General features: G+C 45.4%; 3 protein-coding genes and 3 pseudogenes across 4 annotated transcripts; 2 read left to right on the top strand and 4 right to left on the bottom strand.

Annotated features, from left to right (window-relative positions):
• Nucleotides 1-5475: 5475 nt before the first annotated feature.
• On the bottom strand, nucleotides 5476-24871 carry LOC133886471 (cysteine synthase-like; annotated as a pseudogene).
• Nucleotides 24872-24909: 38 nt separating this feature from the next.
• Nucleotides 24910-28874, bottom strand: LOC133887153 (G-type lectin S-receptor-like serine/threonine-protein kinase At1g11330). 2 transcript variants are annotated; one of them, XM_062327095.1, is made up of 7 exons: nucleotides 27946-28874; nucleotides 26715-26813; nucleotides 26421-26599; nucleotides 26026-26236; nucleotides 25700-25937; nucleotides 25453-25603; nucleotides 24910-25289 (listed from the first exon to the last, which is right to left on the bottom strand). In XM_062327095.1, exons 1-7 carry the CDS (start codon nucleotides 28817-28819, stop codon nucleotides 24987-24989), a joined length of 2055 nt encoding a protein of 684 aa, XP_062183079.1. In that variant the 5' UTR covers nucleotides 28820-28874; the 3' UTR covers nucleotides 24910-24986. The 2 variants fall into 2 exon arrangements, with proteins under 2 accessions (XP_062183079.1, XP_062183080.1); XM_062327096.1 differs by lacking the exon at nucleotides 27946-28874 and adding an exon at nucleotides 27804-27895.
• A 12281-nt stretch (nucleotides 28875-41155) lies between these two features.
• LOC133886473 (G-type lectin S-receptor-like serine/threonine-protein kinase RKS1) lies at nucleotides 41156-50872 on the top strand (annotated as a pseudogene).
• A 3165-nt stretch (nucleotides 50873-54037) lies between these two features.
• LOC133886129 (probable methyltransferase PMT2) lies at nucleotides 54038-56524 on the top strand (annotated as a pseudogene).
• A 588-nt stretch (nucleotides 56525-57112) lies between these two features.
• On the bottom strand, nucleotides 57113-58073 carry LOC133886927 (xylanase inhibitor protein 2-like). Its single transcript, XM_062326837.1, has one exon. The coding sequence runs from the start codon at nucleotides 58024-58026 to the stop codon at nucleotides 57157-57159; it is 870 nt and encodes a 289-aa protein (XP_062182821.1). The 5' UTR covers nucleotides 58027-58073; the 3' UTR covers nucleotides 57113-57156.
• A 10203-nt stretch (nucleotides 58074-68276) lies between these two features.
• Nucleotides 68277-69380, bottom strand: LOC133886933 (xylanase inhibitor protein 2-like). The gene has a single exon (XM_062326843.1). The coding sequence runs from the start codon at nucleotides 69315-69317 to the stop codon at nucleotides 68454-68456; it is 864 nt and encodes a 287-aa protein (XP_062182827.1). The 5' UTR covers nucleotides 69318-69380; the 3' UTR covers nucleotides 68277-68453.
• Nucleotides 69381-72089: the final 2709 nt, after the last annotated feature.

Raw genomic sequence — 72089 nt, forward strand, 5'->3', positions numbered from 1 at the left:
GTCCGATACCGGAGGGCTACACCGTGGTTGAAGTAGACGAGGCAGTTGACCAGTACCGTCATGTTGAGGTGGACTACCCCACACAGGAGGGGGCAAACACTATAGGAGAGAACGAGCACACATTCATCGCGTGGGAGAAGGCCTACATAGTGTTTCCACCAGGGACAGCTATCGAGAATCTCTACTCCCCACTACACCATGGGCCACCGTCACCTCAAAGATCTCCCTCTCCTTAGCCATCTCCCAAAAGAATTCCGTCGAAGATTAGTTCCCAACAATATATCCGTAAATTGACTAGGTACCTTCGAGTGTAGGGATTAATCAAGAGATGAGACAAATGATATATACAAGTTCGGGCCTCCGATTGGAGTAGTACCCTACATTCTGTGGGGGTGTTGCTGCCATATATTGATGATCTCGAGTACGAGTAATGTGGCTAAAACTATTACAAAGAATTAATCGGATCTAATCTATCCTAAGGCTAAAGTCGCCGAGTATCTCCTCTGCTAGGGTCTTGATGCTTCCCCGAGTTGACTCTGGCGAATCCTTTAACCCCGATGCTCAATCAAGTGAAGACTTTACTCGATGCGCCTCAGATCCAAGCTGCTCGAGTAAACAGCCCTAGCAGCTCTAGGCACCCCAGTCAGCAAGGCGCTGGTCTAGGAAGCCACGGAAGCAGATGTTCCCAAGTCGAGGAATCATAGATGGGAAGTTCTGGCAATCAGGGTCGAGCGCAATCCTGCGGACCAGGTTTTAACTGCCCTATCCATAGCACAGGAACCAGGAAGACCTGAGAAACTGCATCCCTCACGATCGGCATGATCTGTGGAGAGTGATAGACAACCGTCATGAGGAACACTGAGAGGACAATCCATGCTACAACGAGCGCAAATCTCCAGGACGGGACGATCGACATGACTCCCTTGTTCAGAGGAACAGACGTGATGGACCTCCTCCTCTGCCTCCTGAAGAGTTTGATGGGGGTTGCGAAGCCTTCGAACCTGAGCTCCGATCGATGCAGTGGCCCGAGAAGTTCAAAGCGGGTCCGATACAAAAATACAATGAAAAGCTCAATCCCAATGAGTGGTTGCGGATCTAAACCACCGTTATTCGAGTAGCGGGTGGTGACAACGAAGTGATGGCCAACTTCTTGTTGACTGCACTGGATGGACCAGCACAGTCCTGGTTGTTGAATCTGCTTCCCAACTATATCCGATCATGGGACAAGCTAAAGGCTCAGTTCATCGCCAACTTCTAGGGCACGTTCGAGCGCTCGAGAACGGAGAACTATCTTCATCAACTGAATCAAGACAAAGAAGAATCTCTTCAAGATTTCATCTGAAGGTTTAGCGACAGGCGTAATACAATCCCGGACATCTCCGATGAGTCAATCATCATCGCCTTTAAGCGAGGCATCAAGGACACAGATCTGGTTGGCAAATTAGCTACTCGAAAGATTCAAATGGTCAAAGAGCTATTCGAATTGGCTGACAAGTTTGCAAAGCGCGCTGAAGCTCAGGCACATGCCAAAAACCCTCAACCTAGCAAGGACAATCCCGAGTCCTCGAAGAATGGGGGGAAGAAGGGTAAACCGGGTGACAAGCGCAAAGGTCTGGACACGACTGTAGCTGCGGTCGAGAGGAGCAAGTTGCGCAACACTAGGGATAGAAAAGGTCTGAGCCAAAGTGGTGGAAGGTGGTGTCCCGTCCATCGGACCAACCAACATGACTTCAACGAATGCCACATCATTAAAAAGAAGGTCGATGATAAGCTCAAGGCTATTTTTTTGAGTATCACAACAAACAGACCAAGCCAGATGCTAAAGATGACAAAGCCGAGTTCCACAGGGCAAATCAGAGCTTGGCACAAATCTTCGGAGGATCCATCGTGTACGAGTCCAAAATATAGTACAAAGTGGTCGAGAGATAAGTAAACCTGGCTTTAATAGGGCCTACTCGATACCTCAGGTGGTCAGAGGTCCCAATCACCTTCAACCAAGGTGACCACCTATTTGCGGTCCGGCACCCTAGTCGATACCTAGTTGTGGTCTAGCCTACCATCCTCAACATCAAGACACATCGAACGTTGGTTGACGGAGGTAGTTCGCTTAATCCCATCTTTGCTAAAACGTTAGACAAGATTAGAATTTCAAGGTCGGAGTTCAAGTCAGGAGTTGAGCCTTTTCATGGTATAACCCCAAATTCATCCAATATCCCCCTTGGCCAGATCAAGTTGCAAGTTACATTCGGGGAGCCTGACAACTTTCGCACAGAAAAGTTGACCTTTGATGTCGTGGATTTTGAGACGGATTACAACGTGATTCTAGGCCGCCCAATGCTAGGCAAGTTCGTGGCTGTAGTGCACTATGCGTATCAGACGCTCAAGATCCCAGGTCCCAAAGGGGTAATAACTGTCAAAGGGGATCAGCATGCATCGGTAAAATGCGATAAGCAGAGTTTGGATATAGTCGAGCACTTCTGTCGGACGGTGACTACTTCTAAAGATACGGAGCCCAAGCACCAGAAACATCAAGCCGGCGTTGAGGTTAAGAACTCCAAGCTCGTAGGTCTTGCTGACACTCTCAAGTCCGACGAGGCTTCCAAGAAAGATTACCACGACGGCGCCAAGGACAAGAAGATAGATGGAGGTGTCAAGGCGATACCCCTCGGCCCATCTGAATCAGCCAAAATGATCAAGATAGGGGTTGACCTTAATCCCAATTAGGAATTCGAGCTCATCACTTTCCTCCAGGCGAACCAGGATGTGTTTGCATGGCAACCCTCTGACTTGCCCAGGGTCCCTAGGGAGGTGATTGAGCGTCGACTAGCTGTGAAACCCGACGCCAAGCCCATGGCACAGAAACAGTGAAGGTTTGCAGAGGATAGGAAGCAAGCTATCTAAGAGGAGGTCGACAAACTCCTAAAGGCAGGCTTCATTAGAGAGGTTCATAAAGAAACCCAATGGCAGGTGGAGAATGCGTGTCAACTTCACCGATCGCAATGAAGCCTGCCCCAAGGATCCTTTTCCTCTTCCTCGCATTGACCAAATCATTGACTCTATGATGGGTTGTGCCTTGCTGTGCTTTCTAGATGCCTACTCGGGGTATTACCAAATTAGCATGGGGGTAGAGGATGAGGAGAAAACTTCTTTTGTTACCCCCTTTCGGTGTATTTTGCTATGTAAAGATGCCTTTCGGTTTAAAGAATGCTAGCGCTCCTTACCAGCGGGGTATTCAAAATTGCTTACAGCCCCATATCGGGCGCAATGTTGAAGCCTATGTCGACGGTATTGTAGTCAAGTCTAGAACCGAAAATGTATTGATTAACAACCTCAAGGAGGCAATTGACAGCCTCTTGAAGTATTGTATGATGCTTAATCCTAAGAAGTGCTCATTCGGTGTTCCGTCTGGTAAGCTTCTAGGTTTCCTTGTATCAAGTCGAGGCATTGAGGCCAATCTGCGTAAAATCGAGGCTCTCGACCAAATGCGGTCACCTCAAACACTAAAGAAAGTTCAAAAATTAACAGGATGCATAGCAGCCCTTAGTCAATTCATTTCAATGATGGGCAAGTGAGGGATGTCTTTCTTCAAGCTACTGAAGAAACACGATTGGTTCGAGTGGACAGAAGAAGCGGAGATCGCATTTTAGGATTTAAAAAGGTATTTATCGTCTCCGTTAATTCTAACACCGCCTAGTAAAAAAAGAGGAGCTATTTTTGTACATTGCAGCAACCCCACAAGTTGTAAGCACAGTCCTGGTGGTTGAGCGGGAATACCCCGAGAAAAAAGCCAAGGTCCAGAAACCTGTTTACTACGTGAGCAAAGTCCTACACAATGCTAAGCTACGGTACCCGTAAGTGCAGAAGCTATTGTATGCAGCCTTGATGTCTTCCTGGAAGCTACGACACTATTTCTAGGTGCACAAAGTCACTGTAGTGACAACGTACCAGCTGAAGGATGTCATACGCAACAGGGAGGCTACTGGATGAATTGCACAATGGGTGGTTGAGCTCCATGTGTTCGACGTACACTATGCACCGTGAACATGCGTTAAGTCGGGAGTACTAGCAGAATTCATCGTCAAATGGACACGCATTGAAGAAACAAAACCAAGTGCAGTCAAGGACCACTGGATGCTCTTCTTCGATGGGTCGCTTATGCTTCAGGGCTCGGGGCTGGCATTGTACTCAAATCTCCAACGGGCAACGAACTCAGGTACATTGTTCAATTAAACTTTAAAGCTTCAAACAATGTTGCAAAATATGAAGGACTGGTAAACGGGCTCCGTATAGCTTCATCACTTGGAATCAGGAGACTTCGTATGAAAAGGGACTCACAGCTAGTCGTAAACCAAGTGCAAAAGGAGTACCAATACTCGGATAACAACATGGCGGCTTATCTGAACGAGATGCGAAAGCTTGAGGAAGGGCTAGAGGTAACGCACATCAGAAGGAGTGATAACTCTGGTGCGGATGAACTTGCTAGACTCGCTTCTTCTTGAGCACAGTTGCCCGTGGGAGTCTTCGTTGAGAAACTCCTAAAACCATCTATCTCGATAGTTCGGCGAACGGATGCTACCCAACTCGACCAGCACTCTAGTCAGGGCAGCGATGCAGAGTTTGCAGACACGGTAGCTGCGCTAGTCGAATGTGAGCCGACTTGGATGACTCCGTACCAAGCCTATCTCGAATATCGAGACATCCCTGATGATGATGCATCTACAAAGAAAATTGCTTATAAGTCCAAGTTGTACGCTTTGGTAGATGGCAAGCTCTACCGAAAGGGGAGTAACAGAATATTGATGAAGCGCATCACTCAAGAAGAGGGCAATAAGATGTCGTTCGATATCCACAGAGGCATGTGTGGTAATCATGCATCTTACCGCACCTTGGTCGGAAAAGTTTTCCGCCAAGAATTTTATTGGCCGACTGCCCTCCAAGATGCTTCCGAGCTAGTCAAAAAGTATGAGAGCTGCCAATTTTTTGAAAAGCAAACCACTCGACCAACCCAAGCTCTGCAAACAATTCCTATTTCTTGGTCTTTCTCCGTCTGGCGCTTGGATATCCTGGGACCGTTCCCAAGAGCACAAGGTGGTTATAAGTTCCTATCCGTGGCTATCAACATGTTCACTAAGTGGATCAAGGCCGAATCCGTGGGGAAGATAACCACAGAAGCGGCTAAGAAGTTCATGAGGATCATAATTATTCGGTTTAGAATTTCACATCGAATAATTATGGATAATGGTAGCCAGTTCAAAAGCGGAGCATTTATTGCGTTCTGTGAAGATTTTGGCATTAAAACTTGTTTCACTTCAGTATCTCACCCTCAGAGTAACGGTTAGGTGGAACACGCAAATGGCATAGTCTTGCAGGGTATTAAGACTCGGGTCTTTGATAGGTTGAAAGCCTACTTGAAACGTTGGGCGAAAGAACTTCCCTTGGTGCTATGGGCCATTCGTACCTCAACCAACAGGGCCACTAGTGAAACACCTTTCTTCTTAGTCTATGGAGCTGAAGCAATGCTTCCGATTGAGTTGAAATATGGATCGCCTCAAGTGGAAAATTACTCAGAAGAAGGGCAAGAGCCATTACAAGTGGACGATATCAATTTCCTCGAGGAGCATCGTGATCAAGCATCTATTCGAGTGGCTAAGTATCAACAAGCATTGTGTAGATATCACAGTCAGAAAATCCGACATAGAAAACTCGCTGCTGGGGACCTTGTTTTTTTAGATACAAATAACATGCCTGGGGTACATAAAGGAGATAAATATCAAGACATGCTGTGAAATAGTCTTATCCCCTGTTTGGAACGTCGGTATTTTTCCCAATTCTTGGTGCATTTAAACTATTTCCTAGATAATTCTTGTGAAATTCTTGAGTTCCAAACATGTCCATAAATATCATGAAAGTAGTAGTGCTTTTGCTCACTGTCATGGTCAGCACAATATTCAAGTCTCTGAAAAACAATAGAAATGTAAAAAATACACTAATCGATTTCTTTTTGTGAGATCATGGGATGAAAAATTGGTTTAAATGATGAAATTGGCAGAGCAAAGTGATTTAGCATAATGATATTAGGATAATATTCATGAGTTGCTAAGATGCTGCTTAGATATACTTATACATTGGAGTTAACATAGAGATGATGCAATATACTCATGTGAGAAACCTTTAACACTCCATAGTCGAGCTCTCAGATCTCCTCTATGAATCCGTAGTAGGTCTCCTTATTGCCATCAAAGTCGTAGTTATATATATGGACACCGCTATTTTGGTTGGCGCTCTTATTATCCTGAGCTCTTGTATAAAATGTATAGCCATTTATGCCGTATCCTTGGAATGTGAGGATTGTAGTTGACGGTCCGTGAGCCAACACATTCAATTGAGCATACTCTATCTACTTATGCATCACCTGTCTATGTAACCAGGCGCCAAAATGAACCCGGTGCTCTCGTGCGATCCAAACATCGAACTTCCCTGGGTTTCTGGTGTGTACCATGGTCTAGTATTCTTCGACATACGGGTCCACTACAACTGATTGTTGCAGAACTGTGAAATGTGCTTGTGTGAATGAAACGGGGTCGTCAGTGCGGAATGAGTTTGCACCTATTGTCCCTTCCCTTGTAGCCTCCCCTGATGGCGAGATACAGGCACACCAATCGATTTGAGATTCATGTAGTCGACGCAGAAATCAATGACCTCCTCGGTTCTCCATCCCTCGGCCATGTAACCTTCTGGCCGATTTTGGTTATGAACATATTTCTTCAGAGCTCCCATAAACCTCTCGAAAGGGTACATCTAATGCAGAAACACGGGGCCAAGAATCCGTATCTCTTTCACAATGTGAACAATAAGATGCACCATGATATCAAAAAATGATGGAGGGAACAACACCTCAAGCTGGGATAGAGTCTCGATCACATCTTCCTGCAGCTTATCTAGTTTGGTTGGATCGATGGCCTTCTGTGATATCGTGTTAAAGAATGAACACAGCTTTATGATTGGGTTTCGGACCTTCAGCGGCAGAATACCTCTAATTGCAATTGGAAGCATCTGTGTCATCATCACATGACAATCATGAGACTTCATGCTAGTTAATTTCAAGTCTTTCATGTTTACTAGTTTCTTTATGTTGGCGGATTAACCGGATGGAACTTTGATTCCATACAAGCTCAGATTGCAATTTTCTCCGCCTTGCTCAGATTGTAGCTCGCGGGGCCAAGATATTTGTTGCCTTCTTCCATCTCTTCGGGATGTAGATCATGTCTGAGTTTCAAACATTTCAGGTCCTTCCGTGCTTGGAGTGTACCCTTTGTTTTGCCAGGTATGTCTAGTAACGTACCAATCAAGCTATCAAACACGTTCTTCTCAATGTGCTTGACATCGATTGCATGTTGAACCACCAAATCTAGCCAATATGCTAAGACATAAAAGAAAGATTTCTTTTTGAACATAGGACCTCTAAGATTAGATTTCGGAACCGATGTACTCCCACATCCCTTTCCAAGGATAACCGTAAGTTCCTTTCCATCTCATATACCTGTCTCCTAGTGCGATGCTTAGGAGGTTATCGAGTCTCAACTTTCCCATCAAAAGCTCTCCTGTTGCTGCGGTATGGGTGATCTAGGCGAAGAAATTTACGATGACCTAGGTACACCATTTTTCGGCTGTTCTTTAGCCACAAGCTCTCTATTTGATCCTAGCAATGCACGCATGCACAATACCCTTTGACAGTCTGGCCCGATAGGTTGCCAAGGGCTAGCCAATCTTGGATTGTTACGAACAACATTGCACGTATGGTGAAGTTCTCTCGTTTGTATGCATCCCATACCTGCACACCATCGTTCCATAGTATTACAAGATCTTCCATTAATGGTTTCAGGTAGACAACGATATTGTTATCAAGTTGCCTCAGCCCTGGTATCAGCACCGGCATCATAATTTACTTCCGCTTCATACAAAACCAAGGAGGAAGGTTGTAGATACATAGAGTCACAGGCCAAGTGCTATGACTACTACTCATGTTGCCAAATGGATTCATCCCATCCGCACTCAACCCAAATCTTATATTCCTCACATCTTCTACAAAGGGCTTCTTGTATTTCCTATCGATGTTTCTCCACTGTGTAGAATCAGCGGGGTGTCTCAGCATTCCATCATCCTTGTGCTCATTGGCGTGCCATCGCATCAGTTCGGCATGCCTTTTGTTCGCAAATAAATGCTCCAAACGGGGGACTATAGGAAAATACCAAATCACCTTCACGGGACGCATTTTCTTCTTTCCTTCACCATCGATATCATCACCGTCACGCTTGTACCGTGCTGCACCACAGATGAGACACGCTTGTAAGTCTGCATGCTCTCCGCGATTCAACATGCAATCGTTTGGACATGCATGTATTTTCTGTACTTTCAACCCCAATGGGCACACAACCTGCTTAGCCTGGTACGTATTTTCTGGCTACCTATTTTTCTTTGGAAGTAATTTCTTCCAGAGCAATAACAACTCTGTGAAGCTTGTATCAGACCACCCGTTGAATGCCTTCAATTGGAGTAGTGAAAGCACGGTATGCAACTTTGTGTGCTCCTTCTCGTAGCCCGGGAACAACTGTGTATTAAAGTCCTCTACCATATGCTGGAACTTTTGAAACTCTCTTTCATTGGTGAAGTTCCCCTCCCCATCGCGCAACATCTGCTCTAGATCATCGACGTCGGTATCGGCCAACATCTCCTCTAGATCATCATCGACCAACGTATCTCCGGCAGGCGGCATGCTGATGTATTCGTCGACCGGCATATCGGTGCACATGTCTTAGTCTTCTCTTCCAATGTATTGCTCTTCATTTATGATCTCAGCTCACCGTGCTCGGTCCAACGGGTATAGCCAGGCATAAAGCCCCTTGGCATCAAGTGGGAATGTATCTGCTGGGAGGTGGAGAACTGCTTCTTGTTCTCGCAATCGATGCATGGACAAAACATGTATTGAGACTATGTATTTGACTTGTGCGTGGCGGCTATTACCAGGAAACTCTCCATGTTGTTCTTGTACTCTGCGCTCACACGGCTCACATCGTACATCCATCTTCTGTCAATCTACAATTGTATGATTACTGTAAATCCAAATTCAAAATATCTACAAGATTTTGCGATCAATAACAAATAAATTACCTCGCCATCTCCTACCGGCAATTGGCCCGGGTTGGAGGAGCCGCCTTTTGTATGCTTTCGCGTCCGCTGCCAATGAGTATTTGTTGGTGCCATCCCTAAAAATTTTCTTTATTATTCAACCCCTTAAAAATGAAAAATAAATACGCTCATACCTAAAGTTTCTATATTGGATGTTGCTAATTAAATAAAATATAAAAAATACAACTAGATCTTGCTACATACCTAAATATCATGGCTAATTTTTCTAATTCATTAAAAATCAAAAATAAATATGCTCATACCTAAAGTTTCTATATTGTAGACTTCTAAATTTATTCCTATGGTTCATTAAGATCAACTTTGAAGATTTGCCTAGGTCTCTATAGGGATAAGATCAACTTTGGTTTTTCAAGTAATATTTTCAATTAAAATGATAAATATAGGATTAACCTTGGGGATTTCAACTTACTTGAGCTCAAGAGGGATAGGCTCCCGCTAGAAGCTTGCTTGCTAGTAGGGAAAAATTCAGACTTCACTTGCCCTAAAAAATGAAGAAAAGGCAAATGAGCAAATGGAGAGGAAAGAAGGGATTTTGTTTGGATAGCTAGAGAGAGCTCATCTAGACCTCCTTCTTGACCAAAATTGAGCTTGAGTGGTGGGGGAATCAATGCAGAAGAAGGGGTGAAGTGGTTGTTACCATAGGAGATTTTGTGAAGGGAGAGAGTTCTGAAATGGCTCTGTTAGCTCGAGGTAGAAGAAGGTGGGGGAAGAGGTGGACATCACTGCCGGCTCATATAATCCGCCTGCAGTGATGTAGATATATCACTACCGGTCACTAGATTAACCCGGCAATGATGAGGGTGTTGGGTATCACTGCCGGCTCAATCCATCAGCCGGCAGTGATGACCCTTATCACTGCCGGTTCATAAGTCACGATGGCCGATTCTTCCCACACGACTTATGAACCGGTAGTAATGCCCCATCACTGTCGGTCCATGAGGAACCTGCAGTGATAGGCTGACATATAAGCCCAGTTCTGTAGTAGTGAAATGCCATTCTACAATTACAAAACATTGCTTTGTTGTAACGTCCTAGGTATCCACATACCTGGATGTCACCATCTAACACCTAAATCCTACCACATATGGAACTTTTTGAAAATTCAGCAAAGTTGCCCTTGTAACTGTCGCTTTCCTAGACAACAAAATCACACAGTTCCATAGGCATAAAATATATAAACAACAATAAACATCATAGCCCAAGCCTAGGACCTGATACAACTCATAGACCCTATACATCGATCAACTCAATCCCAAGTGATTAAACTGGCCAAACTAGCAACCACTGTTCTAATGCATTATGGACAAAACTAAGTATTGATACAAGTGTGCTGAAACATGATGCTATTCCCTTTTATGCATGTCACGATCACTGGGTACCCTAAAACCAAATAAAACATAAGAGTGAGTACAAACACTCAGCAAGTACAATATGGATCCTAAAAGAACATACACATCACCGAAGTCATTGAAGAATGAGAAATAGCAAAGTTTTCATTTTTCTTGAAAACAACAATGAAACAATAGTTTCTGTCTGAAACGGACAAACCTGAATTTCTTAGAAACCATCAATGAAACGGTAGTTTCCATCTGAAACGGACATACATGAATAGATACTTAGTATTTATCGGTAAAGCCAAGTAAATGGGATCAGCACTTACTCATAGGAACCTAAACATAAGAACCAAATTTGTACAACCGGTATCACCAGGACATGAATGATATCTAAAGGAACAACTTAAAACCTGAAATTGGAATCTTGACATGAATACAATCATGAATTTGAATCACTTGAACACAAGGAAATACAAATATTGAACCAACACAATTGGCAAGGATAAATAAAAAAAATCCAATGAGCAAATCATGCAATCACACTAAAAGAATTAATCAGACATCCCTGGATTGGAACACTCCATGGAACGTGAACGATTTGAAAGGGTCATCACAAAGACAAGAATCAGGAACATGAATAATATCATCTTGAATAACATGAATTATGAAATCATAGGAACACATGAATAATGAAGGAATCGATACCAGAACAAATAGGAAGCTCAACCATGCAGAACATATCAATAGATTCGTCATGCACTTACCTTAATCGTGACGAGAATAATGCTTCACACCGTTGGCACCAAGACTCGCTAGAGATCACTATGAAAACCTCATCGATAACTAAAATGTCCAGGGCTTCAGGTAGATATACTGGCCCTATTCCCCAGATTTTATATTTGCCTGGTTCGCCACCTTAAATGACAGAACTCCCAGCATGCTCAATACAGATAATCTTGACATCTGGGTTTTGAATCTTCATATACTTTCTAACACCAGATACCCTACCTCCTGAACCTGAAACAACCACAAATATGTTCACCTTACCAACAATGTCCTTCCAAATCTCAGGTCCAGTCCATCCACTACTACAGAACTGGTCTTATATGCCAGCCCATCACTGCCGGTTCCTAATGGGCCAGCAGTGATGGAGCATCACTACCGGTTCATAAGCTGCACTGGAAGAATCAGCCATCGTGGCTTATGAACCGGCAGTGATAAGGGTCATCACTGCTAGTCGATGGATTGAGCCAGCAGTGATGCCCTGCTCCCTCATCACTGCCGGCTTAATCCACCGACCGGCAGTGATAGCATAACATCACTGTCGACTGGTTAAATGAGCCGGCAGTGATGTCCCAGCTATATAAAAGTCTCCCTCTCCTTCCGCAAGCTCAAGCACAACAGAGAGGAGCTCTGTTCTTGCTCGGTGGCAGCCATTTTTGCTCACCAGGATCTTGGTGGCTTCAAAATTTTGAGGAATCCTCATGCCCTAGGTGTTCCAAGGTGTGTAACTTCATATCCAATCTATTTCTATTTGAATTTTATTTGCTAATTGCTCTAGATTTTGAAATGATGGAGATGAACCTATGGCCATGATATTTTGAGACAATGTAGATGCAGTTATACCTCATTTATGGTATGGAAGCTTCAATTATGGTGGAAAGTGTCTTTATTATTGATTTACATTAGCTATATGTATGAGCATATTTATTATTGGTTTTAATGAATTAGAAAATTTAGCCATGATATTAAGGTATATAGCAAACTCCAATTATATTTTTTACATTTTAATTATAGCAAGCTCCAATATAGAAACTTTAGGTATCAGCATATTTATGGTTGATTTTTAGTGAATTAGAAAAATTAGCCATGATATTTAGGTATGTCGAAAGCTCCAATTATATTTTTTCTATTTTAATTAATTAGCATGTTCCCAATATGGAAACTTTAGTTATGAGCGTATTTATTTTGAATTTTAATGAATTAGAAAATTTTGCCATGATATTTAGGTATGTAGCAAGATACAATTATATTTATGTATGAGCACATTTATTTTTCATGTTTCCTTAATGAGTCATAGATAAGGTGTTGAATAACAAAGAAAATTTCTAGGAATGGCACCAACAAATACTCATCAGAAATGGACGCGAAAGCATGCAAAAGGCGGCTCCTCCAACCCGGGCCAATTACCGGTAGGAGATGACGAGGTAATGTATTTGTTGGTGATCGCAAAATATTCTAGATGTTATGAATTTGGATTTACAATAAGGATATAATTGTAGATGGATAGAAGATGGATGTACGATGCGAGCCGTGTGAGCACAGAGTACAAGAAAGGCATGGATTGTTTCCAGGTACAAGCCACAACGCACAAGTCAAATACACAGTCTAAATACATGTGTTCTCCATGCGTCGATTGCGAGAACAAGAAGCAGTTCTCCACTACCCAGCAGATACATTCCCACTTGATGCCAAGGGGCTTTATGCCTGACTATACCCATTGGACCGAGCACGGTGAAGCTGAGATCATATAGGAAGGGCAATACATTGAAAGAGAAGACGAAGACATGTGCACCGATATGCCGGTCGATGAATACATCGATATGCAGCCTGCTGGAGAAATGTTGGCCGATGATGATCTTGAGGAGATGTTGGCCGACGCCGATGTCGATGATCTGGAGCAGATGTTGTGTGATTGGGAGGGGAACTTCACCAATGAAAGAGAGTTTCAAAAGTTCCAGCGTATGTTAGAGAACTTTAAAACACCGTTGTTCTCGGGCTATGAAAAAGAGTACACAAAGTTGCGTACCGTGCTTTCAATGCTGCAATTGAAGGCAAGCAACGGGTGGTCTGATACAAGCTTCATAGAGTTGTTACTGTTCTTAAAGAAATTGCTTCCAAAGAGAAATGTGCTACCAGAAAACACGTACGAGGCCAAGCAGGTCGTGTGCCCATTGGGGTTGGAAGTACGGAAAATACATGCATGTCCAAATGATTGCATGTTGTATCGCGGAGAGCATGCAGACATGCAAGCATGTCTTGTTTGTGGTGCAGCACGCTACAAGCGTGATGGTGATGATATCAATGGTGAAGGAAAGAAGAAAGCGTCCCGTGAAGGTGATGTGGTATTTTCCTATAGTCCCCCGTTTGGAGCATTTATTCGTGAACAAAAGGCATGCCGAACTGATGCGATGGCACGCTGATGAGCACAAGGATGATGGAATGCTGAGACACATTGTTGATTCTACGCAGTTGAGAAACATCGATAGGAAATACAAGAAGCCCTTTGCAGAAGATGTGAGGAATATAAGATTTGGGTTGAGTACGGATGGGATGAATCCATTCGACAACATGAGCAGTAGTCATAACACTTGGCGTGTGACTCTATGTATCTACAACCTTCCTACTTGGTTGTGTATGAATTAGAAGTACATTATGATGCCGGTGCTGATACCAGGGCCGAGGTAACCTGGCAACGATATCGATGTCTATCTGAAACCATTAATGGAAGATCTTGTAATACTGTGGAACGATGGTGTGCAGGTATGGGATACGTACAAACGAGAGAACTTCAACCTACGTGCAATGCTGTTCGTAACAATCCAAGATTGACCAGCCCTTGGCAACCTATCGGGCCAGACTGTCAAAGGCTACTGTGCATGCGTGCATTGCTTAGATGAAATAGAGAGCTTGTGGCTAAAGAATAGCCAAAAAATAGTGTACCTAGGTCATCGTAAATTTCTTCACAAGGATCACCCATACCGTAGAAAAAGGAGAGATTTTGATGGGAATGTTGCGACTCGATCACCTCCTAAGCATCACACTAGGAGACAGGTGTATGAGATGGTAAAGGAACTTAGGGTTATCCTTGGAAAGGGACGCGAGAGTACACCGGTTCCGAAATCTAATCTTAGAGGTCCTATGTTCAAAAAGAAATCTTTCTTTTATGTCTTAGCATATTGGCCGGATTTGGTGGTTCGACACGCAATCGATGTCAAGCACATTGAGAAGAACGTGTGTGATAGCTTGATTGGTACGTTACTAGACATACCTGGCAAAACAAAGGATACACTCCAAGCACTGAAGGACCTGAAATGTTTGAAACTCAGACATGATCTACATCCCGAAGAGATGAAAGAAGGCAACAAATATCTTGGCCCCGCGAGCTACAATCTGAGCAAGGTGGAGAAAATTGCAATCTGAGCTTGTATGGAATCAAAGTTCCATCCGATTAATCCGCCAACATAAAGAGACTAGTAAACATGAAAGACTTGAAATTAACTAGCATGAAGTCTCATGATTGTCATGTGATGATGATATAGATGCTTCCAATTGCAATTAGAGGTATTCTATCGCCGAAGGTCCGAAACCCAATCAAAAAACTGTGTTTATTCTTCAACGCGATATCACAGAAGGCCATCGATCTGACCAAGCTAGATAAGCTGCAGGTAGGCATGGTTGAGACTCTATTCCAGCTTGAGGCATTATTCCCTCCATCGTTTTTTGATATCATGGTGCATCTCATTGTTCACATTATGAAAGAAATATAGATTCTTGGCTCCGTGTTTCTGCATCAAATGTACCCTTTCGAGAGTTTCATGGGAGTTCTTAAGAAATATGTTCGTAACCAAAATCGGCCGAAAGGCTGCATGGTCGAGGGCTGGGGAACCGAGGAGGTCATTGATTTCTGCGTTGACTGATTGGTGTGCATGTATCTCACCATGAGGGGAGGCTACAGGGGAAAGGAACGATAGGTGCAAACGCATTCTGCACTAATGACCCCATTTCATTCACGCAAGCACATTTTGCAGTTCTGCAATAATCATCTGTATGTCGAAGAACACCAGAAGATCCTACGCACCAGAAACCCAGGGGAGTCCGATGTTTGGATTGCGTGAGAGGACATAGATCATTTTGCCGCTTGGTTACGCAAACAGGTGATGGATAAGTAGATAGAGTGTGCTCAGTTGAATGTGTTGGCTCACGGACCGTCTACTACAATCCTCACATTCCAAGAATATGACATGAATGACTATACATTTTATACGAGAGCTCAAGATAATAAGAGCTCCAACCAAAATAGCAGCGTCTGTATAGATGCCTACGACTATAATGAAAATAGGGAGACCTATTACGGATTCATAGAGAAGATCTAGGAGCTCGACTATGGAGTGCTCAAGGTTCCTCTTTTCCGATGCCAATGAGTCAGACTCCCAGGGGTGTGAAGATCGACAAGTACGGTATGACTACACTGGACCAAAAACTCATTGGATATTGAGAAGAATCATTTGTACTTGCGAATGATGTTATGCAGATATTCTATGTTAAGGACCCAGACTCGGGTAACAAGGAGGAGCGTCACGTGGTTCTTCAAGGAAAAAGAAGGATTGTCGGAGTGGAGAATGTTGTTGACGAGGAAGACTACAATCAATTCGACGCGCCACCTCCTTTCGGAGAGGACGTCAACCTAGGTCCCATGGAAGACACCGACGAACCTCCCTATATACATCATGATCATAATGAAAGGCGAATCGTTAAGACAAAGTAGCTAAATTGTATTAATTACTATATATGAATTTGTTTTAGATGCAATTATGCCTCACTTTTGTTATGGAAGCTTTAATTTGTAGTGTATGGTGGAAGATATATTTATTATTGACCATATTGATTTTTTATTTTAGGTATATACAAAAATTAATTTTGGTATATAGCAACTTCAAATTTAAATAAATATGTATTAGGTCTGCTAGGTCAACTTAATGTTAATAAATATAGATAGTACAAACTCAATCAAAATCACTTGAGTAGCGCAGCAGTTTGTTTGATCTACTTGGTATAGGACGTTGGTTCGAGTCTCTGCTAGCCTGCGCGAAGTTGAAACAATTTTTTTGCACCCCGTGGCACCAGCAGTGAAAGGGGTTTCACTGTCGGTGAACATATTGGTCTGGCAGTGAAACTACTTTCACTGCTGGTGGACTTATTGGGCCGACAGTGAAAGTAGGTTCACTGCTGGTAGTCTTATTGAGCTGGCAGTGACGCTCCAAGTATATTTTTTAATTAATTAGCAAGCCCAATATAGAAACATAGGTATGAACATATTTATTTTAATTTTTAATTGAATTAGAAAATTTAACCAGGAAATTTAGGTATATACAAAACGTAATTTTGCTATATAGCAAGTTCAAATTTAAATAAATATGTGTTACGTTTTTAGGTCAACATAATGTTAATACCTATACATAGTACAAACTCTATCGAAATCATCTAAGTAGCGCAGCGATTTGTTCAGTCTTACTTGGTGTAGGACTTGGGTTCGAGTCTCTGCGCATGTGCACAAAGCTAAAACAAATTTTTTGCACCCCACGGTACCAGCAGTGAAAGGGGTTTCACTGCCGGTGGACATATTGGGCCGGCAGTGAGACTACATTCATTGCCGATGCACTTATTGAACTGGTAGTGAAAGTAGTTTCAATGTCGATTGTCCTAGTGAGCTGGCAGTGAAGGTACCATTTCACTGCCGGTGGTTATATTGAGTCGGCAATGGAAGTCCTCCCCTATAAAATAACTCGACGCATTGCACCCTTCGACACTTAGAAATTTTTTCCCCTTCCCTGTGCCGTCCGCCGAAACGCCTCCCAACGCCGAGGAGCCCACGGCGCCGGAGGTCCACGAGCCCGTGCCCGTTGTTCGTGTCCTCCTCGACGCCGTCGTCCTCCTCCCCGCAACAGTCGCCGTCCTCCTTCCCGGCACCCCGCCGCCCAGACCTTGCCGTCTTGAAGGTAATGATTAGAGGAATATTGGATTAGAGGAATGTTGGATTGCAGGTTGGATTAGAGAAATGTTGGATTAGAGGATTGTTATGGTAACTAGTCGATCATGAGGACCAAATTAGCTTGGAATGTTGGATTACAGGAGGAGAGGAGAGGGGGTTCCAGTGGTGATTGTTGGGGTAATTGAATCATCTTTCTTATTTTCAAGTTTGTTGATGTGCTATGAAATGATATGTTGTTGATGTTTGGATATTGCCAGCTGGACAAAGAGATTAGTTTATTTAGTTGTAAAGGGAGTTCATGTGTTCAATAGAATCAATCATATGGCAATGTAAATCGATATTGTTAACTGAGAACATTGGGCCATGTTTAAGGGCGATTATGATCCTACTGTTAGATGGCAATGAATTGATATTGTTAGATGAGCAAATGATGAAAGGAGATAATTATCTCCATAATCTGATGCAAATGCTGCTAGGATTCCAAGATTTTACATAAATATTGAGTTGTTATACACCGTTTTCAGGTAAATGCTCTCTACGGAGAAGCAAATATTTCTTTTGAAATACAATAAAACAGTGGCAATGATGATATGGCTCGAGGTCGTATTTCTTTATTACTTCTAGGACTTTAGTACTGATTTCGTGGGTTCGGAGAGGAAGCATTCTTCTCAAGTCAGCATTTATGTGCCAATCATACTAGTTCAGAGAGCAGCTTCTCTCAAGACGAGCTGGACGCCCTATCTGAGGTTGACCTAAACAGTTTTCTTTTAGACTAAGTCAATGCTAGTTCTGGTTGTAATCATCATTATTTTGCTATATTAGATAATGCTGACTTGTAAGATCAATGTGTCAATTGTCAGTACCCTTATGCCTATTTTGATACGTTAGATGTGACTTTTTTTTGTTAAATGTGGTTCTAACATACTCAATTACAATATTGTATGTGTATGCATTCTATCTATCGACTCCTTCATGGTTATCTCACTCTTTCGACAGCCTCTCTCCCTCCCTCGTCGTCTTTATCTCTACCTCTCGACTTTCTCAACTCTCTATATATATACTACTGAACTGCTCGTCGTCATCGTACGCAAAACTTCCAGGAAGGAATGGCACCACCAACCACCGATCTGGCCAGGTGCCAGATGGAGATGTAGTGCCGCCATCAAACATTGAAGAAGGTAGCCCGAGCCACTACCTCAACCTGGAACAAATATACGCCTGTAGAGTCGATGAGGTAATTCATAATTAGATGAATGCATCTCTTCTACATATTATCGTATAGATTCCCAATAGTTTTTTCGCATATGCGCAGATGCTTAATGCTCCGGAGGGTCACGACAATAAGCAATCCCAGGCGCGGCATCGTGTCCAAGGTCCCTCAAAAATGCCTACCAGACGATTTGTGATCATGGAGGTCTCTCCAGCAGGGGAGCCAACTGCACCTGAGAGAGTTCTGGAGCCATACAAGTCAGCCTGTGGGATTGCTGTTAAGGATCACGTGCCCATCAGCTACCGATTGTGGACTGGCGAACGAGGTGATCTGCACGTGGTTCCAGATTCGATCAAGAATGAAATCTTGTGGCCCAAGATTTTAGAGAAGTTTGACTTCCCTGAAGGGACATATATGGAAGTAGTTAATCGTAAGATGATAATGATCATGAGCCTTTCATTTAAGAACTGGAAGGGCACACTGAACAGAACATATGTGTAGAAAGGTACAACACCAGATTTCCACAAGTGGCAGTAACTGGAAAATCATTGGTAAGCCTTTGCAAAGTACAAGTCATCGGAAGAAGCACAAAGGTTGAGTGAGGTGAACAAAGCGAACTCAAAAAAGAACCTCTACCGCCACAAAGTCGGCAGTCGTGGGTACGTGAGGAAAGAAAGGCAGTGGCAATAACAGCTAGATCAACTATAAGAGAGATGTGTCACGTCAGAGACGGAGGGCTGGAGCGATCGATCAACGCGCTTCTTTCTTGGGAGGGGTGCTTCTTACTCATCTGATGGAAGCTTATGCTTTACGACCTTTAAAGATCAGGAAGTGGCACAAACGCTTGCAAGAAAAGCTTGCGGAAGCCCACAAGCAGTCTGCACAAGGCTCTTTCAAGCCAAACAGGGATAGGGATGAGCTCACTTTGGCCCTGGAAAACAAGGAGCACGGTGGTCGCACATGAAGCGTTGGGGTGATGGGCTGGAAATATGGATTCCCAAGCGAAGTCGATAGTTACAAGAGCCGAAAGAGATCCCAAGTAGAGCGAGATGCAGAACGAGAGGCAGAACAAGTTAGGATGATGGAAATGCTTGAACAAGCGCTAAAAAAGGAGAGAGAACATAGAGAAGAAAAAATAGCATAAGCAGTAGCATAAGCCCTCATGCGTGAACGAGGCACCATTGTAAGCAAACAGGAACGACCGGCAACGTCTCCTAAGTTTGCACGCTCCAGCCCCGGTGGTCGTCAGAGTAGCTGTGCGTCCACGGGAGTTTCGGGAACAGACCCCATCACTTATTTCGTGGATCTCATTACAGCACGGACACCGTGTGAACTACACATTGGTGCTAGAACATTACCATCAAGGTGGCTTCCAGCGTGGCTTATCCCCGCGGCTCCCATGAACATTTGCACGGACGTCCGATACTGGAGGGCTACGCCCCGATCGAAGTAGATGAGACAGTTGACTAGTACCACCATGTTGAGGTGGACTACCCCACAGAGGAGGAGGCGAACACTATAGGAGAGAACGAGCACACATTCATCGCGTGGGAGAAGGTTTACATAGTGTTTCCACCAGGGACAGCTCCCGATACTCTCCACTACACCCCAAGCCGCCGTCACCACAAAGATCTCCCTCTCCTCAGCCATCTCCCAAAAGAAGTCCACCTCCTCAGCCATCGCCTCAAAGAAGTCCATCACTCAAGAAGCCAGCACCATCAAGAAGACAGCCATCAGCTCGGAAAACAAGATCAGGTTCTACAACATCTAAGCAGACGACATCATCTAAGATGACATCTAAGAAGTTGGCGGAACCCAAGGATGTCTATTCACTCACTGCTGAGGAAACAAAAAAGGTTGTGGACGCCAGTGTCACGTACCATTTCCATCCTCCACCACCTCCACCGAAGCCTGTTGTGCCTGAAGATGCCTTGAATTTTTTTTATGAAAATGGCCAAAGCTAAACAGACGGGGTAGGCTTCAAGTAAGCCGCTAACTGACTATAAACGCATCAGCAAGATCCAGGCCAAGAGCAAACCAGGCCCAATCATTAAGGATGCTTCAAGCATTGCGTACTTCCTGGCTTCTTCTAGATTAACAACAGAAGAGCACAACTTACTGTGGGAGTGGATATATCAAAGTCGGATGTTATATGGCCGTTTGAGTTAGGCAAACTTTTGGTCAAACTAGATATAGAAAGAAACCTTACAACTCAAATACGTCGATTACATCAATGGTATTTGGAGCAGTCCAGGCAGGGTTTTCAGGCATTCACCGTGAGATACAAAGATGAATATTTCCTCAACAGGGACCACTTCTTCTGGTTGGAATTCTTGCACTTATATGAACTATACAAGGAAGATGCCCTCGATGTGGCTATAGTCAGAGCGTGGACTCTATAAGTGACTTATGCATATAATTCACGTTATATGATCTTACACCTTGAAATTGCATAGCTAACTTCTCTATTTTGTAGAATGAAGATCCAAGTATACGAACAAGACTTAGATAAGAAAGTAGGATTCATCTATCCTGGCCTTGTGAACCAGAAACTTGTAACGAAGAATCCAGACTTCACCGAGGCCTACTTATTGAAGTGTCTACTTCACCACCAATACAAGAAATTCATACTCTTACCCTGCAGCTATGAGTACGTGTTTGCGCACAAGGGCGTCCTTATTTTATGGGCAACTCGATTCTAGTACTAATTGGCTATGGTGACATATTCTGCGGTTTTCATTGGGTCATCTTTGTCATCCACCCAGACTTGAGCAAGATTGTTGTGTTGGACTCACAAAAGAGAGATCGGACGACTTACCAATACCTCATCGACATGCTAAACAGGTTAACTCAATCATTTAATCTTCTCGACGATTGCATCTATGTGTAATTGGTATTCATATTCACGTACAGGGCGTACACAAGATACTGCAAGAAGAATGTTATCCACTTTCCATTCAGGAAGGAGTACGCTGTAAAAGCTGACTTTTCGATATACAATAAATATTCATATCTTGCATTTCCTACTGAATAAAAAGGGTCAATTCATTCCACTGACGAATCCTTTCCTCTTGAAGTGTATGAGGCAGCCACCCGGCAACAATCTCTGCCCTTTTTATGTTCTTACTTTCATGCACGCATTTAGCCCTGACGGAGACGCTGTTAGGTTCAATGACCTTGAGGTATGAAATAACATATCGATGCCTTCTTTTCAATTTCTACACATGTTCAAGGACTAATTCTTTTGATTCTTCAAACGCAGCGCTCCAAACTATGCACAAGTATGTTACAACCTGCTGAAATACATGCCCTTCAAGAACAGATGGCCGAGTTCTTATTGGAACATGTTATCAACCCAAACAACGAGTTTAATGAACCGATCATGCCGTCCATGCGTGCAATACCTTCAGATGACACTTTACCTTCTAGTAGAGAGTATGCGACAAGGAGGAAGGCTACTAAGGGGCTTGACAACGTATTCTATTTTCGCAATTGACACAATATTAATGAATGACATTACCTGTTCTACAATACGCTACCGGTGTGTCAATGACATGTGGGACCAGGTCCCACTTGTCATCCTCACAATGGATGGCATATCGTAGAACCAGCACTTATTCAGTTGTAAATCGTAGATTTTTCCATTTATTAATGAATGATATGAATTACTATGTATGATGCGAAGTTAGTATCATCGGACGACTCTTGGACACAATGGCCTTCCAATGATGATGCGAAGGAGGAGCAAGAAACAGCATCTCGTAAACGTAACCAAGAGGAGGAGGATGAGAGGCTAGCCTGTGAGCTGTGAACTGCGGAGGAGCAAGAAGCAGTATCCCGTAAACGCGCCCAGGAGGAGAAGGACGAGAGGGTGGCCTGTCAGTGTGCTACGGAGGAGGCCGAAGGCTCAAAACCTAGAGGCGTTTAGGCGTTAGAATTTAATGTCTTTGACACGCCGGCGAGCCTGGAGCATAGGCGACACTGAGGTCGATCAGGCGTTGCCGGGTCCTCCTCTCCACCACCATCGGCCCCCCGGCGTCCCTGGACGTACTCACGCTATCAATCATCAGTGCGGGGACGCGGTCCTCATCACGGGAGAGGTAGAGGAATACTGCACCGGCTCAACTCAACCGATTTTTCAGGGGTTGACTTGTAATATTTGTGTGTTTGTCGATGACTGACTTGTAATATGTGTTCATTAATATGTCTTAATGAAGGTATTTTTATTATTGATTTACAATAAATATATGTATCATTGTATGCATATATTGAGAAAGAGACAGAGAGGTTGAGGAGAGAGAAGGAGTACAGAGAGGACAGAGAGGAGGACCACAGAGGTGGGAGAGGGAAAACATTGCTGACTGAAACCTTCAGCCGACAGTTATTCCAGCACATCACTGTCGATCGAAGGATACAGCTGGCAGTGATGCCAGCAAATCACTGCCGGCCGAAGGATTCAGTCGGTAGTGATAACCCCCTTCACTACTGGTCCACCAAGCCGGTAGTGATAGTCCTCGACTATCACTACCTGTTGCCCACTTTCGACTCCAAAACTGACAGTGAAGGGGGTTTTAGAGCTGGCAGTGAAAGGATTTTCTGTAGTAGTGATCTAATATGCACTTCAGGATTTGCTTCGTTCGAGAATTGATCAAGAACGTGTACCTTGTCAGTTATGCCCGGAAACCCGAGGGCTGGATATGTAGCCTTTGCGAAAAGCAATGATAACCAATCCTAACCCCAAGTTACCGCGACGAGTGTTGTGACACCAGGTGAAATCAACCCTCTCCGCTGCATCTGCTATCATTCTCAAAGTGCTGCAATCCTTAACGAAGCAAAGAGGCTGGTAAGCCTCGATCTTGCCAACGATCTAGGCATATACTCCATCTTTGCTGGTGGTTCACTTGAGCTCGACAAGAGGTGTCCATTCTATGAGCTATGTGGCATCGAGGCGATGTGTTCCTGCTGCCCAACATCACCTTCGCTAGAAGAGGAAGATGGGCCGCTGTCGTCTTTAACGAATTCTCGAAATTTCCCTTTTTCTTTTCTTTGTTTTCCTCTTTCTCTCTTCTCTCTTCTTCTTGCTTCCTCTTTCTTCTTTCTCTGTCCTTGCCTCCTTTTCTTCACTGTAGCAACAGCAAGTGGTAGGCCTAGCCGCAGCTGGCGGCAGCGGCGGCTGTGGTAGGGGGCAACAGGCGACGGTGGCGTCTAGCAGCAAGGGGGTGACAGCAACAGCGGCGGCTGACGGCACGAAACATTGCGGCCAGCGGCGGCCGGTCAGTGGCGATGGCGTTGACGCAGATTGGAGGCTCAGCTAGGCGACACAAGGCACGAGGCAGGTGACTGGCACAGTGGTGAAGGGCAATGGCCAATGCAAGGACGAGATGCGGCTCCAATGGTGGTGGGTAACGACACAACTCGGTGAAACCGGCGATGGTGAGAACCGGTGGCAATCAGCGATGGTGATGGCCGGCGATGAGGGCAAGGGTGGTGGCAGCGACGCTAGGGTTTCATTGGCTAGGGTTAGGGTTTTAGGTCAAACTCAGTACTGAGCCGAGGCTTTATGGCGGTGGCAACCGACTCGGTCGGTCGGTCGGCCGATCGGTTTGATTTTTTTCTTACTAATTTAATGGTATAAATTTTTTTGACTCATCACGGATTCACCTGTATTCAAACGGAGCGTTTGAATAGTCAAACAGATTTGTTTTGACGAGCTCAACGCAACTGCGGTCTCCAATGTTCATCCGAGCTATGTATCAAAAAATCAACTTTTCACCCATTTTGAATTTTTGTGACACCAGGTGAAATAAACCCTCTCCGCTGCATCTTCTATCATTCTCAAAGTGCTGCAATCCTTAACGGAGCAAAGAGGCTGGTAAGCCTCGATCTTGCCGACGATCCAGGCATATACTCCATCCTTGCTGGTGGTTCACTTGAGCTCGACAAGAGGTGTCCATTCTATGAGCTATGTGGCGTCGAGGCGATGTGTTCCTGCTGCCCAACATCACCTTCGCTGGAAGAGGAAGATGGGCCGCTGTCGTCTTTAACGAATTCTCGAAATTTCCCTTTTTCTTTTCTTTGTTTTCCTCTTTCTCTCTTCTCTCTTCTTCTTGCTTCCTCTTTCTTCTTTCTCTGTCCTTGCCTCCTTTTCTTCACTGTAGCAACAGCAAATGGCAGGCCTAGAAGCAGCTGGCAGCGTGCGGCGGTGGCCAGTGACCGGGGGCAACAGGCGACGGCGGCGTCCAGCGGCAAGAGGGTGACAGCAACGGCGGCGGCCGACGGCGTGGCACAGCGCCGACGGAGTTTCTCATGATATTTGGGTGTTACATTTGTTGTCACTAATTCAGGATTTCAGAGTTAGAACAGGAAAAAAGAAAAACCCTTGAATGGATCAATAATGAAAAATACTTTCACTTTTTTTGAGGACTAAAAATACTTTCACATGATTCGGAACAAATCCAGCAAATTATCTGCCACCGAGAGCAGATACTGTAAGATCATTAACACTAGATGGCACAACAATTGTGGATGCCACTTCCGTTGTCACCCTTACGTGGAAATATGCTGGATGCTTAGGCTCAGGCAGGGTCATACTCTCGCTGCTTAGCATCGCCACCACCTCTGACATCGTTGGTCGATCAGCCGCATTCTCTTGCACACACAGCAATGCAATGTTAATACATCTCATCATCTCTAATGTATGACCCTCAGCAACTAAACATGCATCCACGAGTTGAAGCCATAATCCGTCTTTCCAAAACTGCCATGCCTGCAATGAGTACGATCACACTGTATATAAAGTTTGCTGCATAAGAAAAAATATTTTTTACTGGAGCAGTTTTACTGGTAGTGTAGTGGGTGTGGCTGAAAATCAAGCCATTGATGCACTTAAATAATTATACTTGTCGCATCCAAATATTGAACAGACTCACATATCCAAGAAGGTTGATGAAGTCTCCATATCCATGGAAACTTGATGTTCTTTTTCCACTGACGATCTCAAGAAATAGGACACCAAAGCTGAATACATCAGATTTGATTGAGAAGAGGCCCTCAGCAGCATACTCAGGAGCCATATAACCACTGAAAAGTTATATAAAACAAACTCTGATGTCAAGCGGTTGTGTTTTATAGCTTTGTAAAACAGTTTGGATGGACTAATTTGTAAGAAAATCTTACTATGTCCCAACGATCCTTTTTGTGTTTCCTTCAGTATCATTTGTGCTAAATATCTTCGCGAGCCCAAAATCTGAAATTTTAGGTTTCATTTCGCAGTCCAAGAGAATGTTGCTTGCTTTGAGATCTCTATGAATAACACGTAACCGAGAATGCTTATGCAAATACAGAAGTCCCTGTGCTATCCCTTCTATTATCACTAGGCGTTTATTCCAATCTAGTAAAGCTTTTCTTGTTTCATCTGCAAATCAATTAGACATCGATATATTAGAGAAATCACCTTTAGAACCCAGAAAGAATATGTACCATGATGTTGCAAGAAGTAGTACCAAAAATAAAGAAATCCAAGCTTTTATTTGGCAAGTATTCGTAGATTAGTGTTTTCTCCTCTCCCTGAGAGCAGCATCCCAAGAGCCTAACGAGATTTGTGTGCTGGAGCTTGGCTATGAGCTGTATTTCATTTTTGAACTCTGTGAAACCTTGACCTGAATGTGAAGCAAGTCTCTTAACTGCTATCTCCAAACCGTCAGGAAACCGGCCCTAAAGAGAAGTAAAAAGGAGATTGATCATTTATTTTCTTTTTGAAGTTGAAATGTTTTGCTGACACTTGACTAAAGCACAATTACTTGCATGACACGTAAGACTATTTATCAACATGGTTTGATTTTCTGTCTCTTTATGTGCGGTCGTGCTAGCTTGCCTCTTTTTTTTCCCCTTCTCTTACCTTGTATACAGGACCAAAGCCTCCTTGCCCAAGTTTGTTTTCTTCTGAGAAGTTATTTGTAGACTCCAATACTTGTGAAAAGTCATAAAACGTGAATTCTGAACTCCTTCCTTCCAGCTCCCAAACTAGTGCTCCAGCTTCCTGCACATTCATCTTAGCCTTGTCCTGTGAACCTTTACCTACATTCAGAGTTTGATGTGATCCTCTCAGTTAAAGCTGACGCATTGGAACCAAATTGAAGCTCAATGGCTTGAGAGAGGCAGGTATAATAGCATTTTAATATAGATAGCTGACCTTTTCTGTGCTTTCTGAATCCAAGCAAAATGATCGAGCAGATAAATGATCCAGATAGTGGAACGACCAAGGCAATGACCAAGACTTTGCCAGTGCGACCTAACATGGTAACAAGACAATCGTTTCACATAAATACAAGTGGTTAACTGATTTGGTAGTTTGACCATATGGGTAATATAATTGCACAGAACTTTGGACATTCAACTTTTAATGAGACCACAAATTAGAAGCAATGGTAAGGTGTGGCATCACATGCAAGAAGGTTATCACAAATGAGACTATTAATCAAATCAGTCCTATCCAAGCTAATAAAATTGAATATTGAGGTGATGGGAAGAATCTTTGATCATACATTTAGAGTACAATTATGCCACCGACTATCATCAACACCTTGCCGACAGCAAAGGTAGGAGAAACCCAAAACTTGAAAGATATTATTTTATTTTGAAGTTTTGGCCATTCAAATTTTAGTCAACAGATTTGAAAGTTAAACATCAAAACTTGAAATTTGGTAATTGAAATTTGGATAACAAATTTTGTATGATTTTTTTTTTACTTAAATGGTATATCCTTAGGGCCCGTTTGACAACTCCAAATCCAAGATTTTTTGGAGCTGGTCAAACCTAGCTCTAAGAAATTTTGGATCTAGAGCTATGAGTGGATTGAGAGTATTTAGTTGAGCTATCTGGTTTTATCATGCAAACTCCAGATCCAGCATGGATCTCGGAGTTGGGGCTGTGTCAAACAGGTGCTTAATTTTGAATGGTTTTCTCTTTCAATTCTCAGTCTTCGCAATTGAAACTTGATAGTTGCTAAAGTTGGAAGTTTTTCTAGATCTAGAAGAAAGTTTAATCCATACAACTGAAAGTGGAAGAATTGGGTTCTAAATTTAGACATGGCAAGCAAAGCAAACAAGCAAAGCAATGTGAACCCGAGTGCTAGCACACTCCTGCTCATTAGCCACCACGCACCAAGTTTTGAACAGTGGCTGTACTTTTTTAGTAAGTGCAAGAGCTCTATCATTCATTCAAGAAAAAGAAAACATAACACAAGAGCCCTGAGGGGATACACCACGTACAACAAACTCACAAGTTGGCACAAACTGCGTGCTGCCCATCGCGTGCCACTGTGCTTGTACCGAAGGGAGGGATGAGTGAAGATTTGGTAATATATAAGGAGTTATTTTCTAGTAAAAATGCTCTGGAACGAAAGGCTCTGTTGTCTTGCTTACTGTTATGTTTCTTGTTGGGCACCAGTGCTGGCGGCACAATAGCCGGCGCTGGCGGCACAATAGCCGGCGCTGGCGGCACAACAACACCCAGCGAACCTATATGCCGCATGGGCTCACCGTGGTAGAACGGATACACCTCGTACCTGAAATTACACCGTAGAGTAAGAATTAGTGCACCTTGCTTCCCGGTGAAGTACTTCGTCGCCATCTCGCTGATGTTCCGGAGGCACGCCCAGCAGTCCCCAGGTGCCAGGTCCGGCGTGCACTGCGCCAAGGAGTAGAGAGGCGGGAACGTGCTGCTGACAACCATGTATCCCGTGGCGTACATCCTCGTCGAATTGTACGCCGCCAGCTTAGCTGTCTCTTGCAGCAGCATGATGATGATGCTGGTGACGACGGTGACGCTGTCGGGGTTGCTGGGATCGCAACCGGGTAACATGGGCTCTGTGATGTTCTGTATGCTATACACGATGAGCGCGTTACCAAGGACATCGGAAGAATTGTTGCGGAAGTCATGGTTGGAGAATCCGAGGAGGCATGTGTCATAGAAGATGATAGCGTCCTTGCTGAACGCGCACAGCTTCTGCACGTCCTGGAACGCGGTGGCCAAGCAGGAGCTGCAGCCGGAAGCGTTGGTGTCTCCGCGGCAGAGCGCGAGGCCGTAGACGGTGTCCGGGCTGGCGCCGTCGGAGCCCTTGGCGAAGAGTAGTTGTGTGGAGGAGGCGTTGTTAGGGAGCGCGGCGGATAGGAGTACAAGATTGGCTTGGTAGGTGCTGTTGGCCGTGTAGTTGTCGCTGGTGCCGCATATCTGGTCCAGGGGATCGGCGGCCACGAACAGCGTGAAGCCAAGGACCAGAAGGACGACGGCGATCATGGCTGGCTAACTAACGTTTCACCACTGATAGAATCGGTGGTGTACCTCGAGCAGCAGCCTTTGTACTTTACCTCTGTACATGAAGGTTTCCGTCCAGCTTCCGGGTCTAGTCACTCCTATCAGCGTCATTTGGAAAACTTGTCATTATCTTGCACTACTGGAAACAATTTGTATGCCGAGTGCCTACGTATATGCCGAGTGCATTATATTAGGCACTCGGCAAACAACCACCTACGCCGAGTGCCCGACTAACGCACTCGGCAAACAACTAAGCACTCGGTAAATACCTCAACAAACACTCGGCAAACAACTAAGCACTCGGTAAATACCTCAACAAACACTCAGCAAACAACAGCACTCAACAAAATAGAGAAAAAACACTCGGCGAATTCGGGCACTCGGCAAACAATACGCCACGTGTCCCTCCGTTCGGCGGCTGACGGCGAGTCGCCCCTTTGCCGAGTGCCCGATATGAAGCACTCGGCAAAAGATTTTTTTTTCTTTGTTTTCTTTTTGGTTTCCTTTTGTTCTCTTTTCTTTCTTGTAATAACAACCAACCAAAGGCCGCCACACATCGATTCCGGTACTACTACAGTATAGTTTAAGGATGATATTGTTATGAACTTGGAGTTAGAATTCAGTCGTGCTTCAAGATTGAGATGCAGCAGATATGGACTCCTGGGAGCGACCCTTGGAATCAGTTGTGCTCTAAAGGAGAATGACAATTCTTCTTCCTTGCCTTAAAAAAGGAATTTCTCTGCTATATACTATCATTCCAGCTGTCATCCAGACAAAGAAGGAATTTTCAATGCTTGCCAAGTGGAAGAAGCAAAAGCAGATCAGCTTGACACACCAAGCTGCCCTTCTGATCTATGGGTTTTGGTTGGTTCATCGTTAAGTGCATTAGAGAAGGTAGCTGGTAGCATAGTGAGAAGTGGTGGAACAAAAAAGTGACTTCATTTGGCGATTCTTGGATGGATAACATGTTTGCTATGTTCCATCGAAATCTAACTTTATGGACAACTCTTTTTCATAAGAAATTATTTGATGGATATAAGTCAAATTTGATCTGCAAGTACATAAAATAACGAACAAAAATGGGTAGAAAAACATGAGACTTGCCATAGTGTCATGATGATACGTAGAGGCTGAGATAAAAAAATTGAGAAGGTTTCACAAAAGTTGTCACGTACGATGCTTAGAAACCGAAGCATCTCCGAGGAAGAATCGTGGTTTCGAGATGGAACGAATCAGGTTTGAACCTGAAGTGACGTTTGAATCGTCGTTTGACCTTGAAACTTTTTCTACACTCAACATACAACATAGCATATTCGATGTTAAAATTTGACATTTATCTGGGTCCGTTTGCTATTTTTAATTCATTAAGTGCAATTCTAGGCTTTTAATGGATATAAGTCAAATTTGATCTGCAAGTACATGAAATAATGAACAAAAATGGGTAGAAAAATCATATTCATGTTGTTGAGTCTATTTTTAGGCCTTACCCAAGAAATGAAAAGAAATTTGAAACATTTGGGCGGCAACACTCGACCAGCAACATGTAGCTTATTGGTTTTTTAATTCTAAAAAAAGCAAACGAAGTCAGAAAAACATGAGACTTGCCATAGTGTCATGATATGATACGTCGAGGCTGTGATAAAAAATTGAGAAGGTTTCACAAAATTTGTCACGTACGATGCTTAGAAACCGAAGCATCTCCGAGGAAGAATTATGGTTTCGAGAGGGAACGGATCAGGTTTGAACCCGAAGTGACGTTTGAATCGTCGTTTGACCTTGAAACTTTTTCTACACTCAACATACAATATAGCATATTCGATGTTAAAATTTGGCATTTTTCTGGGTCCGTTTGCTATTTCTAATTCATTAAGTGCATTTCTAGGCTTTTAATGGATATAAGTCAAATTTGATCTGCAAGTACATGAAATAATGAACAAAAATGGGTAGAAAAATCATATTCATGTTGTTGAGTCTATTTTTAGGCCTTACCCAAGAAATGAAAAGAAATTTGAAACATCTGGGCGGCAACACTCGACCAGCAACATGTAGCTTATTGGTTTTTTAATTTAAAAAAAACAAACGAAGTTTGAAAAACATGAGACTTGCCATAGTGTCATGATATGATACGTAGAGGCTGAGATAAAAAATTGAGAAGGTTTCGCAAAAGTTGTCATGTACGATGCTTAGAAACCGAAGCATATCTGAGGAAGAATCGTGGTTTCGAGAGGGAACGGATCAGGTTTGAACCCGAAGTGACGTTTGAATCGTCGTTTGACCTTGAAACTTTTTCTACACTCAACATACAACATAGCATATTCGATGTTAAAATTTGGTATTTTTCTGGGTCCGTTTGCTATTTTTAATTCATTAAGTGTATATGTAGCCAAAAACAAATTTCAGGTGTTTGCCGAGTGTTCTTGCTTTCACACTCGGCAAAGTCGACACTCGGCAATTTACCGAATATAGGGTTTTCCCACCCCGCGCGCGGGGACAGATCCAAAACTATCCCGCGCGCGACTCCCCTCCGGCCGCCGCCGCCTCGGCCCGCCTCCGCCCCCCCCCCCTCCGCCGCCGCCTCGGCCCGCCGCCGCCGCCGCCGCCAGCACCCCCGCGCCCCTCCGCCGCCGCCTCGGCCCGCACCCCTCCGCCGCCGCCTCGGCCCGCGCCCCTCCGCCGCCAGCGCCGCCGCCCCCCCCCCCCCCTCCGCTGCCGCCTCGGCCCGCCGCTGCCAGCCAGCCAGCCAGTGCCCCCGCCCCCCCTTCGCCGCCGCCTCCCTCCGACACCCGGGTACAAGGTACCGCCACACGCCATGCGCCGTTGAAGCCATGTGCTCCTCCCTCCTCCGGCCCCCCCCCTCCTCCGGACAGTATTGCCATGAGGACTTCATATGTGACTCATATCATTGTGAGCATGTGTTGCTGGTAGCACATGAAGTAGATCATATGGAGTCCTCGTGGCAATACTATCCGGGGAATGGGTTATGAAAGTTGATTCATATTTCAGTCTGGGTTGTCCTCTAATTAGTCTTTAGATGGTTGTATCATCCATATTTATCATGCCTGTGTTGTTATGTTGTTATGCATGTGTTGTTATGCCAGTTTTGCTATTTATTACAAAGGAGGTGCCGCCGAAATTTTGAATTTTGGCTAATTTAGGCTTTAGGATGTGCATGTCGCGTAACCTATGCGTCTCCCGTTTGAAAGAGTTATAGTTATAAATATGCAAGTCTTTGCATATCTATAACCGTAACTGTTTCGAATTGTCCACATTTTTTGGTCAGCCCAAGGATGTGTAGATTGGGTTCGTTTCAATGCTCTACTCCGATCCGAGATAGAGTTTCGGCAGCGTCTCCCCGTTGTTCTCCGGATACACATTCTCTTGGCTTGTTGCCGAGACGTGTATTTGGAGAACAGCGGGGAGGTGCTGCCGAAATTCTGTCTCGGATCGGAGTAGAGCATGGAAATGACCCAATCTACACATCGTCGGGTGGGATTAGGACCTATCTTTACCTATTAGTTAGTTTGATGCATGCCGATTCCCTCTTATGGTAAAACACAAATATTTGATGGAAATAATTAATTGTATGAGTAGATGAAATTGATTTTTATATTACTTGCTGAATAAAAAATATTATATGTGTATGTTTCCCAATATGTTAGAGGATGGATGATCGTGAGTGGATGTACACTGGCCGCTCTAGTCAGGGTTTTTGACTGATGAATGGATCCAGAAGACCGATGCATTCTTGGAATTAGCATTTGCTAGGCCTAAGGGACCTCGTGGAACTTGGTGCCCCTGCAGTATTTGTGCAAACGCGCGTCAACAAACAAAGGAGGTCATGGGTCAATACCTTTGTAAGAATGGGTTTATACCACACTATACCCGGTGGACCTACCATGGTGAGTCCGAACGTGCCAGAGAGGAGGTGGTGCGTCAACACACCAACGACTATGATGTCGGGGTCGGAGACATGCTAGATGACTTTCATGACGTACATTTTAATGAAGCACGTATAGAGGAAGTGCCGGAGTCAACCGCAAAGGCCTTTTATGATATGTTGTCTACGGCGCAGCAACCCCTTCACGGGCATTCCAAGGTTTCTCAACTGGATGCCATCAGACGCCTAATGGCTATCAAGTCCCAGTTTAGCTGCAGCCGAGAAACCTTCGATGCAATGCTGACAGTTGTTGGTAGCCTTCTCCCGGAAGGTCACATTCTGCCAAAGAGCATGTACGAGTCGAAGAAAGTCCTCCGTGCACTTAAGATGCCATATGAGCAGATACATGCTTGTCCAAAGGGATGCATCTTATTTAGGAAAGAACACGCGGACGCAAAGTACTGTGTGAAGTGCAATTCCTCTAGGTATCTTGAGGTAGACTCTGGTGATGGTCAGAAGAGGTAGCTCGCAATCCCCGTGAAGTGCTTCTATACCTGCTGTTGAGGAGGAGACTGAGTCGCCTCTAGGTGCGGCTGAGGCTGAGTACAATTTGTCATGTTTGTGTCACTTGTGATAGTTTATACGCTGTTTGTGGCATATATGATGTTTATGCGACGGTTTATGTGATGTTTGTGTAATATGCGATGTTTATGTGATGTTTATGTAATATGCGATGTTTATGTGAAGGTGGTAATCTATGAAATATATATAAATTGTTTTGAATTGCAGCGACAGTTTTGAATCTAGTATGGATCAATTGTCGATCTGGTAAATAACAGTTTGCCGAGTGTAACACTCGGCAAACACGGCTATGCCGAGTGTTACACTCGGCAAACCGGACACGTGTCGCAAGGCTGTTCAATCTGGCATTTTGGATGCCAGTTTGCCGAGTGTGCTCCAATACACGTTGCCGAGTGTTTTTAGGCCTTTGCTAAAGTCTCGAAATCCGGTAGTGTTGATATGAAAATGTCTGATTTTATAGTCTTTTGATTTAGATCTGGTCTATGATGTAGAAGAGATAGCTTTTTGATTATTCCATTACCCTTACGTTTCTGCTGCTCCTGTTGTCCCCCCTTGACAGGTCAACGCATTGCTTGTCTAATCAGTTTTTAAAAAAAATAAAGATCCTCCTCATCAAATAGTTCCCTTTTTTAGCGAAACGGTTGGATTTGTACTAATTGAAGCTGTAGCTTACAACCACAACATTACAAAGAGGCCCCTGGTAAACATAAAACTTACAAACAAGTACAGGTTCTCGTCATTGCTCCATTCTCCGTCTCCAATCGCCGTACCCTTTCGCAGGACCGCCGCACAGCTGCGCCAGAAAACGGGAATGAATTGAAGACTCCAGACCGAGCAAAAGGTCTCCAACCTTTTTGAGCCGCAAGAGACAGTGCCCAATATTCTCCACCGAAATGTATTAGATTACCTTAAAACAACCCAGATATTAACCATCGAAGAACTTAGATTGTTCCGTGTACACAAACTTCATGTAGACCTAGCAAACAACTGCTGCTCTGACCTGTGGGTCCTCAAAATCCCATTTTCATCACCGTCCGTGGTCCGTTATTGGCCGGAAGAAAATAACCTTGCTACTACTTACTGCCAAAGCCATCCATACCATGAAAAGCGAGGCATTGCCATGCTCTTGCCTTTCCTCCACGCCTGATGTATTCAGTTCGTCCTCACAACTGTTGCAAACATCTGTAGTATCCACCAAATGGACAATTTCCAATATGCCTCTAAAGACTAATAGATATTATTCTTAAAGGGTAAAATGGTCCAATTATTTTATTGTCCACCAGATGGATCCGACGCTTTCACCACTCTGCTTCGTCTCCAAGCAAGCTCTGTGATGGTGTCATGCATCCTCCGACTCTGCCCCTGGTTTTGAGGAAAAACCGGCAAAACTGCCTTGCATGCTTCTCCAAACATGACTTCTCGATGTCGATGCGTGTCCGACCTCTGCAATGACGTTTGATGCCTTCAAGCCTTCGCGCTCCCGCCACCGGGCCGCCTCTCGACTTGTCATCGCCTTTCCGTCTTGACTTGGTCAACACCATCTTCACCACCTTCTCTTCCCACCATGTTTTCTTGCACACTCCATGTGAGCGATGCGGATCGCCCATGGCTCCACCCAGCCTAGCACGGTCCATCGGCGCCAAGCCTCCACTTGCCCTTCACCGTCTTGCCGTCGACCATCATGTCGCATCCATACACCTACACATCATGAGTCAAAAAACATGTCTCTCCACCATCCTCTGTTTTCACCTGCGGTTAACCATAAACATAATCAAACACCATTGAAACATGCTATACAAACTGAAGGCTCTAAATCAACTATTACATCAATCACTCATCGTCAACAACACAAATCTCCCTTGTGTTCTCAGTTCGATACTATATGAATTACAACATGGGTCATGATTTTAAAGAACAAAATAATCAAATAGGGGGTCACACGATAGGTAGCAAAAACTAGTGAAGCGTGGCAATGTCGTGCAGTGTTTTTAGTTGTAATTGTAGGTGGTGTCGCGATGGGGCCGGGGTGGCACGAGATTTGCAGGTCAGCGGCGTGCTTGGGGAGGGGTAGCTGTAGCTCAGCGGCGGGGCTTCCGGCCAAACTCGGGAATGGGAGGTGAGTTGCGCTGGCATTGGGATGGTGCCAAGCACCGAGGCCGATGGTGTGGGGCCAGAGTGTGCGCGTGGGGCCTAGGCGGATAGCGAGTGAGGCGGGTTCACCAGAAGTAGCATGTGAAGGTGACGATTTGAGGGCTCGGTAAAGATACAAAGCCACATATGGAGTCTATTGGAGTTGATGTTTTGGTTTAATTCCTTACTTTTGGCTATAGGAAGTCGGATAGGAACTATCTTCGAGTTGCTCTTAGAACCATATTTTTTGAAGGAGGAGCCAGGGAAAGAGAGAGTGGTTATGACTGGCAGCAAACCAAAGGAACGTGAGACACCCAATTAGATAGATGGAAGGGTGGGAATTAGTCAGTTTACACAAAACTATGTGTACATAGAAAAAGAAAAACTTTAGTTTTGAAACCGACCTCGGTGGCCCAGCCAAATTGAGTCCAACGGTCCAACCTGACCCAATCACCGGACCCATTCACATCGGGTCTAGTCAATGGTGTTTGGAACGGAGCGAGAATTTTCGTAGCTTGATCGTACCTGCTGAAATCAGTGGGGCCAAGGAGCCCGCGCCGCTAGTCGTCCCGTGCACCGGCGAGTCCACGACGACGTTAAGAAGAGTGGAATGAATGGTGTTGTTCTAGCTATTGGTGATATGCATGCCCTCGAGACGATCGACGATCATATATATACAGATTGGATCTGCAGGTAAGTTTTAATATGATTAAAGATCTATTAATATTTAGAGTCATAATGAATGTTAATGCGATTAAAAGTCTATTAGTGAACTCTATATAAACAGAGGGATATGTGGTGTTTCGTATGTGAACACCCGCCACCGAGCAAGGTTAAGATTAGGAGATCGAGAGCAACCACCCTGACGAAGACCTCGGCGAAATGGCTTCGCCTCAAATAAAAAAAAAACTAAAATATATATAATATCTCACGTCTCTTTAAATGTATGAAACCTTTAATTGCATGAACCTTTTATCTGTAATATATGTTTCTTATATTCCTACATTGTTTGATACTATATGAATTATAACATGGGTCATGATTTTAAAGAACAAAATAATCAAATAGGGGGTCACACGATAGGTAGCAAAACAAGTGAAGATTGTCAGCGCAGTGTTTTTAGTTGTAATTGTAGGTGGTTTCGTGGTTCGTGATGCCCCAGGAGATCGGTACCGGTGGCGCTGCTGAACGTCATGATGCCGAGAAGGAGAAGTACGACGGCGAGCATGGCTGGCTAAGCAACGGTTCAGCAGTTGCTAAGCAACAAGTTTTAATTTTTGGAAGGGGTGGTTTGGGAAAGAATTGCAGGGGACATTGATTAGAAACATATTTTTTTAAGGAGGAGCCAGGGCAAGAGAGAGTGATTATGACTGGCAGCAAACCAAAGAAACGTGAGACACCCAATTAGATCGATGGAAGTGTGGGAATTAGTCAGTTTACACAAAACTGTGTGTACATAGAAAAAGAAAAACTTTAGTTTTGAAACCGACCTCGGTGGCCCAGCCAAACTGAGTCCAACGGTCCAACCTGACCCAATCACCGGGCCCATTCACATCGAGTCTAGTCAATGGTGTTTGGACAGAAACGGAGCGAGAATTTTGAGCTTTTTTTATTTTTTTCTATTAAATAATTAAATAAATAGACTCCTAATAGCAAAATTTATAAAAATTAGTGTCTACCGCCCTCTGAAATGGCTGCAATCTTTTCAGAGAGTGGTAAGGATCCCTTACCGCCCTCTCAGAGAGTAGGTGGGGTCCAACCGCGTATCCGCCGGCCTAACCACCCTCTGAGAGAGCAGGTAGGGACTTCCCCGCACCCGTCACTCTTGCCGCCCTCTGAGAGGGCGGTTAGCCCCCTTACCGCTCTCTTAGGGACGGTTAGGGGTCGCCCCCCCTCCAACCACCACCCCTATGTAATGGCCAAAATTCAGTCAAAATTCTCATTTTAATTTGAAAAAAAAAGAAAGGAAGGAGGGAGGAGAGAAGAGGAGAGGAGCGGAAAGGGAGGCAGCGCGGCGAAACTCTGTTGTTTTTTATATGCGGATTTTGGATCTCGCTTTTCGGTAATAATTTTATACTTATATTTTTATTAGTAATTACAGTACCACTAGATCTAGGATTTAGCTGTATAATAGTAGTTATATTATATGCGATCTAGAGTTTAGAAATGTAGGATATGCTGTGTTTTGTAGTATATTGTAAAGATTAATTAGAGTATGGTAATTTCGAATATCTAGATTTTACAGAATAGTGATATAAGTAAGAATTACTCTCCACCGAAATGTATTAGATTACCTTAAAACAACTCAGATATTAACCATCGAAGAACTTAGATTGTTCCGTGTACACAAACTTCATGCAGACCTAGCAAACAACTGCTGCTCTGACCTGTGGGTTCTCAAAATCCCATTTTCATCACCGTCCGTGGTCCGTTATTGGCCGGAAGAAAATAACCTTGCTACTACTTACTGCCAAAGCCATCCATACCATGAAAAGCGAGGCATTGCCATGCTCTTGCCTTTCCTCCACGCCTGATGTATTCAGTGCGTCCTCGCAGCTGCTGCAAACATCTGTAGTATCCACCGCACACAAGCAGGAACTAATGATTTGGGAAAGGGGCCATCTACACCGAGCAACCGAGCGGTTGCTGGGCACACCCGACCATGTTGATGATGGCAGGCTTGATCTCAAAGTTCTCGGCGACCTCCTAGTACTTGAGCATCGGGATCTTATCAAGATCTGGGGCACCATACTTGTTGATGGCTTGCTCAACTTGATCTCCCACATGTCACCTTCGGGCCTCGGGGCATGGGCGGACCTACCTTGGTGCATGGGTATGCAGTTGCATACCTAATTTTTTTGGAAAAATTAATTATATATACAGTATATTTTAGATATACGTGTAGTATGTAGCTAATTGGGTCTAAAACTCACAACCTTAGTCTTCTATCGGATATCTGTTGTCAGTCCATCCTCACTTCTACATCCTCTCATCAGTCTATGGCTCACGCATCTAGTCACCCACCAGCTCAATTACCCTTCGCGAGTTCGCTTCCTCACAATCTTGCATACCCAACCTAGAATTTCTGAATCCGCTACTGCCTCGGGGGTTGCTTCGCTCCTCCGAACGAAGATGGCTTCTCGTTCATCGTGGTATCTTCTTCTTGTTCACTCGGCCTTTTTGTTGTGGCGCCGGATGCAGTGGTTGCAACATCTTGTCTTTGTCGGGCCCTGAGTTGCTTCAACGCAACTTTGGATCATCCAAAAAGTTAGGAGGCTTATTGGACTTCAACCCTGACATTCCCGTTTACAAACAAGATACATACAGGATGGAGTCAGGATTGGACGATAGGAGAGGGGTGAGGAGAGATATATAAATTTAAATCAGTTCTAGAAGCTATTAAATTAATCCTTATAAAAAAATATAAATTTCTATTACTATTGATTAATATATTTTCTATCATTTAGAAAAACATAATACAGGTGTTGCGATGAATCTATGTTCCATGATCGGTATAAAACATATTCTTTCTTATTTATACACAAATTCACTCATGGTAACAAATGTACAATCTTTCCTATAATGAATAATGATATATATCCATTTAACATTTCAATATTACCTTTTTCTAGTTGATATTGGCATACATAGAAGTTGCTAAAAAACATGTAACAGAAAATAACTAGAGCTGATCAGGTCAATAAAGAGTAGACACTATTATAAAACTGGGCTTATATGCTGGCCTATCACTACCGGTTCCTCATGGGCCGACAGTGATAGGGTATCACTGCCGGTTCATAAGTCGCACGGAAAGAATCAGCCATCGTGACTTATGATGGTGGATAAACCTAACCTTGACGCAACCTAACTACCCCTAGCTTATCATGATGGTGGATAGACGCGTCCATGCAGTTCTTGTTGTCCTACATGCCCTGTCAGTGTCGCACACGCATTCACATCGCATACAACACCGTCATGTAGCATTTAATGCTACCGAACGAGTCATCCTGCCTTCACGCCAGCCCATGACCATGCTCGCCGAAATTGGATACCTAGGGAAGAAAAATACTTAAGTAGATAGCATTAAATGTAGTCTAATAGGGTAGGTGAGTACCTACCCCGCGACCAGTAAGGCCTGGCTGCAGGGTCTCCACTCGCAACTAGGGGCCTGATCGCCCGAACCCAACCTGGTCGTGCGGTTTCGTTGTGACTTGAGACTATCGGTTGTGAGCTGTCTTTTGGCGGTAAGGGGTCCCACCTGTCAGGGCACCACCTTATCCATTACACCGACAAGTGCCAGCCCGTAACACGAACTGACACTGATAAAAAATATCAGTGCCGGCTCATAGTTACCACTCGGCGATGAAGTATCAGTGCTGGTTTGTTCCAAGAGCCGACACTGATACTCAGTTTTAGTGCCGGTTCAACCCGGCTCAGTCATTGATCGAGCACGAGATGTTACGAACTAGCACTGATACTTCGTCAGTGCCGGTTCCGGCCTAGTGAGCACTGATGACCCGGCTCAAATGACTAGTTTTGTTACAATTACTGTTTGTTACCACAATAGCAGACTCTAGATATATATGTTGCATGCAACGCTTTTTAGGCACATCTGTGATTTTTTTCCTCCTGCGCGTTCTTCTATCAGGAAAACTTAATACATTTTAGGAAAAAGGAAAACATGATAAGGTTAAATTTTTGTAAGTCTTTGGAAAGGTCCTAGATCTCTGCAAAGCCGACACTCCCTTGGGTGCAACTGCTTTTTGAAAACGCTCTATTCGAGACCTTCTCAAAGAACCTCGCTTGGACATCTTTGAGTCCGAGATTGTGAAAACTGAAAATAGAAAGTCAAATAAAAGTAAGTTTGAGCAACAGGTGCATGCCTTGGGGCCTCGGTTGATGTGGCAGAAAGAAGCATGCTAGTCATGTTTATGATCTGCATCTAATGCATGCCAAAATCATGATGTGCTTCGGCAGGAGGGCAGGCAGTATATATATGTGTATATACAGATCCGTCTTATCACTGTGATTAAGTAGCATAGATTGCTATGAACTCCTAAGGAACAATCAAAGAATAGACTAGGGCTGTTCAAAAATCTGGAGACTTGCGAGCTACTCGAAATCTGCTCGTTAAAAGCTCGATTCGAGATCGACTCGTTTGAGATTCGAACCGAGTTCAAGCCTGGCTCAAAGCTCGCGAGCCTAAACGAGTCAAGTTCGAGCCTAGCTCAAAGCTCGCGAGCCTCTTATCCCATTTAATAATTTAACAATTTATATATTTGATTAAGAATATAGAAGAAAATTTATTAACAATTTATACGTTTGATTATGAATAGAAAATAAAATTTGTGAATTTTATCTATTAATGAGTCTACTCGAGCCTACTCAGTCGAGCTTGAGCCGAGCCGAGCTTCGTTGAGCCGAGCTCGAGCTTATCTCTACACTCAGTCAGCAACTTAGGCTCGCTGATCAAGCTCGGCTCGAGTTTATGTCGAGCTTGAGCTTACCATACTAGGCTCGCTCAAGCTCGACTCATTGACAGCCCTAGAATAAACGAACAAATCTCTTTTAACAGAGTCATCCAGCTAAGCAAGGTTTGCATTGTTTATTTGAGATTTATTCGTTTGTTTGTATGGACTACTAGCTAGCTTGAGAATGAGCGCATGCTTGAAATGATTGAAATTTTGTGACACCGAGATGACCGCAGGTTTCAAAAGAGGAAAACGGAGATGGGTAAGATGTTGGTGGAAGCTGACCAAGGCGTCCAGCAAACTGAAACAAGTGATTCAACAAGGCGATATCTGAAACTGCTCTTTCAGAGTATGCATCATAGGATGCTTTTGTAATATATTAGTCTGCACTGGAGCAAGATAGGCGTGTTCTTTTGTTTCTTAATATGATGCTATCATTAGCATTTAGCATAAGCAACAAAATAGAGAATTTTGCGTTGATTCATAAATGGTATGGACCTGTGTAATTGAAGAGATCAAGTTAACCAAGGAGATTATGCGGTTGTGCCATTATTTCTCAATATTGCGAGTGTATGTTGTTCGAAAAAATAGTACTTTCAGATTTAATTCAATTCAATTTATAAATATAACATGAATAGGAACAGATGAGAACAACCAGCCCCGACTAGCTCCGACGAACCCCAACTAGATCCGACTAGCTTTCCGATAAAGATTCCGACAAGATCTGACAAGCCCGATAAGGTATCGACAAGCCCCAACAAACTTTCGACAAGCTCTGACAAGGTATATAATATATCGCAGTGTACGTACCTGACAGCAGCATGAGATACAGAGGTCCCCATGATGTCGATGCAGTACACGATGACGAAAATGAAGTAGACGAAGTATATCGCAATGATCTAGAGGAAGCAGATTGTGAGCGGTCGCAACGAGCGCTTCCCAAAAACCTTATTCGCCCTCTCCCAGTGCAGGATCCCAAGAGCGATAGGTTTCGGAGACCTGCTTTCCCATTCGCCGATGCGGGCCGGTGTAGCGGGATGAAGTAGACTACATGCGACAGCGAAGTAGAGAGAAAATAGGCAAAACCTTAATTGCGTATATGCTTTGTGGCGGCGACTAGAAGATATATATAGAGGGAGAATCGCGCGGTTGAAACGTTCCAGGATCCTTTTCCTCTTCGTCGCATCGACTCGTGGGTAAAGTTGGACAATCTCAGCAGAGTGTAAAGCAATTATAACAGTCGTGTTCACGGTTATGAGAGACTTGAATCCTCACATGATTAGTTGGTTGTGGGTATAGTGGTAAAGGTGGTACAAGATGGTTATAGTATGCAAAATGGTTAACCTTGGGTATTGTTTAATGATTGAATTAATAGGGTTACATTCACTTAATAATTGCCTCCTAGGCCCTCATGGACTCCCCTAGATCCCTGTCACGTTGTAGGTTAATTCAACACCCTTGCCTTTTAGTGAATACAACCTAAGAAGTAGACTCATGGCTAAGAAATGCTAAACAACTCTTGGAAGTCTAAGGTCGGTTCATCTCACAGTAGAACTGCATTCCGTCAGAGACATTCCAACCAGGTTAATCCTACCGAAGACTAGAAACGTACCCACTTAGGTTATACATTAACCGTCATGGTTATTTTGACTAATAGATCTAATATGATTAAACCTATTAGCTAATCACCATGATTAAACCTATTAGCTAATCATATAGTCACGAAGTAGGCGTAGAATAAAGTATATTACATGATAATCAGGATCAAGAGAACACAAGATCGCTAACGCAAGATAACAATAGATAACACTTCATTGAAGTACTAATAAAATCATCATGGTGGTATACCTTGATGGCGGCAGATTCATCTCTAAACCCTGATCTAATTAGAACCTTGAGGTCTAATTAGATAACCCAAACTAACTTAAACTAGCTTAGACTTAACCTAGACTAGCTTAAACTAGCTTAGACAACTAATGCTAAAGTAGCAGCGTTTCGTCGAGATTGGCTCTAGATTTGAACTCCTCTAAATATTACAGAAGTTTTTCTATACCACAATAATGCAATGGTGCTATTCAGTATTTAACTCACACAGGACCGAATGGCTGAATGCTTCGGTTTGTCAAGGGTGCAGTTGTCAGTTGGGACCGATATTCGCTTTCAGAAATCATTGTCACATTTGCTCTTGGCATTATCGATTTGGTGTATAATGGGGCCGGTTGTGGCGATGATTGGCACTCTACAACGTCTTTGCTCTTTTCTTACAACGATTTGATTTATATTATTATTTTTGACAACCTTGCATGTGATGCCATTCCTTACGTACGTTTCGTAACGTACTGGAGTATTCATTCAAATTTGAACCTCCAAAGTTTTGTGTCAAACTATCTATTCAATTAACCATGTACTCCTGTCAGGGCGCACGAGTAAAGTTTTGGTCATTGCCGTGGTTGTGCCGCTACTTGCCTCAATTGTTTGCTTGACCATTTCCTTCATATACATCAGAAGGCACAGAAAAGGTCAGCTATCTGCATATAAATGCCATTCTACTCCCTCTCTTACGTTGCTTGACCAGTTCCAATGCTATGTCTGCATCAGTTTTAACTGAAAGGATCACACCAAACTCTGACTTTAGGTTCACAGCACAAGGCTAAAATGAATGTGAAGGAAGATGAAGCGCTAGATTGGGTACTAGGGGGAAGGAGCTCAGAATTCACGGTTTATGACTTTTCGTAAGTACCAGAGGCTACTTGGTGTCGAATATCTAACTATAGGGTATATATACATAAAGACTATACTGTATGTCGATAGGGTATGCAGTATGTAGGTTTAACAACTTTGGATATTATAGAACCGAATTTGTGGTACCTGATACACCTAGATATCTAGAATATGTATATTAGGAAGGTCTTGATTAGTTACACAACTCGAGGACGACTGGTATCTAAGTTAGATTCATCTGCTTGGTGGATAAAATAAAGGACTCCCTATCAACTACGGCTGGATAAGAAATGCCATATCAGCCCTATATAAAGCAGGAACCTAGACCCCTAAACGAAGGACAAGAGAAAAAGACAACAGACAACTTCCAGACCTCTACAATACATCTGCAACTCGAGGCAAGCACCAAGATCATAGGAGATACTTGACGACATCATCTTCAATTTAGCTTAGATCCGATCTGATCCCTATAATAGGTCTAGACATATTGCTTGTACTCGAGAGAATACATATACATCACCATCCATACATGACGTAGGTTATTACTCCAACCGGAGACCCGAACATATCTACATCGTGTGTCTCGCTGCGTGTTCAATCCTGATCTCGAAGGTACCCAATCAATTACGAACATATTATCAGGAATAAATCTTCGACACTTGTAACTTCCAGAAGAAAATAAACTTGGACAAGGTGGCTTTGGTCCTGTATACAAGGTAAGAGATAGAAAAAGTATTTCAGCTAGTTTTCTGGTCAGCTAAGGTTTGGTACTCTCATCTTTTAAGATAAAGGCTAGGGATGTCTTCTCCCTATGGTCGAGATTTTTTAGATAGAAATAGCATGCCTGGGGTATATAAAAGAGATAAATATCAAAACATGTTGTGAAATAGTCTTATCGCCCGTTTGGAACATCAGTATATTTCCCGATTCTTGCAGCAATTAAAAAGTTTCCTAGATAATTCTTGTGAAATTCTTGAATTCCAAACATGTCCATAAATATCATGAAAGCATTAGTGCTTTTGCTCACTGTCATGGTCAGCACAATAGTCAAGTCTCTGAAAAACAATTGAAATGTAAAAGAAATACACTGATCGATTTCTTTTGAACTCCTCTTTAGGGCCAGTTTCCTGATGGGTTGGAGATAGCAGTTAAGAGACTCGCTTCACATTCCGGGCAAGGTTTCACAGAGTTCAAAAATAATGAAATCCAACTCATAGCCAAGCTCCAGCAAAGAAATCTGGTTAGGCTCTTGCGATGCTGTTCTCAGGGAGAGGCGAAAGCACTAGTCTACGAATATTTGCCAAATAAAAGCTAGGACTTCTTTATTTTTGGTACTTATTTATTGCAACACATCATGCTACAGATTCTGGGTTCTAAAGGTGTTTTTCTCTAATATATATATGGTTAACTGATTTGCAGATGACACAAGGAGAGCTTTACTAGATTGGACCAAACGCCTAGTGATTATAGAAGGGATAGCACAAGGACTCCTGTACTTGCATCAGCACTCTCGGTTGCGAGTCATTCATAGAGATCTTAAAGCAAGCAACATTCTCTTGGACCATGAAATGAACCCTAAAATTTCAGATTTTGGGCTCGCTAAGATATGTAGCACAAATGATACCGAAGGAAACACAAAAAGGATCGTTGGTACATAGTAAGGTTTTCTTACAAATTTGTCCATCCTAACTATATTACAAAACACCAAATACAACAATTTTGACATGGAAGTTTGTTATATGCATCATTGCAGTGGTTATATGGCTCCTGAGTACGCTTCAGAGGGCCTCTTCTCAATCAAATCTGATGTATTCAGCTTCGGTGTGCTAATTCTTGAGATAATCAGTGGAAACAGAACATCAAGTTTCCATGGATATGGAGACTTCATCAACCTTCTAGGACATGCGAGTCTTCCAATATTCAAATAATACATGTAAATGGTTTGTGTCTCTAATCCCCCAAGAACAGTGGAAACAACAAATTTTGAGGCACATCAATGGCCTGATTTTGAACCACCTACTCCAACATCAACAATACTTCATTAGGATTTGTTTTTTTTTTCATCTTTTTAGGAGAGAATTGAAGCACTAGTAAAAAACAAATCTCATGCAGTAACCTTCTTGTACTGTGTGACCATACTCTTTGCAGGCATGGCAGTTGTGGAAAGACGGATTATGGATTCAACTCGTGGACGTATCACAAGTTACGGAGTGTCATACACTAGAGATGATGAGATGTATTAACATTGCATTGTTGTGTGGTTGCAATGCTAAGCAGCGAGAGTATGACCCTACTTGAGCCTAAGCACCCTGCATATTTTCACATCAGGATGAGAAACGAAGAGGCATCAACGATTGTTGTGCCATCTAGTGTTAATGATGTCACAGTGTCTGCTCTCGATGGCAGATAGTTGTTTACTTGTGTTACAGATAATGTGAAAATAATACATTATTACTCCATTCGAGTGTGTTTTCTGTTTTAAATCTGAAAACCTGAATAAGTAACGACAAGAAAGTGTTTGTTGAATGGCATTTGTTTATGCTCGACAGCTGAAACTCAAATAGTAAATCTATGATACAACTGAGCGCTTCAGGAGCGTTTGGTCATTCACCACTGTAGGGCAGAATATCTTCTGTAGTTTCATTTGAGCACTTCATTCATAACAGAATATGTAAAAGCTGATAAAGAGTGAAATAATGAGGCACTGAACATTCGCACATTTTATAGAACTCATTTGGCAGCCATACTTGAGGAATAACACTTTGTTATCACAATGAAAGACTCTGGATACGTTGCTTGCAACGCTTTTTACGCACATCTGTGAATTTTTTCCCTCCTGCGTGTTCTTCCATCAGGAAAACTTAATAAGGTTAACTTTTGTAAGTCATTGGAAAGGTCCTAGATTAGCGGTGAAATCGGATTGGATACGAATGGATATAGCTCATCCTGTATCATATCTTATATTTTTTTTCTCAAAGTCAGAATCGAACACGGATAGTACTGGATAATTATTTCTTTATCATGTATCATATCCTACATATTTTTCTTAGAGTCGGAGTTGGAGCGGATAGTGCCGCAAGCTTTCGGTTAGTCGGATAGATCTAAATTTTTCACTTCATTTGCATCCCCACATAGCACATTGAACAATATAGGGATGCAATCAAAGTAAGCACACAAAGAGTGATCGCTGAGATGTGAAAAAAGAGCATTCAGTATTTGTCAGAGGGTTAACTCCTGTCGTAGGGATCCTGAGGGACCCATTTTTAGAGATTCGGCCGGGGGATGATCCTGAATATATTCGCTGGGGAAATAAATGGGTATGAATGCGATGGCCGGTGGGGTGGAATGATCTAATACGGAACGAAATAAATACGCTGGTGTTTAGACAGGTTCGGGCCGCACGAAGGCGTAACACCCTACTCCTATATGGATATTATAAATGCCTTGAGAATGTCCCTCAAGGATGTTGCTGGTTACAAGAATGTTTATCTATCTTAGAGCCTGGGGCTCCTTGTTCTTCGGTCTGCGTGTCTCTGCTGGCTTTGGGTGCTCTCGATCTTCTCTTCTCTTCGCTACTTCGAAAAACTTCTGTCTTTGTCCGTGCTGCCGGCTGCTTTAAATACCCGTCGGCAGTAGCGTGCCCCGAACGGGAGGGGAGGCACGAGTTCCAAGACACCATAAATGGAAAAGACGTCATCATAGCCTCTATGCGAAGTGACCAGGGGTGAAAAATGCGTCATACGTCCGATCATCCGTCACCATAAATGCACTGGCAACGGGCGCCGTGGAGAGGGCCCACCGGGCAGCCGCAGAGCGGCCCGGCGTGCCCGCCCTGTCTTGTTCTCCTGCCACAGCTGCGCGGCAGACGGAACGCCTCGGCCCTTACGACGTTATCCCGAGACGGGCCGGATGGCACGGGATGGGACCCTTGTATTTAATGACCCCACACCCTTCTGCCAGAATGTGGCAGGAACTGACACCGAGCGTGGCGGGAGCAGTTGGAGGTGACAGGCCACGCGCGCTCTTTAAATGCGGCCTTGGGCCTTTGACTGACTGACACCTCATCAGTGAGCCCCTCGGGGGCCACTGTCAGGGGGCTCTCTGAGTCGTCAGGGAACCGAGTGCTCGGGGGTCACTGTTCACCTCCCCAAGCACTCTCTCCTGAGAATGCCCTTTTTTGATCGTCGGGGAACCGAGTGCTCGGGGGTACTGTTCACCTCCCCGAGCACTCCCTCCCTGGCACGCTTGTACGGATCCTCGGGGGACCGAGTGCTCGGGGGCTGCTGCACGCAGCCCCGAGCACTCTCTCCCGGAACTTCCTTCAGTGGGTCCTCGGGATACTTGGGTGCCCAGGGGGCCACCGCTCGCGGCCCCGGGCACATTTCTCCCGGACTTAGCTTTCCTGATCGTCGGGGGACTCGGGTGCTCGGGGGCCACCGTATACCTCCCCGAGCACTTTCTTCCCGGTACTTAGACTTCGCAGATCATCGGGGAACTTAGGTGCTCGGGGACCACTGACTATGGCCCCGAGCGCCCTCTCCCGGGACTTACTCTTTTTTACCTCGTGGAGGAAACTCCGGGGAATGGCGCCACGTGACGGATTGCTGGCCTAGCCTCAGGATTCGGGGACCCCCGGTTTCCGATTCACCGACAGTATTATCTCTCTATGCATGTGTAACAATCTATCTACATATTATCATGTTTTTAAGTGAAATCACCATATATTTTCTTGTAACACCTAATATTCGGATAATTCGAACGGATACCAGTCATCATGTATCATATCTTATATTTTTCCTCAGGTCTAGAGTCAGACACGGATAGTATCGGATAGTCATTATTGCATCTCATATTTGCTTTGCAAACCTTCAGTCAGTCAGGCGGGCGGAAAATATCCATCCCATTTTCACCCCTATCCTAATCTCTGCAAAGCCAATTCTCCCTTGGGTACAACTGCTTTTTGAAAACGCTCTAATCGAGACCTTCTCAAAGAACCTCGCTTGGACATCTTTGAGTCCGAGATGGTGAAAACTGAAAATAGAAAGTCAAATAAAAGTAAGCTTGAGCACAGATGCATGCCTTGGGGCCTCGGGTTGATGTGGCAGAAAGAAGCATGCTAGTCATGTTTATGATCTGCATCTAATGCATGCCAAAACCATGATGTGCTTCGACAGGAGGGTAGGCAGTATAGATGTGTATATACAGATTCATCTTATCACTGTGATTAAGTAGCATAGATTGCCATGAACTCCGAAGGAACAATCAAAGAATGGACGAACAAATCTCTTTTAACAGAGCTATCCATCTAAGCAAGGTTTGCATTGTTTATTTGAGATTTATTTGTTTGTTTGTATGGAATACTAGCTTGAGAATGAGCTTGAAATGGTCGAAGTTTTGTGACACCGAGATGACCGCAAGTTTCAAGAGAGGAAAACGGAGATGGGTGAGATGTTGGTGGAAGCTGACCAAGGCGTCCAGCAAACTTAAACAAGTGCTCCAATAAGGCGATATCTGAAGCTGCTCTTTCAGAGTATGCTAGGATGCTTTTTTAATACATTAGTCTGCACTACAGCAAGATAGGCGTGTTCTTTTGTTTCTTAATATGATGTTATCATTAGCATTTAGCATAAGCAAAGAACAAAATAGAGAATGTTGCGTTGATTCATGAATGGTATGGACCTGTGTAATTGAAGAGATCAAGTTAACCAAGGAGATTATGCGGTTGTGCCATTATTTCTCAATGTTGCGAGTGTATGTGACAGTAAGAAAGATCATGCTGAACGAAGAAGAGGTTTCACTGAAACCTTGAGAAGCCAGGGGGGCATCAAGTTCACAAAATCAGTAAACTACTGGATTTAGCATGCATGAACACTGAGAGCTATGTCAGAAGACCTTGGGCTTAAGCTTGGCAATGTGTGATGTCTGAAAGCATATGCTACAGTACCAGGAGTTGGTTCAGCCGAGGACTTGACAGTGTGCCCTTTCGAGTTGTTTGGACTCAATGTCAACTAGCAGAAAGCAGAGGAACCACATCTCTGTTCGTACACAACTCTAAGCAAGGTTTTGGAGGGATTCCTTGGGATTGTCTTTTTTTTATATGGACTATATATATACCTGTAAAATGATGTCGATACAATGGGAGTACATGTCCAACTGCAAATTTCCTGTAACAAGTAGAAATTGTTGAGATGTTGCAGGAAGCTGAAATGGAAAAGCAGAGGCACGCGGACTCATACAGAAACCGGTTCGGTTCTTGCAGAAGATTGGGCTTGCGCATCATATGTATCATCAGCTCGCAGAAGACACCTACCTACCTATGTATTGAGATCTCCAGTCTCAATGCTATCATTAGCATTCAGCAGAAGATTATGACCTTGTTAACAAGAAGCATATGATAGTTGATGAATGCTAGCCAGCTTGTTTGGTTTGAGAGATGCATATATACTAATAATACCCAAAGACCAAGAGATGACAAGAGAGAAGTATGGCGTGTGGGCCCACTAGCATGAACTATCAGTGCCGGAGACTGCACGGTGGGCCACCGAGTGACTGCGTCGTGGAGCAGGTACCGCGCACTACTTGTACTAAAGTCTAAGTATAGCGAGTGCGGTATCAGTCCGAATGGTGATGTGCGGGTACTCTGCTATTAATTAAAGGTTTGTTTGGAAGACATCTAACTTCTAAATTTATACAGGATATATAGTTTGTAAGTTAAATTAAAGTGATTTAAATTTTTATTTTTAATTTAAAATATAAATAATATGGCTCACTTAAACATTATAAACCCACCTCTAGCTCTTGCTCATGAATTTTTGAAGGTCTCAGCTTCAAAAATTCGTTGAGGATAAATTGTGGATGTTGGAAGAACCAGTAGAACGGCGTGGCGCCGCGCTGCTCACTGACGGTGACGTACCCGGCGTAGTGCGTGAAGCTCGCGTTGAAGGCCTGCTCCGGCATGCGCAGCACACAGTCCCGCTCCTGCTCCCCCCGCCACGCCGACTCACCCGCTGCAGCTCCGGCGGCGGCCAGGAAGAGGAGGAGCCTGATGGCTCCAGCGGATCGGGAGGCACTCGGCATCACGGCGACTCCGGCGCAGGCACCACAGCTAGGGATTGGGCGGCGCGGCAGCCTACAGCTGGAGCGGCGCGACGCCCTAGTGCGAACTCCGGCGACGGCACAGCGCAGGTGACCGGGACGAGGAGGCTGGCGATGTTGTGGGAGGTGGCGCCAACCGACAGCGGTTCGGTGGCATGAACCGGTGGTGGGAGGCAGCGACGTCTAAAGCGGCATGGACCGGCTACAAGTTCGGTCGTGAGAAATCTAGATGGATCGGGTGGTGACCGATCCATCCACATCTTTATCTTCTTCCTTTTTTACATTCCTCAACACTTTAATTTTTTTTAATACTTAGGTATTACATCATAAGTTATAGTGTATTATTTGAAAAGGAAAATATGTAGTGGAGATGGAATCGAAAAAAAGTAACCTTACCTGTCGACCCAATTGACAACCAGGATGCCAAGATGGTGGTGTCATTGCTCTGCTGAAGTGGAGATAGTAGCAAGGGCCGCAGGAGGAGAGTGTCGCATGCTCTGGTGCAAAGGATAAAAGCCACATGAACTATTGCACCTCAGAATGACCTACTTGGTGCTGAGATCCTTCATAGAGAAAATAAGTGGATTAAATTCAACAGAACAAGAATTGTTGGTTGTGATTTATGTACGGATATAAGGTTTTGATTAACTGAGGAGTATGCAAAGTGTCGGGAAGAGAGAATTTTGTGTATGGGGTGAAGAGGTGGGCATTGCCAGATCCAACAATGGGAAGGCAGGCACCATTGCCAACGACAATATGAGAGGAATGAGGAGAAAAATAACGGGAATAGGACGTGAAGTTACCAAAGTCACTAGTCATATGAGAGGTGGCCCTTGTGTCCATGAACCACTCGTCAGCATGTTGGGGTTGACCAATTGAAGCGGTCTGCAGAACCTGAACCAACCCGTTGACATCCCAAGAGGGTGCATGATCTGAAGGAGGCATGGCTGATGCCTGCTGAAGAGGAGTACGCATGCGCCGGTGAAGGAGTAGGTGGACGAGAGTCAAGGATGCCGAGACCGTTGGCGCCAATCTAGGGAGGCCACCAATATGTATTTGGTGGTGGGCCCTAGAAGCCATTGTAGTAGTAGGCCGAGGGCACTACTATAAAACGAGTCAAATATAGCGCTTTATCAGTGTCGGTTCAATCGTAACCACGATATAAAGTGTATCAGTACCAATTCTTAATCTTTCGTGTGCGAAAAATGAGAAAGACGTTAAGAACCGGCAAATTGTTAATAAGAACATGCACTAATATTTGCTCTAGATTCGAAATTTTAATTAACTCCAGTTTTAGCTCGTTTCCTTACGTTCGGCTTGAACTCCACTCGATCTTATCTCTTCGTTATCCTCAACCTTACCCGTAGCCACTCGTCCAGACTCCAGACCTCTCTCCTCTCTCCCTCTCTTTTCCTCTCTCTTCTCGTCCAAATCCTCCATGGACACAAGGCCAGCTGGTAGCGCTGGAGGGGAGCGCCGGACTGAGCCGTCCAGACCAACACCCTCTCTCTTCCTCTCTTCCTCTCTTCCTCTCTCTCCCCGGCGGCGGTGGTGGCCGTCCCATAGAAGCACACCAGGATGAGCAGCGCGAAGGCGATGAGCCCCAGCATTGACGCTAGCCCGCCGAAGAGGTACCTCACCGATGACTGCCATGGGGAGTGCGGCGCATTCCATTCGTTGTGGCTCATGGGGAACTCCGCTCCTAGCCTCATGGTAGTAGACTAAGCTAGTTGTAATGGAGCTGCTCACTTGAAGTCTTGCACGAGCTAGCAGCTTGTGTTCTTCTTGCTGTTTGTTACGTGAACGAGACCAGGGAGAGGAGTGTTTGTTCTTGGAGGTGGTGTGGAATGGTGAGAGGGGAGCGCTGGAGAGAAAGAAGGGGAGCTCGGTGGTGGCAGTAGTGCCGACGGCGGAGCAGCGGTGGGAGCGGCATCCGAGCCAGCTTAATTCCGAGTCTACTCGGATGTCGCTCTCATCGCCACCTTTTTTTTTTATTCCCTGAAGATAGCAATAGTGCCAGGTGGGTGGTCGGTACTGATAGCCTCTGACTATCAATACTGAATAAAGAATGTCGGTTAAAAAATTAGCATTAAAGTTATTTTTTAACGGCACTCATGAGCCTTTTTGCGGTAGTGGGGGGCTTGCTGCTGACCACGACCGTCGTTGGAGTTGGACCCGTCCCATCCTCGGCCGCGTCCGCGGTGACCACGACCACGGTCAGGGGCAGGGCCAGAGCGATCAGGGTGAGTCGCGGAAGAGTTGGTGGAGCTCTAGTTGCCACTAGTGGTGATGAGCGCGGAGTCGGGTGCCATGGTGGAGGAGCTGGCCTGAGAGAGTTCCTCCATGGTGAGGTGATCATGCGCCTAATGGAAGGTGGGGAAGTTGGGCAGTGCGGGCAGGAGTTGGCGGAGGACTTGGAATTTTGGATTCAGACCACGAATGAGCTGATGAACAAGAGCTCTATCCGAGAGACCGAGACCGGCTGATCACAGTCGGCAAGAGTACTAGCAAGAGATTGGAGTTTGTGGCAGTAAGCAGCGATGGAAAGATCGCCTTGGCTAAGCCCATAGAGTTCAGCTTCAAGATGAATGACGCAACTGGGCTTATTCTCGGAGAAGATGGAATTAAGATGAAGCCAGACGCCGTAAGCAGTTGTGGATTGTTTCACGACCAAATCCAGGAGTTTCTTGGAGATAGTGGCATAAATCCTCATCAAGACGGTGAGGTTTTCGCAAACCTAGTCGGAGTCATAGTGTCTGGACTGGGCGTTGTTAATGTGGGCTTGCAGGAAGTAGCGGCCGAGAATAATGAGGAAAAGAGTGCCACCGGTAGTAGCTGCTGGCCTGGATGTCCGAGGTGAAGGGCAGCAGGGACTTGATGTTGATTGTGTGGATGGCCTGGGAAAGAGACTAGGTGTGTGGTGCGGGGGGGGGGGGGGGGGGAGGGCTCGCGCAGACACGCAGTCACCCGTGGTGGCAGCAGCGGCAGTGGCATCGCTGGAACTCATAGGGAAGATATTACAGCTTCGAAAAGGAAGGCTACTGATACCATGAAGGAGCGAAGGATTCGACTGTGCACTGTATTCATTGATTACACGCGTATATGTAGGTCTTACAGAAGCGCCTTGGCGCTAGGTACAACAGTCAGGTTGTTGGAGATCCTGTATGGATGAGATCGATTGAGGAGATGTGCACCGCGCCTTGCCGAGAAGGCTGGAGAGCCAGGTCTTTACAGTTGAAGAAGAATCGGTTGTTCTAACAGATATATAGGTTGATCGTTTTGACAAAGAGGCGAGGTCGCCATGGCACTGTGCTTCTTCTTCTACGTGCTCGGCGCGTGGCAGCGCAGCGGCTACGGCAAGGGCGATACCATCGCGACGGCGGTGACCAGGGAGACGACCTGCGGCGGCTCCGACGTCGTCGCCGCGGGGCTCAGCTTCGAGACGCACCACGGCGGCGGGAATTAACGCGTCGTCGGCGTCTTCTGGCGGGGAGGAGGTGGCGCCGGCGTTCGCCCCGTGCGCGGCGGCGCTGGCGGACCACACGCCGTGCCAAGACCCAAGACCAGGAGTGCGCTATGAAGTTCCCGCGCAAGAACATGGTGTACCGGGAGCGGCACTGCCCGCCGGACGGCGAGCGGCTGCGGTGCCTGGTACCCGCGCCGCCAGGGTACGTGACGACGTTCCCGTGGCCCAAGAGCCGCGACTACGTGCCCTTCGCCAACGCGCCGTACAAGAGCCTCACCGTCGAGAAGGCCGTCCAGAACTGGGTCCAGTACGAGGGAGCCGTCTTCCGCTTCCCCGGCGGCGGCACGCAGTTCCCACTTCCCACAAGGCGCCGACAAGTACATCGACCAGCTAGCCTCCGTCGTCCCCTTCGCCGGCGGCCACGTCCGCACCTTCCTCAACACAGGCTGAGGCGTAAGCACACGATGCCTCTCAGGCCCATGCCTCCGCATGCCGTCTTGCCCCTGATCGATCACCTCGACGTCCGTGCATGCATGCAGGTGGCGAGCCTGGGCGCGAGCCTGGACTCCCGCGGCGTGATCGCCATGTCCTTCGCGCCGCGCGACTCGCACGAGGCGCAGGTGCAGTTCGAGCTGGAGCGCGGCGTACCGGCCTTCATCGGCGTCCTCGGTTCCGTCAAGCTCCCCTTCCCGCCACGCTCCTTTGACATGGCGCACTGCTCCCGCTGCCTTATCCCCTGGGGCTGCAACGGTGAGTCTCCTCGGCGGCGGCGGCCACACGACTTCCGATGCACACGAATTCTGACGCCCTTCATGCAGGCGGGTTGTACATGATGGAGATCGACCGCGTGCTCCGGCCGGGCGGCTACTGGTTGCTCTCCGGCCCGCCGATCAACTGGAAGGTGAACCACAAGGCGTGGGAGCGCACCGAGGCCGACCTCTCCGCCGAGCAGCAGCGGATCGAGGAGTACGCCACCATTCTCTGCTGGGAGAAGGTCACCGAGATCCACGAGATCGGCATGTGGCGGAAGCGGCCGGACCCCGCCACGGCGTGCCCGGCCAGGCCGCCCGTCCGGACGTGCGATGCGGCCAACCCGACGACGTCTGGTAAAATGCCACTTACCCCTCCGCTTCAGCCGTCCGATCGAAAAATCAACGGCTGTGATCTTCTAGAGATCAAACTTGACCATTGAAACTGTTCAATGTCCGGGTACAAGAAGGCGTACAAGAAGGTGAACTACAAGCTCGACAGCGAGCGGTACCGGAACATCATGGACATGAACGCCGGCGTGGGCGGCTTCGCGGTAGCGATCTTCTCCCCCAAGTCGTGGGTCATGAACGTGGTGCCGACGGCCGCCGAGCTCTCCACCCTCGGCGTCGTCTACGAGAGGGGCCTCATCGGCATGTACCACGACTGGTATGTCAAAGCTGCTGCAGCTCCATCTCTTGCCATCCATGAACTGAATCATGCTGCAAACATATATGATCTTTGTTTCTTGATTTCTATTTTTTTAACTCCATGGAATCTCATATGCACCGTCATTTCTTGACTTCAATGGTCTGAAGTATGATGCAAAAATATGTAATTTTTGTTTCTTCATTTCTCCTTCTTCCTCCTCAGGTGCGAGGCATTCTCCACTTACCCAAGAACATATGACCTCATACATGCCAATGGTATCTTCACCCTCTACAAGGACAGGTGAATCATAATCTGTTCATCTTTTTTAAAAAAAGAAATAGTCAAAATCAAATTATGTTCATCATTTTGCTCTCTTGCTTAGATGTTACCTAGTACATCCTGCTGCAGCGTCTCTACCTGACAAGTTGGTCTCTGAATTGGAGCAGGTGCAAGATGGAGGACATCTTGCTGGCGATGGACCGGATTCTGCGCCCCGAGGGGACGGTGATCCTCCGGGACGACGTCGAGGTCCTGCTGAAGGTGCAGAGGACGGCGAGGGGATGCGGTGTAAGACGTTGATGGCGAATCACGAGGACAGCCCGCACATCCCTGAGAAGGTGCTCTTCGCCGTCAAGCGGTACTGGACCGCCGGCGACGAGGGCTCGGAGGAGAAGAAGAAGGGCAGCTCTTCAGAAGGCAAGGATTCGGAAGAATAAAGCTTGAGTTGAGGCAGCAAGATTTGGTGATCGGGGTGGACGTGTGATTATTTTCAGTTTGTGCCAATTTTTCAGACTGTAGCCAGAGGCCAAGAGGTGTGCTACTTCAATTTTTTTTCCTTTTATCTGGGATGAACTACTTAATGCTTGACAGAAAATTTAGGATTTCTGTTTAGAGTGTAGAAGATCAAGCGTTTCTGATGCTGTGACATTTGCAATTTTGCAAGTACCAATGCCTTTGTATCAAATGTGGTTATTGATCTTTTTGTAGTTTTCTTTATAAAAATATTTTGTGAAAGACTTCATAGAATTTTGACACAAGTCAACAATAACAACATGAGTGGGGTAGAGAGGCATTAATTATGCGTGCATGCAGCGCACAAGATAAGATTATTAATTATGTGCAGAGGTCGTCATGCTTTGACCGGCCGGTTCGGAAGGAAATTTTATAAGACTCAACCTTATAAAAGATCCGTTCTCTGTGCGACACGTGTCCGTGCTCTCTTTCCTATACATGCGTCAACTGTTAGATTAGAAGAGAGACAGCGTAGATCAGAATCTCGCAAGTGCCTTATAAAATTTTCTTCCGTCCGGTTCGGTCTACATCTGCGTGCTACCAGCTTGCTGATCCCGACGCCATTCTGCTTTTATTTGGCCGAATGCTTGTCATTAGGTCAAAGTATTTGTGTCGTCATTTTGCCTTTTGAGATTGGCGCTCAATCATCGTAGTAATGTGCAGATTAATTGGATAATGCCATCTCCGGATGATTTATTTGTAATGATTATTTGTGCATTACACTAGTTATGTATGTAATTATGTATACAAACTTGATGAAAGATGAGTGAATCGGGTGGGAAGGTTATTAGCCGCCCAAATAGCCTGTCTTCTTGTCGTAGTACCTGTTCCATAGCATGATGCCTCCGTAGTTGGGCAGCTTCTGCGCGAACTGCAGCACGTTGTAGTAGAGGTCCTTCTGGGACATGTAGGCGTCTTTGTCCGCCTCCGGCGAGGCCACCACCCCGACGAAGATCCGGCTGCCCGGGTACGCGGCCGCCCACTTCTCCCACGACTCCCTCGCCGACCACGTGCACCTAAGGTCGCCGTACAGCCGGACGTGGATACGGGAGAAGAGCCCCGTCGCCAGCGCCGCCTCCAGCCGCTGGTCCGGGTACGCGCACCGCGGCGTCGCCGTCAGCGTCACCCCGAGCCTGCCGCGGTAGTTCTTGTTGTAGCTGTACAGGCGCCTGGCCAGCTCGTCGTAGTGCTCCCCCGAGCCCTGGTCGATGAAGAAGTCCACGCCGTCCAGCGCCGCGTCGCCGAACGGGCGCGGCACGCCCGCGCGGGAGCCGCCGAGGTAGGCGTTCCACAGGTAGTCGGAGAGGTCTTCCGCCGACCGGGAGGAGGGGAGGGAGTACCCGCCGCCGCTTGGTCCGCCGATGGAGAGGAGCACGAGGGCGCCCTTGGACTGGCAGTGCTTGATGTCGTCGCCGACGCCGTTCAGCGGGTGGCCGGAGAGGTCGATCTGGTACCTGCCGTGGCCGAAGACGGTGAGGAAGGAGATGATGATGGTGGTGTACGTGCCGGTGTCGCAGGCCTCGCGCAGGGTGCCCTCGTCCTTGTTCCGGCCCCAGAAGACGGCGATGTCGCCAGGGCCGGCGCCGAGCCCGGCTGTCAGCAGGGAGAGAACGAGAGCGGCTAGGAGGCAGCATGGACTACGGCGCCGGAACGCCATCGTGGTGGGAGTGAGATCGATGGATGGGTGTTCGATCTCAAAGATTGTAGGCGCGGGGCACGTGTATTTATAGAACGACGACGAGTGGAAAAGAGCATGATTGATACTGATAGTACCCTCCAGCTAAGGCCAGAAGGAAGGTCTTGTCGTTATCTATAATTTTATTTTAAAAAAACGTTTGATCAAATTGCTACAGTAAAATACAGTGATAAGTAAACTGTGAAAGGTACACGTCAGTGTTGTATAGCAGCCATACAAGGCATCAAGTAACGATAATGGTTTGACGGAAACGTCGACGCTGTTATGATGTGTCATTGATATCTCTTCAACGACTTTATCGAGCACCACCTCGTGCATCCTCCCCACCTTCCGTGAATTTTCCTGAATTGTCTCTCCCTTACTGACAGCACATGCGCTGCATTTTGTTTCTCGCTCCTCCAACTCACGATCAGAAGCGGCCTTGCACCTGGAGCTGGAGATCTGCCTACTTGATTCAGTGCCAAGGGTCGTACGAATTACTAGTATTTTGATACCCAAGCAGTGTGGAGAGCGCATGCGGAACACAAGCTCTTCGCATGGTTGGCACTGCAGGGCAGAATTCTTACGGCGGACAAGCTTGCAAGGAGAGATTGGCCGTAACCGACGAACTTTTTAGCAGAAACTACTGACGCCAAGGGAAGTATCCAGACAAATAAAAAGAGGAGATATCCCTGCGCTCGTTGGCCTGTGATAGCTTAGTTCCCATGTTACATTCATCAGATGCTATTTTAGTTCCTAATTAAATGAAAGAGCAGTGCTCCTGCTTATTGTTCGGAATAAAAAAAAGCAGCCTTGAACCTCGCCCCTTCTCCCTCTCACTTCCTCCATCTCTCATGTACTTCCTAGCCTTTTCCCGTCTATTGGCAGCAGCAGTGGACATGCTAATGCCATGGATGCCATGGACGGTGTGGTACAAGTGACTCGTCGAGGTCCGGCTCTGCCTACAGTCCTCCTCTCTCTCTCTCCTCCCACCTTGAGGATCCCACCCAGGTGGTTGGAGCTTTCAGGCGATCTCCTCATCCTACAGGCAGTAATCATATTCGTTGCTCTTGTGGTCGGGATTTGCCGGATTTAGGGAGGAAGAAGACGGAGGTAAGCTATATTATTCCTCGACGCCATGCTTGGCCGCGGACGCGAGGCTCGATTGCACGACGCTATGCTTGGCCGGGGACGCGATGCATGTGGCTACTGTTGCCTTGCCCACGCGGCCACCCTCGGAGGCCAGCAACCATACAGAACAGTGGTTGACCTCGCCGGAGTAGGTGAGCTCCTCTCCCTGTGTTTGTTGCCCACGTCCGTGCTGCGGGTGGTTTGGCTTTTTCGGTATCTGGTTTTAGAATGTTGCATGCATAGCTTGAAAATGTTGCATGCATAGCTTGAACGGCGTGGTCTCATGCCGCAACAAATCGAGAATACTCTCTGTTTGTGGACGTTGCATTTGTAGTTTGGAGACGTTGTGACTAGTATGTTTGAATGTTGCGGCTTCGCGTGTGTGTGCAGCGCACAAGATAAGATTATTTATGTACAGGAGCTTTGACCGTTCTGGACGGTTCGGTCTGTATCTGCGTGCTACGACCTGCTGGTCCTGACTGACTGCGATGCTATGCACGCATTCTGCTTTAATATGCCCCCCCCCCCCCTGCAAAAACACGTACACCCCAGCTTTTCCGGTACATGCAGCACTCGTTCACTCATTTTTATATTATTTTAAAAAATCTAAATTACTCCTCTAAACCATACATGTTATGGGATAACCTCGAACTTTAAAACTATACATTTAACCCCCCAATGATTACTGGTTTTAATTGTTAAGAATTGATCAAATCTATATAACCACCCAAGGCGGTTGTATGTTCGTGCCATTAGAGAAAGGGTGTATCCCTATGGATATCTATTCATCATGTATATAAATAACCTAAGATAAATGAAATTATTCAACGAAGATCAATGAAATTATTCAACGATTTGCTATTCTAATCTCTCTATTTCTCCCTACTAACACGTTATCATGCACTCTGCTGTCAGAATCGCTAATCGGCCACTACTGCCAGGTACGCACCAGGGTTCACAAATTCATCGAAAACCGCTCGAAATTAATTGTGTGAACTATGTCTGTTGTCCGGATAACCACCGAACTTTAAAACCATTTATTTAACCCCCAACGATTATTGATTTTGATCACTGTTAACCCTGGGCTGTTTTGAACTCCAGCTTAGTTGACGTGGCAGGTGGTTTTCACCCTCTCCTGCCCAGATCAACAAGCCGACATGGATGACCTGAATCGGTCCATAAAACCCCCGGCCCCCAGCCCCCCTTGGGTTAGGGATTTGGCCGTGGTTGGGGATTTGTGTGTCAGCATCAAGCTAGGGTTCCTCCGCGAGTTAGGGATTTGGTCGTGGTCGGGCATGGAGGAGAGGAGCTCGGCGACGTCATGGCCACGGGGTTCATTTGCGAGTAGCTGGTGGTGTGGCTCCGGAGCGGCTAAGTCACCAGTTCCTTACCGGTAGAAGCTGTTGGGCTACGAGCTACCCGTGTTGTGCTTGTGTTCGAGGAAGGCGACCATGTGGATAGCTTGGAGTGATTCCAACCCGGGAAGAAGGTATTTGACTTGCAAAAATCATCGGGTAAGGAGCCCCCCTTTGTTTGATTAGGTCCAAATCGATTGTTTTTGCTTAATTTCTTTGATTTTGTTAGACTGGAGGGTGTGGGTACTGGCATTGGCATGATCCGGAGCCGAGCCCATTCATGAGGAAATTGCTTGTGGATCTACGTGATTCGGTGTATGAACTGAAGGCAGAGAATGCATTTTTGCACAATACCATCATGAAAGCCAAGAAGGAAGAAGAACTGGGGGCTAAGGATGAAAAACTCAAAGCAATGCGTGCAGAACTGAAGAAGGCGAAGGGGAAGATCTAGACAATGTTGGTCATGTTGCTATTGTTGGGCCACTTTGACAATAGTGTCCAGAATTGTATCATGTGATGATCATGTTTATTCCAGAATTGTATTCCTGTGATGGCCTAGAATAATGTAATGTTGAACAGAAATCTAAGTTTGTGACAATGTTATGCAATACATTGTGCATTTCATTTTGACTAAAACTAACTGAGATCCTAAGTTTGTGAAACTGAAACTGACACGAAGTGACTGAAACTGAACCTAACTCAAAGTGACCATAAGTAACTCATTGAAACTAAACTGAACATAAGTAACTCACATCTTCTTCTGATGTGTCTTCGTCTCCCTGCACATAGTCATTGTCTTCTGATTCAGTATCTTCTTCAACAGATTCACTTCCTTCATTATCGGTTTCACTGCCTTGTTGATCACCAGCATATCCTCTGGACTTGTATACTAAACTCTTCTCAAGTGATCTGTAAAATGACCACAGCCTCTGAACATCTATGTCATTTTGCACCTTAGGTGGAATGCTCAGAATAACAGACTTCATTTTTGGATCATTGCACATAACAACAGCAGGCTTACCACCTGACATAACCACATCATCACCTGGAGCACACTTGAATATCTCCACATATATGTTAGCATTTTCACCCTCAGTTGTGCAATCAGACATATAAGTGCAGGTCTTGCCATCACTGAGATTCCTCAAACCATAGCTCAAATCAGCAATAGGAAAAAGCCAGTGAAAAATATTAGTAACTTGATCTTCTTCGGTCAGAGCAATATGATCTGCAAGATTCCAGCAAAGAAACTTTGTCCCTCTCCAAGTGTGACATATCAATACCGCCTCCGACATAATGCAGAGAATGTCCATCGAAATCAAACTGCCCCCCCCCCCCATAGTGAAATCTTGCTGGAAGAATGTCTAGATTGTCCATTGCGCCTGAGCAAATACAGAGACTAGGTAAATACATTGAAAATCTGTAAACCCTAAACAAAAAAAACACAACCTTTCCAGTTATTCACAACATGTGGCCCTACTTACTGCCATCCAAGACACTAATCACAAAGAACATCATCATACCCAGATTTACTGAGACAAAGCATATCATCGGTTCATGGATTTCAAATGAAGAAACCATACAAAACCTCTTCAAACAACAGTATCATCCACAAATTACTCTAATCGAGCCTAAATACCAACACAAATACACGGCTGGACATAAAGATCGCAACTTTGGAAACTCCGATCGCAACTTTGGAAACTTTGATCGCATTCATCATTCAACCTAGATCACGAACCCTAGAACTCGTCGCACAACCAAAAACAACATGACACCGTGGAAAGGGGGACGAGAATGCACCTCAACTTGCCTGTCGTTGCCGATCAACTTCTTCGGTCGTTGATCATCACCTACTCGATCCATCGCAAGGAGAGGAGCGAGAGGAGGAGAAGCTGGGCAAAAACTCATGTGGGAGACGAAAGGGGAGATTAACGACCGTAGCGGGCTTTGGACCGGGGTGTTTTGTGGACCGATTCGGCCCATCCATGTCGACGTGCTGGTCTGGATAGGAGAGGGTGAAAATCACCTTCCACATCAGCTAAACCGGAGTTCAAAATAGCCCAAGGTTAACAATGATCAAAACCACTAATCGTGGAGGTTAAATAAACGGTTTTAAAGTTCAGGGGTTTATCCGGACAACAAGCATAGTTTAGTGAAGTAATTTGGATTTTTTTTCCTTTAGTTTTAGGTAAAGTCTATTTTACAATCCTAAATTGTCATGAAAGTCTGAAAAACAATGCCCAACTTAAAAACAAGACACTATTCAACTTTCACATTTCAACATTGATCCGACTTCTAGTGGTTTTGGGTAACATGTCACCGATGTGCCAGCTTTTTAATTTTAAATGGAAGAAGTTTATTTTACACCAACTATTGCAAATACCGTTTTTTAACCTTGAACTTCAATACCATACACTATATATACCATTCAATTGTTGAAACCGGACAGACTTGAGGAGTGGATTGACTTCAAGGGGTGAATTTTGTCTGGTTTCAACACTTAAGGGGTGTTCTATGTCTGGTATTGGAGTTCAAGGTTGAAAAATCAAACTTTTGCAATAGTTAGAGGGTGTAAAATGGACTTCTCTCTATTAAATATTAGTAAAGAACTTCCAGATATTTTATAAAAATTCTCTCATGCGCTATGTAACATTTATAATCTAGATAAATTTTTTATGAGCAAAATAAATATAATTTACCCATGGATAATCATGTTTAGAACTACATAAAATCATTTTTCATAGGTTGGCTAAAATTTATTTCCCTCTGGACAAAATTTTTTGATGTTCTAAATACTCCAACATGCAACACAAATTTTTTAAAATTGTAGAAAGACATTTACTAATTTTTAAAAGTAAAAAAATTGTTTTGACATTGGACCACGTCGCCACGCCATCTAAAACCACTCTAAAACTCATGCCAAGGTTAAATAGTGTTCGGTCTTAAAATTGGGTTGTTTTTCATAGTTTGACGATAGTTTAGGGTTGTAAAATAGGCTTCGCCTTCTATTTTGGCCGATGTGGGATTCATCAAAGCAAAATAGTTGCCATAAAATCATATATAAATTAATTAAAAATGTGGTGCAGTCCTCATGTTAGCTTCTTGTGCCCCTCACCTGCGCGCCACCTCCGCAGGGCTCGGTTCGCCACCGACACCACCAATCTAATACGCTGCTATTGCCGGCCAACCCATCTCTAACCTCATCTTCTCTCTCAATCCCTCCCTGTTCCAACAAATCCCCAAATCGCTCAGCGGCCACAAACCTCTGAATCCCAATTGCCGCCATGGACAACGACGATGTGCCCTCGCGCGCCTTCGTCCCTGCTATAGGGGATGTCAAGCGGCATCCATGGCAGCATGGCGGGCCAGCTGCCAAGACAGATGAAGGGAGGAGCATCAATGTCCACCGGCTCGCGACGACCGAAGCAAGTCCACCGGCATCCATGGCAGCTGCACTACCGGAGACGGCTTCTTTGCCGAGTGTCCCATACTTTGCCGTATGCTTTTTATCGGGCACTCGGCAAAGAGGCTCTTTGCCGAGTGCCAGAGAGAAAGCACTCGGCAAACATCTGGCACTCGGCAAAGCGCCTATTTGCCGAGTGCCACAGAGAAAGAACTCGGCAAAGAGGATATTTGCCGAGTGTCAGAGATAAAGAACTCGGCAAACATCTGGCACTCGGCAAAGAGGCTCCTTTCCCGAGTGTCATTTTTTGACACTCGGCAAACCCTACCTATTTACCGAGTGCCAGAGAGAAAGAACTCGGCAAACACGTGGCACTCGGCAAAGAGGCTTCTTTCCCGAGTGTCATTTTTTGACACTCGGCAAAACCTAATTTTTTTTTTCACTTTTGACCTCCAAACTTTTTCTGCAGTCCTCATATAATACCTGGTACTCCATGTTCCAATGTGGCACATTTCTCGGACTTTTTCTATATTTCTTTAATTTATTTCAATTAATTGAATTTTCTTGGATAATTCAAATTATAACTGCTAGTCATTCGAATAATGAAAAAAAATGAATGGAAAAATGATATTCATGTTATTTAGTATAATGTGAGGCTGTATCCAGGAAGAGACCACAAATTTCGAACATCTTGTTCACGAAACATGACCACGAACTTGCGGTCGAGTTGTTTTTAAATTGTATAAAAAGCAAACGAAGTCCGAAAATCATGAAACTTGTCAAGATGTCATGATATCATATGTGGAGGCTGTGATAAAAATTTGAGAAGGTTTTGCACAAGTTGTCACGTACGATGCTTGCAAACCGAATAATCTCCGAAGAAACCTGGGTAAACTTCTTCGGTTTGCAACAGATTACAAGCATCGTACATGACAACTTGCGCAAAACCTTCTCAAATTTTTATCACAGCCTCCAACATATGATATCATGACATCTTGACAAGTTTCATGATTTTTGGACTTCGTTTGCTTTTTATACAATTTAAAAACAACTCGACCGCAAGTTCGTGGTCATGTTTCGTGAACAAAATGTTCGAAATTTGTGGTATGTTCCTGGATACGGCCTCACATTATACTAAATAACATGAATGTCATTTTTCCATTCATTTTTTTTCATTATTCGAATGACTAGCAGTTATAATTTGAATTATCCAAGAAAATTCAATTAATTGAAATAAATTAAAGAAATATAGAAAAAGTCCGAGAAATGTGCCACATTGGAACATGGAGTACCAGGTATTGTATGAGGACTGTAAAAAAAGTTTGGAGGTCAAAAGTGAAAAAAAAATTAGGGTTTGCCGAGTGTCAAAAAATGACACTCGGGAAAGGAGGCTCTTTGCCGAGTGCTAGGACGTCTGGCACTCGGCAAATACCCCTCTTTGCCGAGTGCCAGATCGGGGGCACTCGGCAAAGATTTTTAAATTTTTTTAAAGAAAACCCCTCTTTGCCGAGTGCCAGATCGGGGGCACTCGGCAAAGGGGGGATTTAACCCCCGGCCCACGCACCGCACACACGCAAAACCTCCCCGCTGCCGCCCGCGCCCGCGCCAGCCGCCCCTGCCCCCGCGCCCGCGCCGCCCCAGCGCCCGCGACTGCCCGCGCCCGCCCGCGCCCGCCCGCGGCCGCGCCCGCGCCAGCCGCCCCCGGGCCAGCGCCGCCGGAGCAGGAGGAGAAAGAGAGGAGGAGGAGGAGAGGAGGAAGAAGGAGGAAGAGAAGGAGGAGGAGGAGGAAGGAGGAAGGAGGAAGAAGAAGGAGGAGGAGGAGGAGGAGAAAGAGAGGAGGAGGAGGAGAGGAGGAAGAAGGAGGAAGAGAAGGAGGAGGAGGAAGAAGGAGGAAGGAGGAAGAAGAAGGAGGAGGAGGAGGAGGAGGCGCCCCGGCCGCCGTTGCCACGTCCCCGACGCCTTGTCCACCGGCGCCCTGACACCTTCACCACCGCTGCCCTACGACGCCCACTAGGTATGCCATCCGTCGTCGTCGTCGTAGTATTACTAGTAGTTGCGGTATTTGTAGTGGTGGTATTACTTGTGCATGTCGGCCATCGTGCCGTTCATATATATGTGCATGTCGGCCATCGTGCTGTTGGTTTTCTTGCAGGTTTTGGAAACCTCACCGTGCAGGGGAGGTGCTGCCGAAATTTTGTATTGACAGTTTTATGTTTTTTTTTTTGCAGAGAAGAGCCAGTCGGAGCGGCGCCGGAGTACCTCGGCGACCCCGATCGCCTTCCTTGCCGCTGCGGGTCTGCCTGCACCGCGTCGCCTCGCCACTGCACCGACCCGCCACGGCCCCGCTAGCCTGACTCCACCGCCACCCTAGGTATAACCCCTCTTTCCGTATCATGGTCGTAGATCACGTAACCCAGTTAGGCGTCTCCCGTTCGAAAGAGATACGGTTGGAAATATGCAGATATTTCCATATCTAAAACCGTATCTGTTTCAAATTGTCCACGTTTTTTGGACAGCCCGCGGATGCGTAGGTGGGGTTAGTTTCCATGGTCTACTCCGATCCGAGACAGAGTTTCGGCATCATCTCCCTGTTGTTCTCCGGATACACACTCTCCCTAGCAGGACGTGTATTTGGAGAACAGCGGGGAGGTGCTGCCGAAATTCTGTCTCGAATAGGAGTAGAGCATGGAAACTTATTTGTGATATATTGTGAGACATGTGATGTTTGTGATATATATGTGGTGTTGGTGATATGTATGTGCTGTTGATGATATATATGTGATGTTGGTGATGTTTGTTATATATATATATATATCTGTTTGTTTGGATGGGATGTCAAAAACAAATAAAAAAGGCTGTTTTCAGTCACTTTGCCGAGTGCAATGGCCATGACACTCGGCAAAGAGGCCTCCGCTTTGCCGAGAGCCACGGTCCAGGCACTCGGCAAAGATGGCCTGTTTGCCGAGTGTCCTCCAGGTGGCACTCGGCACAGACGCCACCTTTGCCGAGTGTTTGATTCACTGGCGCTCGGCAAAGCGGAGGCCTTTGCCGAGTGTCAGCTTAGCACTCGGCAAAGCCTTTGCCGAGTGCCCGATAAAGTGCACTCGGCAAAGAGGTCTTTGCCGACAAATTTTTTACCGAGCGCCCTTTGCCGAGTGTAGCACTCGGCAAAGCCGTTGCCGAGTGTATATCGTCCTTTGCCGAGTGCCTGAGGCACTCGGCAAAGAAGCTGTCTCCGGTAGTGCTGGCGGACCGGCTACCGACACAGATGAAAAGGAAGGAGCTGTGGGAGGAGAAAGAAAGGGGCGGTGAGCTCTAGAAGCTCTACAATGAAGCTCACGGATGAGTGGGTAGGAGGTGGGGAGATCTGCTGTTGTGAGTCGACAGTGAAGTTGAACTGGTAGACTGGCATGCAATCACCGGCCGTGGGGAACAAATGCGACGCGCTCGGGCTTGGCCATGGGATAAGCGAGGAGGGCAGCGGGGAGCAGCTGAGGAGGCCTGCTCTTGGGCCGCCGGGCGGCATCAGAGAAGCTTCAGCGATGGTCGATCTGCACGGCAATGGCAGCTGACCAGTGATGAAGAAAGGAAAGTGAGATGTGACATGGCTGATGACATGGCAAATCTTGTGACATGATTGCGGGAGGGGTTACAACATCCTAACCATATTCATTTTATTTTGTTTCTTTCTCGATTTCTCTCTATTTTTATTTCTTTTATTTTCTCTCATCTCCAATAGCTTTTTTTTGGGATTCGTGAAGTAAAAGAAGAGATAATTTCATCCTGAAGAGAATGACTTTGAGAATCATTTCGTAACGAAAACCGTTAAAACGCTGAAGGGAACGAAAATCCCTTCACTAGACCTTGACGAGAATCGGTTAGGAATGGTCTTAAGAGTTCGAGGGTGGTCGAATGTCAGGTTTTGTACTTTGATATTGAAAAACGGACTCGGTAAGAGTTAGGGGTGTAAGTTAGAATTTTTTTTTCATTTATTTAATTAGACATATACTTAGTGCACATAGGCGTATTGTGTCCTCATTTTATTTGCGTATTATACTAGATATATATCCTATGTATACAAACAAACTTGAAGATTGGATGTCACGCAAGCCAAAACCAGGGTGGTAATTTGACCAGTTGAAGAGTTCAAGGGTATTGGATGCCTGATTTTAGAACTAGGGGTTGAAAATCAAACTCAGATAAGAGTTGGAGGTTGTAAATTGTACATTTCCCTTATTTATTTAATTAGATGTATACTAGTGCACACAGGCAGCGCATTACACTGGATATATATACTATGTATACAAATAAACTTGAAGATTAAGCTTAAGAGTTGGAGGTTGGAGGTTGTAAATTGTACACTTCCCTTATTTATTTAATCAGACATATACTGGTGGACATAGCCACATTGTGTCCTCATTTTATTTGCGCATTACACTAGATATATATATACTATATATGTATACAAACAAGCTTGAAGATTAAGCTTAAGCGAATCATATAGCGTCGGAAGGTCGTTAGCCGCCCATGTAGCCGGTCTTCTTGTCGTAGTACCTGTTCCATATCATGATGCCGCCGTAGTTGGGCAGCTTCTGGGCGAACTGCAGCACGCCGTAGTAGAGGTCCTTCGGGGACATGTAGGCGTCGGCGTCCGCCTCCGGCGAGGCCACCACCCCGACGAAGATCCGGCTGCCCGGGTACGCGGCTGCCCACTTCTCCCACGACTCCCTCGCCGACCACGTGCACCTCTGGTCGCCGTACAGCCGGACGTGGATGCGGTTGAAGAGCCCCGTCGCCAGCGCCGCCTCCAGCCGCTGATCCGGGTACGCGCACCGCGGCGTCGCCGTCAGCGTCACCCCCCCGCCGCGGTAGTACTTGTTGTAGCTGTATAGGCGCCTGGCCAGCTCGTCGTAGTGCTCCGTCGATCCCTGGTCGATGAAGAAGTCCACGCCGTTCACCGCCGCGTCGCCGAACGGGCGGGCCACGCCCTCGCGGGAGCCCGCGAGGTAGGCGTTCCACAGGTACTCGGCGAGGTCCGTCGCGGACTGGGAGGAGGGGAGGGAGTACTCGCCGCCTTGCCCGCCGATGGAGAGGAGCACGAGGATGCCCTTGGACTGGCAGTGTTTGATGTCGTCGCCGACGCCGTTCAGCGGGTGGCCGGAGAGGTCGATCTGGTACCTACCGTGGCCGAAGACGCTGAGGAAGGAGATGATGACGGTGGTGTACGCGCCGGTGTCGCAGGCCTCGTGCAGGGTGCCCTCATCCTTGTTCCGGCCCCAGAAGACGGCGATGTCGCCGGGGCCGGCAGCGGCGAGCCCGACTGTCAGCAGGGAGAGGAGGAGAAGAGCTAGGAGGCAGCATGGACGGCGACGGAAGGCCATTGTGGTGAAATCGATATGATGGATGGGTGTTCGATCTCAAGATACGATTGTAAGCGCGGGGCACGTGTGTATTTATAGAACGAGTAGAAAGGAGCGTGACTCATAGATAAGCCCGGAAGGAAGTCTTGTCCGGTGTGCCGCCGAAAGTCGCGACGTTCGCGGTATTCGTTAGTGTTGTAGCCAAAAAGGGCAACAAGTAATTGACCGGACCCTACCAATTCCGGGTAAACCTGCTAACGGGTTGAGAACCAACCCAAAACCACCTTCCACTTAAACCCAAACCAAACTAGTGGTTTCAACCCAATTCCCATGGATTTGGAATTTTTTTATTTTTTTATTTTTTAACATCAATATTTAATTGAATAGACACATGTTGGAAAGAATTGCAAGAATAGACGTCTACCGTCCTTTCAAAGAGCTGCAGTCTTTTCAAAGTGCGATAAGCATACCATGATGGCACAGGTATCCTTTCCTATCTTCTGAGAGGACGGTTAGGCCCCACCCCTGCCTTACCACCTCGTACCCCCTTTTATCGCTCTCTCAAAGGGCAGTTAGGACTTACCGCCCTCTGAGAGGGCGAGTAGGCCCCACCCCTGGCGCACCGCACCGTACCGCCCTTTACCACCCTCTGCTGCCCTCACAAAGAGCGGTTAGTCCCGCGTCGTGTCACCCCCCCCCCCACACGCGCGCGCTATAAAAAGGCTGAAATTCAGCCAAAATAGCCATTTTAATCCCAAAAAAAAAAGAAAGAGAGAGGGAGGCAGCGCAGCGAAGCTCTACTATTTTTTGGTCTGGGGATTTTGGATCTCGGTTTCCGGTAATTTTTCTAGACTTATGTTTTTATTAGTAATTAAAATACCACTATATCTTGGGTTTAGTGACATAACAGCAGTTACATTATATGAGACTTAGGGTTTAACAAGGTAATAAAAAAAATAAGGTTTTTCTATCTTTTGTAGTATATTGTAAAGATCTAGTTTAACATGGTAGGATAGGCATCAGATGTATAATTGTATTTAGAGTATCTAGATTTTACAAAATAGTGATGTAGGTAATAATTAGAGATAATTAGAAATTTTATGAAGTATAATTAGAAATTTTATGAAGTAGACGAGGGTTTAATTAGTTTAAATTGGTTAGATTGTTTAATAGCAATATTGATTGTAGTGAACTAAACATATTTAGGTGACCATCAGTTCTGGTAATTTTGTTAGAGTTTTGATAATCAGGAGTATAGTTTTCCGGTATTAACGTTGGACATATTTTTGGATGTTTCTAGGTATGTCCGATAAGCTATATTTTCAGATATATTATGGTGAAGGTCAGATTGGTTATGGTCCTAACGGTGTAGATCTCTTTGGATTTCAGTATGTCGTCAAGGGACATAGGAGAGCCAATGAGAGGACCATAGTAAGTGTGTGCAAGTGGCTGATGCACCATTTTCAACTGGATCCCCAACAATATGAGCTTAGCTGAGAGCTGTGCTAAGTCATGCTACTCATGGGTACTCTAGGGAGCTCATCCCGATTAATGCGACACCTACTTGGAGGCAGTACGTAGATATAGCATGTGAACATGGTCTCCCTCTTGTGCTGCTAGCTGAGGCATACCAGAAGGATCCAACAGAGATAAAGGTTAGGGAAGCAGTAGCAGGAATAAGTCAGGCAGTGGTGGATGAAGCAGACCTGGTAACTGTGGTGGACGAGCGGGATATTGGGGGTGTGCAGGAGATGCAACCGAGGGGTGTAGCCGATGAGGGGGAGCACATCTCTAGCATAATTGAAGAGATTGAGAGGGAGGATCATGAGCTCGAGGAAGCCATTACCGATGAGGATTCATCCGATGAGGAGGGAAGTGCTCCTGTTCCTGCAGAGTGGAGGAATCAAGAATTTTCAAAGCTAGTGGTCAGCGATGGGCATCGGACATCGTAGGAATATCATGAGAACGAGGTGTCTTAGGGTGCTATGTACTCTAATAAGGAGGTTGTTATTGATGTAGTCAAGTACTAGTCGTTGTCTCTTCGAAGGCAGTTCAAGGTTGTGAAGTCAAGCAAAAAGGAGTACAACATCAAGTGTTTGATGCCTGATTGTCCGTGGTGGGTGCACACATTCAAGGGAAAGTGGGTTGACCACTGGAAGTGTTCAATAGTTATGGAGCATAACTGTCACATTGAGGAAATAGAGTTCTCCCATCGGAACCTGTTATCTGCTTTTGTTGTCTATGTTATGTACGGAGAGATTATGAACAATCTAAAGTATGAGTCACTATCAATAATCTGTGCTATTGAGGAAAGGTTCCAATACACAATAAACTACGCGAAGGCATGGAGGGCGAAACAAAAAGCTATTGAGATAAGGTTTGGGTCATACGAAGCATCATACGATAACTTACTACGTCAACTAGTCACAATATATGCGAGAAACCTTGGAAGTTACTTTGACATCAAGCATTACCCCTCGAGTGAAAAGACTAGAAAGCGAGTATTGCAGCGTACTTTCTTTGCATTTGCGGCAACTATAAAGTCATTTAGGCATTGTCTACCCATCATTTGCTTGGACGAGACGTTCCTCACTGGGAAGTATAAATGATAGATATTCTTTATAATTAGGGTAGATGGGAATAACCAAGTGATGCCATTGGGGTTTGCCTTTGTGGAGAGTGAGAATGAGGATAGTTGGTATTGGTTCCTTGAGCGAGTGAAGCATGTTATTATTTTGGATTGGCCTGATGTGTGTTTGATTCATGATAGACATGCAGGGTTGTTGCAGACTT

This window comes from Phragmites australis, chromosome 12 (assembly GCF_958298935.1).
Source record: "Phragmites australis chromosome 12, lpPhrAust1.1, whole genome shotgun sequence".
Lineage (NCBI taxonomy): Eukaryota > Viridiplantae > Streptophyta > Magnoliopsida > Poales > Poaceae > Phragmites > Phragmites australis.

Coding starts and splice junctions, on each gene's coding strand:
- LOC133887153 (XM_062327095.1), bottom strand. CDS start 28,819: ATGATCGCCGTCGTCCTTCTGGTCCTTGGCTTCACGCTGTTCGTGGCC. Junction 26,237..26,420: donor GCTTTGGTCCTGTATACAAG/GTAAGAGAAGGG, acceptor ACTTCTCTTTAG/GGCCGGTTTCCTGACGGTTT. Junction 25,290..25,452: donor TCATCAACCTTCTTGGATAT/GTGAGTCTGTTC, acceptor TACTCATTGCAG/GCATGGCAGTTTTGGAAAGA.
- LOC133886927 (XM_062326837.1), bottom strand. CDS start 58,026: ATGGCGTTCCGGCGCCGTAGTCCATGCTGCCTCCTAGCCGCTCTCGTT.
- LOC133886933 (XM_062326843.1), bottom strand. CDS start 69,317: ATGGCCTTCCGTCGCCGTCCATGCTGCCTCCTAGCTCTTCTCCTCCTC.